The 70,533-nt window shown below is 36.6% G+C and overlaps 7 protein-coding genes across 14 annotated transcripts in view; 4 read left to right on the top strand and 3 right to left on the bottom strand.

Annotated features, from left to right (window-relative positions):
* Window positions 1-4,254, top strand: part of LOC126708034 (putative glucuronosyltransferase PGSIP8) — a 13,399-nt gene extending 9,145 nt beyond the window's left edge. For 3 of the 5 annotated variants that reach the window (XM_050407842.1, XM_050407843.1, XM_050407847.1), the window contains exons 2-5: window positions 2,130-2,388; window positions 2,777-2,978; window positions 3,121-3,268; window positions 3,456-4,254. In XM_050407842.1, coding sequence (XP_050263799.1) covers window positions 2,130-2,388; window positions 2,777-2,978; window positions 3,121-3,268; window positions 3,456-3,996 — 1,150 coding nt within the window. In that variant the 3' untranslated portion in view covers window positions 3,997-4,254. The remainder of the gene's footprint in view (window positions 1-2,129; window positions 2,389-2,776; window positions 2,979-3,120; window positions 3,269-3,455) is intronic. The other 2 variants (XM_050407846.1, XM_050407844.1) reach the window with 1 other exon arrangement.
* Window positions 4,255-12,355: 8,101 nt separating this feature from the next.
* LOC126709857 (probable pectinesterase 68) lies at window positions 12,356-16,720 on the top strand. Its single transcript, XM_050410216.1, has 5 exons — window positions 12,356-12,812; window positions 13,512-13,701; window positions 14,029-14,235; window positions 15,429-15,676; window positions 16,416-16,720. The coding sequence occupies exons 1-5, from the start codon at window positions 12,511-12,513 to the stop codon at window positions 16,570-16,572; spliced, it is 1,104 nt and encodes a 367-aa protein (XP_050266173.1). The 5' UTR covers window positions 12,356-12,510; the 3' UTR covers window positions 16,573-16,720.
* A 678-nt stretch (window positions 16,721-17,398) lies between these two features.
* LOC126709307 (peroxisome biogenesis protein 19-1-like) lies at window positions 17,399-23,157 on the bottom strand. Its single transcript, XM_050409502.1, has 5 exons — window positions 22,956-23,157; window positions 22,828-22,876; window positions 22,461-22,737; window positions 18,171-18,487; window positions 17,399-17,624 (listed from the first exon to the last, which is right to left on the bottom strand). Exons 1-5 carry the CDS (start codon window positions 22,993-22,995, stop codon window positions 17,579-17,581), a joined length of 729 nt encoding a protein of 242 aa, XP_050265459.1. The 5' UTR covers window positions 22,996-23,157; the 3' UTR covers window positions 17,399-17,578.
* Window positions 23,158-25,582: 2,425 nt separating this feature from the next.
* LOC126710488 (uncharacterized) lies at window positions 25,583-31,081 on the bottom strand. 2 transcript variants are annotated; one of them, XM_050410964.1, is made up of 3 exons: window positions 30,396-30,544; window positions 28,675-28,768; window positions 25,583-27,173 (listed from the first exon to the last, which is right to left on the bottom strand). In XM_050410964.1, exons 2-3 carry the CDS (start codon window positions 28,702-28,704, stop codon window positions 25,881-25,883), a joined length of 1,323 nt encoding a protein of 440 aa, XP_050266921.1. In that variant the 5' UTR covers window positions 28,705-28,768; window positions 30,396-30,544; the 3' UTR covers window positions 25,583-25,880. The 2 variants fall into 2 exon arrangements, with proteins under 2 accessions (XP_050266921.1, XP_050266920.1); XM_050410963.1 differs by lacking the exon at window positions 28,675-28,768 and having other exon boundaries at window positions 30,396-31,081.
* Window positions 31,082-33,797: 2,716 nt separating this feature from the next.
* Window positions 33,798-35,186, top strand: LOC126708396 (uncharacterized). Its single transcript, XM_050408188.1, has 3 exons — window positions 33,798-34,145; window positions 34,225-34,623; window positions 34,716-35,186. Exons 1-3 carry the CDS (start codon window positions 33,798-33,800, stop codon window positions 35,184-35,186), a joined length of 1,218 nt encoding a protein of 405 aa, XP_050264145.1.
* Window positions 35,187-48,682: 13,496 nt separating this feature from the next.
* LOC126708855 (asparagine--tRNA ligase, chloroplastic/mitochondrial) lies at window positions 48,683-61,815 on the top strand. 2 transcript variants are annotated; one of them, XM_050408830.1, is made up of 15 exons: window positions 48,685-49,172; window positions 49,358-49,426; window positions 51,217-51,327; window positions 52,641-52,745; window positions 52,905-53,042; window positions 54,124-54,204; window positions 54,999-55,076; window positions 55,169-55,237; window positions 55,334-55,408; window positions 55,563-55,646; window positions 55,801-55,887; window positions 56,915-57,010; window positions 57,127-57,201; window positions 60,479-60,605; window positions 61,209-61,815. In XM_050408830.1, exons 1-15 carry the CDS (start codon window positions 48,750-48,752, stop codon window positions 61,322-61,324), a joined length of 1,734 nt encoding a protein of 577 aa, XP_050264787.1. In that variant the 5' UTR covers window positions 48,685-48,749; the 3' UTR covers window positions 61,325-61,815. The 2 variants fall into 2 exon arrangements, with proteins under 2 accessions (XP_050264788.1, XP_050264787.1); XM_050408831.1 differs by lacking the exon at window positions 61,209-61,815 and having other exon boundaries at window positions 48,683-49,172; window positions 60,454-60,577.
* Window positions 61,816-66,695: 4,880 nt separating this feature from the next.
* LOC126709625 (protein transport protein SEC16B homolog) overlaps window positions 66,696-70,533 on the bottom strand; it is a 9,026-nt gene continuing 5,188 nt past the window's right edge. The window contains exons 6-13 of one of the 2 annotated variants that reach the window (XM_050409931.1): window positions 70,421-70,533; window positions 70,191-70,325; window positions 69,517-69,644; window positions 69,330-69,438; window positions 68,937-69,251; window positions 68,670-68,825; window positions 68,235-68,530; window positions 66,696-67,706 (exon numbers count right to left, since the gene is read on the bottom strand). The exon at window positions 70,421-70,533 is cut by the window's right edge and continues 13 nt beyond it. In XM_050409931.1, the coding sequence (XP_050265888.1) occupies window positions 67,187-67,706; window positions 68,235-68,530; window positions 68,670-68,825; window positions 68,937-69,251; window positions 69,330-69,438; window positions 69,517-69,644; window positions 70,191-70,325; window positions 70,421-70,533 (1,772 nt within the window). In that variant the 3' untranslated portion in view covers window positions 66,696-67,186. The remainder of the gene's footprint in view (window positions 67,707-68,234; window positions 68,531-68,669; window positions 68,826-68,936; window positions 69,252-69,329; window positions 69,439-69,516; window positions 69,645-70,190; window positions 70,326-70,420) is intronic. The other variant, XM_050409933.1, reaches the window with a different exon arrangement.

Below are 70,533 nucleotides of genomic sequence, written 5' to 3' on the forward strand. Positions count from 1 at the left end.
AAACATCGTTGTTTGTGATGGGCCGTTTCTTTCTCGTTTCTTCTCTCATCATGACTTGTTTGGTTTTTAAATAAAAATAGAAATTTCCACGTGATAGGTAGGCAATAAGGGTGCCATTACTGATTTTTTTTTTTTTTTTTTTTTTTTTGATTGTTTTAGAGGGTATAATCATATAAGTTCCAAGTTTTCAGTTCACCCCCGAAAAGAAAAATTCAAACCCTCGGGGCAATTTAGACACATACAAATCATCATGGTGGATGAGAACTAAGCAATATTATTTTTCCATATATGATAAATAATATTTCTTTCACATAAGAATTAAGTCTCATTCTCACCTACTAGGTTTGACACATGGTGTTCATTTTATATGAGCTATAAGGGTGTTAATATATTAGGTGCACTAGCAAAAATAAGGGAATGCTCTCCTATCTATGCATTCATCATAGCAATGAGAAAAAAAGACTTCTTTCTTTAATGAAATAATAAAGATAAAGTATTGATTGTCCATTTTATGAGAAAAGAAAAAATAAAAGGTGAAAGATATAGATGTAAAGGAGTTCCTCCCTCCCCTACTTTCACTATTGATTTTATATGGACAAAGTTTAGTTATAAAATTGGTTGTAGTTTAAGATTACAACATTACTCAATATCTTTTTATTGGTGATGAATTTTGACAAATTCACCGTTGAATTACATATTCTTTTTATATCCTCTATGCTTGCAAAATTTCTAGAAAATTAAAAATTAATAGCTATGTCATCAATAAATTGTTTAAATTATAAGTTTTTATAGTTTAAAATTATACATAAAATATAAGCTTATAGATCATATAATAAATAATATCTAATTCACTCAAAATTTGACACATGTATTATGAGCATAAAGAACATGCAATTCAACGATTAGATTTTCAAAATATATAGTAATATTTATTTTATTGAATAAGGTTGTAACCTTAGGATACAATCAATTTTGTCGATAAACTTTGCTCATTTTATATAACTCACAAACACGCACTAGAGAAGATAAACTATTTTCCATTTTATTCTTTTGTGATCCATTCATTTCATACTGTTCTGTTTTCTTTTTTTTATCTCCTAAACATAGTGTTAAGACACTGAACCTTCCCGACCTATCTTTTTAAGTAATTTGCCTCACCACGTTATTAATTATTATGGGTTGAAAATAAGGGGAAAAAATTGATGGGTACACGATTTGACTGACCACATCCAATAATTCTGTAATTTCTAGGTAATTTCTGGGAACTTTTTCCTTTTTTCCTTTTTCAGTGGGTTTCTACTTTCTACTATATGTACGATTTTTGTGTGTACAATTCTATTGGGCATGATGGTGCATTCAAGTTTAACATAACGCTCCATAAAGGAGTCATGGATCCAACATAAAAAATAAAAAAAATTGTCCAAAGATTAATTTACCCCTTCCATTTGTCAGTTCCTGAATAAAATTTGACTGCTAATTTAGTCTTGGGCCAGAGCAGTAAATTTACTAAATTGTGATCATCCAATTGAGATAGTCACCTAAGGTACCATGTCCAAACATAGGTTTATTTTTTTAATATAGGTACCTTCAATTGTCTGGAATCTGGATATCCAATATAATAATTTTTTTAAAAAAAAGCAGCCTATGAAATATGAAATTTGTGAAGTACATAAAAGAAGTGAAATTCCAAATTCTATAAAAATTTGGGTAATGATTCTGTCCCTAGAATTGCATTTTTGGATAATTCTACAGTTTATTAAATATTCGATTAAATTCTGAGGTTAAGTTGAATTCAAGAAACATACGATCAGCAGCTCATATAAGATTTGTAACCTCTGCTATGTGTGTTTTCTAGATTGCATATAGCCATACACTGCTACAAACAAGTGAAAGTCATATCTTAAATTGATCTACTGAGAGCTTGTCAAATTGTAGTTTTGATATTTGTTGATAGTTAGAAAGATTTTTTTATATGATACAATTTATATAATTAAATTTATTATGTTCTTGGTGAAACAAATTCGGTTGGTGATATATTTTTCATTTGTGTTCTATACCTTGAAAGGCATAGCAATAACATGCAAAAGGCTTTTGGAAATGAAGTGACCGGTTATGTTTTTGTGGTCTAGGGAACAGGAAGATGGGGCAAAGGTGGTGAGTGTTGAAAATTTGAGAAATCCATACAGAGATCAGTCCAATTTTGATTTTAGATTCAAGTTGACATTGAACAAACTCTATGCATGGAGCCTGGTAGAGTATGACAGGGTCGTCATGCTCGATGCTGATAATCTCTTTCTTCAAAAGACTGATGAGTTGTTCCAATGTGGACAGTTTTGTGCAGTCTTTATCAACCCTTGCTACTTTCATACTGGCCTCTTTGTCTTGCAGGTAAATCGTAGTTCTCACTTAAATTTTGCTTAAATGTGTTTCTAAAAGCATACCCATTTTTGTAAGAAATATTTTCTGAAAAATAACATCTTAGTTTCTATTTCAAGATTAATTTGATCATATTTTTTCTATGAAACATGACACAACTAAGGGAGTGATTGAAAAGGACTAGAGATTATGTTGTTAAAATTTAACATACTTTCCCAGACTACAACCCTTTTAGAAGCCTAATAATGCTAGGATGGCTTCTGGTCCTTGATGTTAATTTCCTTTTTGAATTTGTTTGGAATCTTACAGTGACTTCTCTAACTAATATATAATTTTCCAAAAACCAAAAAAGGGCATTTCAATTGTTTTAATGCATGTTATTGTGAATCTGCTATTACAGCCATCAAAGGAAGTATTCAATGACATGGTTCATGAGTTGGAGATTGGACGAGAGAATCCAGATGGTGCAGACCAGGGTTTTATCTGCAGCTACTACCCGAATTTGCTTGATCGACCAATGTTCCATCCACCACTTAACGGCACCAAACTCGATGGAACTTACAGACTTCCATTGGGCTATCAAATGGATGCTTCTTACTATTGTACGTAATTCACAAAGAAATGTCTCCGATTTCCATACTTTAAACTTCAATTATTAATTCTTCTTGGACACTGCTCCTTCAAATAATGCACTTGTTAGTTTTGTACTTATCTTAACGCAGTTTAATCTTTTGTTGGCTCCAGATCTTAGACTCCGCTGGAGCGTACCCTGTGGACCCAACAGTGTCATTACATTCCCAGGTGCACCATTGTTGAAGCCATGGTATTGGTGGTCATGGCCTGTCCTGCCATTAGGCATTTCATGGCACGAACAACGTCGTCAAACTCTTGGGTAAGGTTCAGGTGCATTCTGATGATGCTTCTTTTTTTCCTCCATATTTCGTTTGGACATATATCAACTCTTGGGTAACACCTAATATTTTGCTACCTTATTTCAAAAAATTTGCCCCTTTCATAGTTCATACACTGCCATTCCATGAAATAGTTAAAAATAACTGTAACACAAATTTCTTATACAGGTATGCTGCAGAGATGCCTGTGGTAATTATCCAATCTGTAATTTATCTAGGAATACTAGCAATGACTCGTATGGCACGGCCAAACTTCTCCAAGTTGTGCTACCGGCGATCTGACAAGAACATTTTCTTAATACAAACAGGCCTCAAAATGATAGCAGTGTGGTCAATTCTTGCCTCTTATGTATTACCCTTCTTCATTATCCCTCACACGGTTCATCCAATACTAGGCTGGACCCTTTACTTGTTTGGCTCTTTCACGCTTTGCTCCGTAGCAATTAATACATTTTTACTACCAATGATAGCGGTTTTGATCCCGTGGATTGGGTTCTTTGGGACCCTTTTGGTCATGGCATATCCTTGGTACCCTGATGGGGTTGTAAGAGCTCTAGCGGTATTTGGATATGCATTTTGTAGTGCACCATTCTTGTGGATATCAATTGTTAAGATAATGACAAGCCTTCAAGTCTCACTTGAAAGGGATGCTTTCTTTCCAAAATTGGGTGAATCTGCGCCACCTTCTGGGTTTAACAAGTTATATTAACAGATACTGCTCTGAATCCTTCATTACCTGAGACTAAGAAGGCACTCTTTTTGGCCAAAATGAACTGATATTGAAGATGCTTGTGGATAGAAATGGGACAGAAATTTGTTTTGCACGGGCTTTCGTGGTTTTCTGGGGCACTCAAATTGTTTCCATGCATTAAGCCAGAGGGGGGACATATTTCACACTCCCAAGGGAACGTTGGCAATGTAATTATACATGATTTTCATAATTAAATTTGTTGCATTGTTCTGGCTCTGCTTTTTTGTGAATTGTGTCAACATTCGTTAGCTCTTTGTTTTCATTTTCTTCCTTGCCTTCTGGCTAAGCAATATTTGGTAGCGTTAGTAGAAAGAGTGACAGTTGAATATAGGAGAATGTTCAGTATAACAAGACAATGCAATAGGCCATTTGGTCTTGTACAAAATTAAATTACTTCTTTATAATGGCTATTTTTCATTTATTTATTTATTTTTACTGTTACTAATGTCAGGAATGAGGTTCAAATAAGAAACTTAGAGACAAGGAGGAAAGGGGTGGGTTGGGGGGCTTAGGTCCCATTTGATAAGAGATTTTTAGTAATGTTGTTTGTATTTTTTGAAAATACGTGTAGGAGGAAAGGGGTGGGTTGGGGGGCTTAGGTCCCGTTTGAAAATACGTATAATATTGTTTAAACATTGAAAATTGTTGTTTAAACAATTATAACAAACGGGCTCTTAATTTCTCATAATCATGTTTATTTGTCTTTTGTTGTAAACTAATGGACTTAGACTCAAATCTCATCAAAACCAATTGATGTGCTACATTAAAAAATTAAAAAATAACATTACATCTCCAGAATATAATAAAATTAAACTCATTATATCCGGTTTTTAAGAAAAGAAATTTCATTCTAAAATGATAAAAATAATTGAGTCAGCCCATACAAGTCAAAAAGAAAAACATTCAAAATACAAGGGGGGGGGGGGGGGGGGGGAATTGAGGTACATAAAATCAAGGACTTGTGAGCATCCTAATCTAGTTAGAGCATTGGCGCACCGGTTAGCTTCATGGTAGTAGTGGGACACCTTAACTTGAGAAAATTGGGAGATGAGAAGCCTGCAGTCAGCCACAATAGAAGCATTATCAATATTCAAGATTTTGGCATTACACATCAAATCAGCAACTACTTTTGCATCCAAATCAAATTTCAAGAGCACTAATTTGCATATTCAAACACATGTTGAGACCATCTCTAAGAGCCCACAGCTCAACCTATATGATATTGACAACACATAAAATACGCTTTTTTTTCCCCCAAAGAAACACATACTCATTCCAAACACTCAACTATTTTTCACTATAGAATATATTCTATTAGAAATATGATATAAACTTTTTTTTTTTTTTTTTCATTATGAGTACTTGTTTTACACCATTTTTTAAAAAACTTATGTTTTACATTATTTTAAAAAGCAATACCTAAACTCTCTTACCAAACTTTCTAACTATCTAGATCAAAGACACAATCGGTAAAACTCACAATCACAATACTCAATGAATGGACAATGCTCAATGCTCAGTCGTGCAGTTCAGAAGAGAATAAAAAGACTAATAAATTGGCCCCGTACAGATCGGATCCGGATCCTCTCCATTTCCCTTTGAAATGGAGAGGCTCCAGTTTACGATGGGGATTTTTTTTTAAATGATCAACGCTCAAAATTGAGCCACGTCATTTAAATGTTAACACCACACTTAAAACTGAAGGATTTGTTTAACTCAACGTATATCAGTGCACTGGAAAACAAAAAAAAAAAAAACCTTTTAGAGGGAAAAGTGAAACAAAGTAGCCAACGTTCAAAGCTTCAAAGATTTTAACCAAAAAAAAAAGCTTCACAGAAGTATATCCGTGCACTGGAAAACAAAAAAAACAAAAAAAAAAAAAAAAAAAAAAAAAAAAAAAAACCCTTTTAGAGGGAAAAGTGAAACAGAGGTAACCCACATTCAAAGCTTCACAGATTTTAACCAAAAGAAAAAAGTTTTACAGAAGGTTCAGAGAAGACATCTCTGTTTCTATCTTGCCAAACAGAGTTATATCCGTAAAGAACATGTTTATTACTGTTTTTTTTTTTTTTTTTTTTTTTTTTTTTAATCTTGCCAAACGGAAGGTTCACAAAGGAGATAGTAGAGAAGACAAAGGGTTTCGAGATTTCTTCAATCCAGATTCAGAGAGTCCATTGAAGGACCATAGCCTAGTCCATTCCATCGACAACGTTACAATAGAAGGCAATCAAGGCTATGGTTGTGGCGAGACGAGTGAAGGAGTGAGGGATTGGAGATGCGAAACGAGTGAGGGAGTGAGGGATTGGATTTTGGGTTGTGCAGTGGTTGGTGGTTGCGGATGTGCAATGGCTGGAGGCTATGGTTGATTTTGGGTCACAGTGGTAATGGTGGTGTTTGAAGTTTTATGGGTTTTTTTTTTCCCCAGTGGTGGTGGTTTTGGTGGATGTTTGTGGTGGTTGTTTAGGATTTATGTAGGCTTGTGGTGGTTGGTTGTGGGTTTGTGGAGGTGGCCGGATGGGTCTGTGGGTTTGAACCTTATGCCTCTCTTTCCCACTTTGGTCCAAAAGCTTCAGTTCAAAAAGCCCTCTCACATCAGCGCCTTCGCTCGCCATCCGAGTAAAAATAGATTGCCCAAGAGTATCCGCTAGCGGTGAAAGTATCGGCTAGGGAGAGAAATTTCAGATGGGCTGGTGAGAGAGAGAGTTTGAACTTTGAAATTTGAGAGAGAGAGAGAGAGAGAGAGAGAGTTTGAACTGCTGGTGAGAGAAAAGGAGTCCGGTTAGTTTAACCAAAGTTGAATTTGTTGAGTTAAGTATGTGTTAACATTTAAATGACGTGGCTCAATTTTGAGCGTTGATCAATTTAATAAAAAATCTCCACCGTAAACAAGAGCCTCTCCATTTCAAAGGGAAATGGAGAGGATCCGGATCCGTACAGATCCCAATTCCGGCAAGCGCACATGTAGTACAATGATTAAGTAAGGAACACGGATCTATATATATATATATATATATATGGAACCTGCATTAAAACATGTCTACATCTATGCCATATTTTTTTTACACGAACCAACAGTCAACAATTAAAGATGAGTAATGCTTCGGACATATAAAAGTGCACAATTTTATACCACAACTCACCACGTGGCAAGTTGTGAGTGGTAAAGTTGTGTTTTCACATGACCCATCATCACATCTCCACCACTCACAATTTACCACGTGACGAGTTGTAATACAAAATTGTACACTTTTATGTCCCAAGTATTAGAGCATCCGTAGTAGCTGTTACAAAAATTATGTCATTTTGCCACACCAAAGGCCTACTTTATTATTTTACCACATCATTTTACAATATCTCATTTATCAGATGTTTTATCATTCAATTCTATACATTAAAATAATATTTACTACAGATTAAAATAATATTTACAACTAATCAAACACAATCAATAGACACCACACTGCTGCCACCACCACACAACCACCACATCCTCCACAACCCAAAACACAATGCAAAACAAACTCATAGCCCACCAACACCAAATCGAAAGCCCCACCACCACCACCACCTCAACCACAAACCCCGACAAATCCACCGCCTCCACACCCTCACCTACATCCACTTCCAAACCCAAAAACCTTCATAATCCAAGTCAACCCAGACTCCAAACCCACCATCTTCATCGTCGTCATCGTCATCGCCGACCCACACCAACATTACTCCCACATCAACATCGCCGACCCACACCGACATTACTCCCAACCGAACCCACCCATCTCCGTCGAAACCGAACCTAGCTAATAAGCTCAAAGGAAAGATAACCACTTCGGTTACACTAAATGCATACCTCGAGTCTTTAAATCTTTCATCGGATGCACTTGATGGTGAAATATCTACTTCGTTTGGGGATTTGATTTCGCTGAAGAACATGTCTTTAGCATCCAACTCGTTGTTAAGTTCGATCCTACACTCGATCGTCAGCGTCGACGTTGGCGTGGAACAGCAGTGAGGGTTGGGGTTTGAGAGGAGAGAATTGGGGTTAGAGAGAGGAGAGGTTTGGGGTTTGAGGGTGAGACTGACGGAGAGATGAGAGAGAGAGAAATAAAAAAAAAATAATAAATCCATATGCCACACCCATCTGTACCGTGGTAAATTTGTGACTCTACTGTAATTTGTTGCAAAAAATATAAGATATGACACATTTGATAAATGAGGTCAAATAATATTTGGTGTGTCAAATGTGCCAAATATTTAGCATTTGGCATACTCCTTAAATTTACGGCTCTAATTTCATTTGCCGACAACTTAACGGACTGCACACTCTCGCAATAAGCTAGCTATCCTATCTATGCGGTCTCTGACCAAAAAAAATCAAAACATTATTTAAAGCAGTGCATCTTTTGCACTGTGTGTCTGTGGGACCCTTTTCCTATGATCATTACAATCATCATAAATGAGTGACTTTGGGATTATATGCTATAGAGGGGCACTTTCGTCATAAAAGTCAAATCTGTGTAAGAGTCTGGGCATTTTTTGTCTCATACCCAAATGGGAAAGGGATTCAAGGGAAGAGGTTTCGTTTCAGGTTCCAACGTTCGGAAAACTGTTACCCTTTTTTTTTTTTGTCAAAAGGTGTGTCCCCACTGCACCAGGGACCAGAAAACGGAGGATAAGGTCGTATACAAAATATATTGTGCCATGACTGGGCCCATCATTGGTGGTGTGCACCACCACCTTTGGATGTTGCGCATGGTGACCGTTTGAGCTAGCTAGGATGGAACCAAGCAGATTAGAGCATACTTTATAAAACAGTTTTCTTCTTGATTTATAAACGAAAAATTAGGGGATGGCCACCTAAATTTTTCTTCTTTGGCAACCTGTTTTCAAAAACATATAATTTAAAAATTTTGTTCCCAAAATTGCATTGCAAAACAATTTGCAGAAAACAATCCAAAACTGTTTTTAGTTCTCGTTTTTTTAGTTTTGGATGGTGATTTCGTAAATATTATGAGAATATTATTCAGGGGAAGGTACCAAAAAAACAAAACCTCATAATTTTATACTTGTGACATATTAACTTTTCACATATTAAAACCCATACTTCAAATGAGACATTTAGAACTCCATAATTTCGCAAATGTCCCAAACAAAACCCTAATCATGATCTTAATTACCTTAACGTCATTAGGTCCACTTAACATTAGAACAAGGACCATTCTGCGTTCTTGGCACAACTGTCATTCCATGAGTATTAAGTGTTTGTGCTATGTGTAGAAGGCAAGGGTCAGGTTTTAAATTTTCAGAAGAGAATTTCACACACATATACATTTAAATTATGTTAGAATAGAATTCTATTTTAGAGCAAAAAAAAAAACCCATTTATGAAGAGAAATATCCAAGAAAAAGGAAAAAGAAACAAACAAACTAGCATCACAGGGAAAGAAAAGAAGAAGTAGAATGAAAGAAACTGACCAATAGCATTAGGAAAGAAGAGAAAGAGACAACAAGTAGATAGAGAGAGAAAGGGATGATGTTGGTAACAGTGAGAGATTTAAACAACGGTGATGGAAGGGAAAAAACCAATGGGTGATTTATAGGAGTGGTGGTCACTACGGAAGCAAAAAGATGACCGATCATTGTGGCTCTCTCTCTCTCTCTCTCCTTTTTTAGCTCGACTAAAATAGTGGCTCTTATAGGTCAGCTATTCGCGCATGATGATGTGATCGAAGCTCAATCGACTATGAGTGGACCTTGTGGTGGTGAATAGTAAATGGACCATGTGTTGGTGAAATAAATTAGAGAAAGGATACATCTCCAAATAAGTTTTCAAGGGGGAAAAAACAGAAGAGAATAATTTTTAAGATCAATTTCTCTACAAGATTTTTTTTTAAATAGATATGATAGGATTTCAACTTTTAGTGTCCACTTCATAATAATTGCTTATTTCATCATGTTAAAACACCAATAAGTTTTTTGTGTAGGCAAGATTTGAACTTCAAATCTCTTATTCAACGACAAGAAATTTTACTAGTTAAGTTAACTAAAACCAATAAGATTTTAGTTAGACTTAAATTCACAAAACATAATCCAAAAAAACCCTTAATAGGGCACCTTATAGTAGAAAAGCGTGAACCCTCGATCGCTCTTTGGGAGGTGTTATATATGTATAACTTGCTTGCAAAATCCCTTTTATATGGGATAGATTCTCACTTATGTGGTCACCATGGGAGAGGATGTTGCATACATGTTACACAAACTTTTGGGGCATTGAATTCACGGGCAGATTTTAATGGAAACACCATTTACGTGAGTAGTGCTAGAGGCTCCAAAAACATTAAATGATTTTTTTCACTTAATGTTACACAAACTTTTGGGGCATTGAATTCACGGGTAGATTTTAATGGAAACACCATTTACGTGAGTAGTGCTAGAGGCTCCAAAAATATTAAGTGATTTTTTTCACGCTATCTCATAATCATTCACCTCAGCTAGGTCCCACCACATTACAAAAGCAAATTCTAAGCAATAAGGTTTTGTTGTATATTCTTTGCATCTAAAAATTTTCCCTTCACATTAATCAATTTAGCATGAAGTTGAAGCATAGGAAATGATGAGATTAAGATATGATTTTTATAATAATTATATACAAACATATTTTTACAGTATGTAATAGAATTTTATTATATCTTATTTTTAAAGATAAAAGAATAGTCCTAGTATATACAAATACAATCCTGATTACACCTGTGACCTCCAAAATAACCAAATTACATTTACATATTACAAATAGAGAAAAAGATGAAGAAGAGAGGTGACGACAACAACAGTTACAAGTTGCCTTGCAAACCCACCACCAATCACTACTGTCGCAAACACACACAGGCTACCAGTGTAATAAACACATTAAACTATATATGCTACTTTGAACCAATGCTTACCTACATAGAAGTAAAAACCATGCCATGAGAAACTACTTTGCCTAAAAGTTTGCTTTAAAAAGAAACTTAGGCCTGTTTGATAGAGCATCTTAAACACATGTTTTCAGTTTTTAAGCAATATTATACGTATTTTCACACACTTTTTCACTCACACGTATTTCAAAAAAATACAAACAACATTACTCAAACTACTCTACCAAACGGGCCTTTAATTGCATTAACTTAACCAAATGTGGTGGGGCTCACGAAAAAAGTGAGAATAAGTGATGAAAACTGAGTTATATGAGATAAACCAAACATAGCCTAAATTTATCTGATTTTTGGTTTTTTGAATAGTTTGATTTTAAAAACCTAGCTTTCAACTCCCAAACGAATTCTATGCCAATGTCACAATGGATCCCTTTGATTTTAGTTCCATACCAAACCTTGATGTTCACAAATCTTAAGAGAAGTCTTTCGCTTTGTTCTCAACAATATGTTTTGTGATCTCATTAATTTAGTGGTCCAGAAATAATTAAATTCGTGTTTGAAATGTTATCTGACCGGTGACCCTGCCTGCCATTCTTGATTCTTCCACTTGAACATTCCATTTGTGAAACGGAAACCTGAAGTGATTTTTATTTAACTTAACAAATTCTTGGTCCTAAATATAACCTGAAAAACCACGTGTCAGGAATGCAACGTTATAACTGAAATGACCCCAAAGTAGAGAGCCATTGAAAAGAGTAAAAGCCTGCATATATGTGCATATTCTTTGTCTCTAGCCCTAAGCCAGACGTTTATCAAAGACAAACTTTGAAATTGCTCAATAATTTGACATATTGTCTACCAAAAGGAATCTTACTATATATTGGCCGCTGCCGTACGTATGATGATTGATAAAGGAAAAAAAATTAATTTAATTATAGAAGTTGCGACTTTGCGACCCATTGATTGGCATATATGGTTCTTTTTGCATTTTCCCATATCATTCTACAGTACTCTGAAATAACTTAATGAAAATTTAGCCATAAATTCACAAACCTAGAGTGGAATTAATACATATAAATTGACAAACTCGGAATTATATATTATTATTGCTTGCAAAAAAAAAAAATTATATATTATTAGTACGTAGGAATAGGATGCACATATCTTAATTGTTAATTCTCACGAGTGGTGCAAGGCCAAAAAGATGATGACCCACATGGAGACTTGTGTCCGATGACAGCCAAGAATACCACAATAAAAGCATAGCCATATAAGATACCCTATATCCCTAAAAGCGAGGGAAGCAAAAAAAATGACCGTTAGAGACCGAAATACATTGTGCTAAAAATAAAGTTAGATACTCAGATTATAATTGTGTCTCTCTCTCCCTCTTTATATTTGTTTGATATATATACCATGAACTCGATCTCCAAGCAAACCAAACCCTCTCTATCCAACGTCAAAAACATTCTTTCTATCAACTCACTCTCTATCACTCTATTCTCAATCTGATTTCTGAGTATATATATTATTCTCTATTCTATTAGCATTTAATGCTGTTCTAATGGCTGCTCTTAATTCTTTCCTCGTCTCATTTTTCTTCTTCATTTTCAGTCTCTTATTTCATGCGTCTTTACCTGTTACAAGCTTTCACTCATACCGTAGCCTCCTCAGTTCTATGAATGGCACAGCTTCTACAAACTCAATCAAGCACCACCACAAGTGGGTCGGACCCATCGGCCACCGTGTCATCACCGTTAACGTTGATGGGTCTGGAGATTTCCGGGAGGTCCAAGCCGCCGTTGATTCTGTCCCAACTAATAATACAGAGAACGTTGTCATTCAGATTAGTGCTGGAAATTACATGTAATCATATTTTGCATTGGTCCCACTCTTTTTGCGCTATTATCGCTTGGTTTGTCCAGTTTTGTTTTGTTTTTTGTTTTCTTTTTTAAGGAGTTTTAACGAAAAAAGAAGTGAAGGAGAAGATTTTAATCAGTTATCTCTGTTCAATGTTCATGAGGCAAAGTCCTAATGGACTGTCCAATTCTTTAGGGTTTAAGCTTTTTTTTTTATATATATTTTAATTTTAACACTAAATAATACTTGTTAAGCATTTTATAATTAGAGTAATGGTAAAGATATAACATTTTTTACGACTATTAATACAAGTATGTTTTGGTTAAAATAACACCACTTTTACTTAGTCTATTAACGTCATTTTTATTTGACACTAATCCAACATATTAATTGTCAAAAAAAATTGTTAAAAAATTATATTCAAAATCATTACTATTAGAGTAGTGTTAAAAAACATAACATATCTTTTTTCATAACTTTTGACTTTTGTTGCAATTGAAGTATATCACTTATAACTGGTACACTGCTAACAACACTCTCATTATGCACCGACCACTAAACATTGTGAAAAAATGGTGAGAAAGGTTACTGTTAGAGTCAATGGATTATTTTATAGATCAGTGAGAAGATGCTTTCAAAATGGTAATCAAATGGGGGCGTAGAATATTATGTGATTGCTAATGATATGGTGTGATGGGGGTGCAGAGAGAAGGTAGTGGTGCCCGTGACTAAGCCGTACATAACATTTAAAGGAGCGGGGAGGGACGTGACTGTGATTGAATGGCACGACCGAGCCAGTGACCGTGGCCCCAATGGCCAACAGCTGCGTACTTACAGAACAGCTTCTGTCTCAGTTTTTGCCAATTACTTTTCTGCAAGAAACATTAGCTTCAAGGTATAGTACTGTTCAAGATTTGTCATATCCTTTCTCTTTCAATTTTTCTTGAGAGTAAAAACACCATACCGCCACTACTAGATTTTGTGAAATCTAAAGTGCATATACATACAACTTTGGCTGACTCATGTATGTTTTGTCCTTAATTGTAAAGGGAGAGAGTGCATTCATTGCTGCTTGTTCTTCTTTAATTTTCTAATGATGCTTTTGATGATGCATGTATAGTTAAATATAGCTATTTTGTGTCCCTTAATAATATGATTACATATGTAAAATGTGATAATTGGCGTGTGTACGTAAATTAAATGATTGTGTTTATTGCTGCAGAATACAGCACCAGCACCAATGCCGGGCAAGGAGGGAGGACAAGCGGTGGCGTTTCGGATATCGGGGGATAAGGCCTACTTCTCCGGCTGTGGATTCTATGGTGCACAAGACACCCTTTGCGACGACACTGGCCGGCATTACTTCAAGGAGTGTCGCATTGAGGGTTCCATAGACTTCATTTTTGGAAATGGACGCTCCATGTACAAGGTAACCATGCCTTTTTTTTTTTTTCCTGAATAAGGTAACCATGCCTTAATTGCTAAACTTAGAATAGGTTTATCCCACACAAGCCTAAACTACTAGTACATACCTGTTTGCTGAAAAAGAAAAAGGAAAAAAAATTTATATATAACATAAAGCTGATTGTTAAGATTATTCTATGGAGATGAGCATTATAGTCAGCCGAGCATAGCAAAAGGTGAAAAGGCTGTCAGCTATTTTTCGGCTCCCTGTTGTGCTTCAAAGGGAGAAAACTTTTTTCTAACCAAAAGTTCAATTTTTCCTCTTTTTTTCCCGCTAATGAAGCATGTGCTATCCATGCTTTAAAATAGAAAGTAGGCATGAAGTATGCGGTATGGCATCTAGATTTGTTTAATGCCCTTTATATTTAAAAAGTGGATAAATGGGATCCATGGGATTGAATTAATTACTTAATATAATTCATACCTGCATGAATTTTGACAATAGAATGCAGTCACATATACGATGCATGTCCCACACCACATGTTATTATGCGTAGTTTTTTTTTTTAAAAATAATATTATGCATAGTCTATCAAATTAGAGGTATAGCCTCTCATGAAGTGACTCATAAGAAGCAGTACGGAGTTGGGTAGTTGTCTACCGAAAAGAAAAAGAAAAAAGACCAAGAAAGTGATGAACAATGCTCCAATATGATTCCATCACATGCAATTGATGCGTGAAGCACGTTTTTCATTACATGCAGGTGATGGCTTCAGCTGAATCAAAATTTTGAAGTGGCACTGACAATACAAGTCTTATGACTAATGACTAAATAGTGCAGCTTTGATTGTTTTAAATCCAAAATAACATCCATACTATTTTATATCATACATAAAATGTGGATACTTAATTTGAAGATATAGATATTATGTAAAACATTTCACATAAAGAGTGCGAATCAATAATTAGACTACATTGTGCATGGCCAAATAGTGTTCTCTGCTATTACATTTTTTTTAATTCATTATTATTGGTATTATTTACTTGACTCATTGAGGTTTTTTTTTTTATTATTATTATAATTTTGTGGGGTTAAATTAGAGGATTGGAGGAAAAAACTAAAGAAGTAAATTAAAATCCTGTCAAAATTAAAGGCGTAATTTATAATCTGTATTTTTTTTTTTTCTTCCGCTATAAAATAATGATTGATTGGCACAGGACTGTGAGCTACATTCAATAGCCACAAGGTTCGGATCCATAGCGGCACAATTCAGAAAAAAGGAGGATGAGAAGACGGGTTTCGCATTTGTCCGGTGCAGGGTCACGGGTACAGGACCACTTTACGTGGGCCGAGCCATGGGCAAGTATGCCAGAATTGTCTACTCCTACACGTACTTCGACGATGTCGTTGCACATGGTGGCTGGGATGACTGGGACCACACCAACAACATAAACAACAACAACAGGTAATCATTCATGAGGCCCCACACCATATTTTTGTTGCACCATCTTCACTGTCATTTCTTAATTCTCAATTATGCCCATTGATTATGGTCGATACGATTTTAATAAATTTAGGGAGCCCCACTGCCCAGCAATGCCTTTTTGACAAGTTCATCACTAGGGCCCCCCCATTTTGATTCTTGGGCTTTGTGGGTTCGGTCCACAGTGTTTAAAGATCCAGCAAGTCACTATGGGGTTTGAAGTTTGATCCTCATGATTTTTGAGGACCAAAAAGGCTAAATTTAAGGGGAGGTGGGGTGGGGGAACAAAAAGAGATGTGTCCTTTTGTATCCACAAGTGCGTGCTGATAAAGCCCATCATGGCACTAAAATTAGTCAACAAATTATGTCGTTGAAACACTTGAAAGCTCAAAAAAAGTCAATAGTTGTAGCCTTGTAGGATGAGATTTTTCTTCACAAAACATATTATTGGTGCTTTTACTAGGCTAGAGTTTGTATAATTAAAAATATTAATTCCCCTTTTTATCTTTTTCCTAGGTCTTATTGTAATAATGTTCTATTAGGACCCATTAAATCTATGGGACTGAAGTCTGTCCCTGCTCCATTGTATTGTTGTATTAAATTATTCTAATTTCGAATGTAGCATGCATTAAGCCAATATAGTTGGATTTAAAAAAAAAAAAAAAAAAAAAAAAAAAGATTTGGAGGGGGTGTTATTAACAGTGGATTTACTATCTTTCAGGACTGTGTTTATGGGAGTGTACAAATGTTGGGGCCCGGGAGCTGAGACCTTGAAAGGAGTATCATGGGCCCCTGAGTTAGATTTCCCGTTGGCCCATCCATTCCTCGTCAAGAGTTTCGTCAACGGGAGGCATTGGATCGCACCGTCAGATAGTTAGCACTTGGCATAGTTGAAGCAATTGATTACTTGAAAAACCAATATTCATTTATTCTTTCTCTAATTTTTTTCCCTAGGAAATTCATTCGTTCATTCTATATATAATGTTTGCATAATTGTAATAAAACCAATGTTCATCACTTCAATTATAGTGTTTTGTCTGCCCAAAATTTGGTGTGTAATTTCCACTCAGTGGTCAAATTTTTTATTTTCTTTAGACCAGCACCTCTTTTCTTTTTACTTTCGGTGAAGTTGAGAGAAATATATACTTTACAGTCACTCATGATAATAACTTCCCTCATCATAGACAATCCACCAATGTTTCAAGCCTCTTCTTTCTTTCTTTAAGTTCAAAGCTTTGACATTAGAAGTGCGTAATAGGGGGAATAAGAGGAAAGTAAATTTTTTTTTTAGTGAAAAGTTAGCAAAGAAATAACGTTACTTGTGAAGGAGATAGAGTGTTATTTTTAACCTCTTCAATTTTGCCAATGTCTTAGGTCAACTGGCAGTAACACTTCGTTGTGTTTTCAACAGACACCTAAAGTTTAAATCCTCCTTCCCCCACAATTATATCCACACACAAAAAAAAAAAAAAGGACTTACTAGATTGTTTTTACTAGACTATTTAACATCATTATTAATTTTCTTTTGATCTTGCAAGAAATTCCTGGTAGCGAAATTTTTGGAGAAAAGAAAAATGAGACCAACTCTGACTACTAGATGTCCATTTGCTAGGGTGAGTAATTATTAGTTACTCCAAAGACGAACAAATTACTGAAAGCAAACCAAGATTTTGGCTCTAGTTAAACAGTCAGATCAGATGCAAGTTTTGCAATGAATCAATGCTGAAGCCCTGAAATTGAACATCTCATCATCTAATTCTGAGAGAATAAAGCAATCGTAATCTAGGTGAAACCAATTTATTTCTCACAATGTTTAAAAAATAAATATATCCATAGCTAAACTAAACAGCAAGAGGGACATGCTACAAGATGGAAGACCTGGCCTCACATTATGGAACAATTTGGCTGGGACTCAAGCATCTCTGGAGATCTGCAAAAGAAGAACGTGGTTTGTCAGTTGATATAATAGCTAGACTAACAATGGGAACTGCTATGATGCAAGCAAGTTACACACCGAGATAATGCACCTAACATGCTAACACTACCAACTGTTGCAGAACTTTATAGGGAAAAATATTGTCAAGAAGAAACCATATGATCCGATGGATATATACATCAACACATCTAAAATGCAGGACTTCCCTCAGCTCATGTAAACAGTATTAACCCTTCAAATTTGCACCCAAGTCCCTTCACCCCCCCGGGGCGCCCCTTCTCCCTTCCTCCCCATATAAAAAGACTCAGAAGACAAACCCATCGAAGAAACTAATTTCAGAAATATTTCACTCTTCATCAGAGTATCTATAACAAATATCAGCTCGTGTAGTACAGAACAAACTAATTCATGAAATTTAATATTGTACAAGATATCTATCAGAAACTTCTTTCCTAGTGTCATTCTATTCTAATAATTTGCATTTGATGAAAAATTAACATTCAAGGAAATTTTCCAAAACTAATAATGCAGAACACTTACATCTGTCCAAGACTAGCTAAATCAAAATCAGGAGCAAGCTCTTGGACAATATCATTTGGTGGTTGGCCACATTCCTGCATTTTCTGCATGAGCTCAACAATCTTGTTGAAGTTAGTAGGATCATTTTCATAAACTTCATTAAGATCTTTTATGAGTTCATATTGGTGGAAGAAACGATTATAATCTTCTGTGCTCAAGCTTGCTTTATGATCTTCTAACCACTTTGGATATCTTTCTCCTATCTCCTTCATTGGATCATGAAGAATCTCCTTAGACAAAAGCTGCTGCATCATGGTCTCCACAATAGATTCCATGTCCTGGAGAGACACAAAATAAGAGTGCTTAATGCTCAATTCTCAATATATTTTAAACTTACATGATTACCAATATTTGGAAATATTTGAAAACTAATATGATAGAAAACATATTATTAATATGGTCTCCACATTATTATTGTGGAATCATAATTTCAGGTTCTACAATACCGCAAAATGCAATGGCATGAAATGAGAAGCAATGATCTGACTAGCAGAATATATTTTCTGGTCTCAATCCATTTTGGTTCACATTACAAAATCTTCTGGCAGAAACTTTGCATCTGAACCACTAAACTTTCTTTTTGTCTAGTAAGCACAGGAACGGATATGAAATGGTGACACAACAATTTTTGAAAAATTAGCCCTTACTAGCCCTTACCTAGGAAGCACAGGTATGGGTACGAGTACAAGTACAAGTACGACACCAAATGAAGTATCTGTGCTTCCTAGAAGTTATTGTTCTCCTACTTCAGGTGCAATTCAAATAGGCTTGCTTACCAACCCAGCCAATTCAATTTTTCAAACAATTCTAGAAACATAATGTTGTGTGTGTCACCCAAAATTCAGAAATGTTGTCAAATTTCCTCAAACCCATTATATGGTTAAACTTATCTCCGATTCAGTTCAAATCAATATCGAAGTCTAACTCTTTAAGACGTCTCTGACCATTTAACGAAGTACAAGTGTGTTTAAAAATTGAGGAGCTGTCAGTTAGTATTCCCAGTCCAAGAAATACATGAAAATCTAAACCTTAGCCAATTATTTTCATGATTTTTTTTTTCTTTTTTAGAGTAATATAATTTTTTTGGGGTAAAGACAATCATAATTTTTATTTCTTTCCTATTTTTGATTTATTAGATTTAAGCAATTTTTGTAACCGATTGTTTCACCACAATATATTTCCTGTATATTTGGGTGACTTTTTTTTTTCCTGATATATTTATCTTCTATTACTTATCCAATATATATATATATATATAGAAATAAAATTTATGATTGTATTTACCCCAAAAAAATTATATTGCTCTAAATAAGAAAAAAATCATGAAAATAATTGGCTAAAGTTTCTTCTTCAAAGGCCTGAAATATCTGCAAGGCTAAGGATCCTAAATGTCCTGCAGTAAAACAAACAAGAAGATGAACTGGGTGTTTTATGAAAAATTGAAAGATGAGGATGCCGAATGCTGAATAAGATGTGAGTATACGGATAATTTAAAGATCTTGAAATTCATGAGGATTAAATGACTTTAATGCCCTTGGGGTCTCTCAAGAGTTTTCCAGCATAAATGAGTGTAAAGAACCTTAAGTACCAGTGCAATCCAGTATTCCATCAAAACTAGATATTAAAATTCATCTCATGAAAAGGATATCCAAACTTGGATTTGTTTCAAATAAAGATTGAGTTTAGCTTTATCTTTGAAATAATAATCAAAGAATTTGAATATGGTTCTCACAAAAATAATATCAAAGGTCAAAACTAGTAAGAAAACAATAGTCTTAGACCCAAAAATTTTTTGTCGGCTATGGATCCTCCACAAACCAATCAGGTTTGGCCACATGTATTCTTTCCACCATTCTATCCTATCCAAAATCATACTCTTTGGCTCCTCCTTTTTTTTTTTTTTTTTTTGATAAATACTCTTTGGCTCCTCCTGAATTGACATGCACTTCTTTACTACTTCTACTAATCTTGTATTAGGCATTTCTCTACATTTTTCTGTTCCCTAGACTTGAATCAACTCACACTTCCTTGTAGGTGCATTAATCACTCTCCTCTTCATCTTTTCATCAATAAAGGTCACCCCTATCTTTAAGAAAATATCTTCATTTCAAATCCAATCTTGCCTTGTATTTCCACCTTTTTTATAAATAACAAATTTTATTGATGAAGAAAAGACCCAAATACACAGGGAGTATACAATAGGTACAGAAAAGTCAACCTCTCAAAGTACAAAAATCAATCATGCACAAGGATAAAGAACCTAAAGCTAACATCCAATGAAAATAAGAGATGACAAAAAAACTAAGATCAGGCATAGTCCGTTCACAGTCCTTTTGTTTTTTTATCGGTAAATAAAAACTTTATTTAAAAAAAAAAAAGAGCAAATTCCTTGGTACACCAAAAGTGTACAAGGAACACAAAGGACTACCCACAATTATATAAATCTACAAAATGTAAAATAGAGGGAGTGTAAAGACCACTCAAACCAATCCTCCATTCCAATAAAGCCAAAAGGAAAATGTGCTTCAACCCTATGATAGAACATTTCTCCCCTTCAAATATTTTGTTGTTCCGTTCTCTCCATATGTTCCACATAAAAAATTTCGGAATAACACCCCAAACAGATGCCATCCTATGTCACCCAACACCTCTATGCCAACAAGCAAGCAACTCAACCACTTGTGTCAGCATAACCCAGGAGATATCAAACAAGCTAAACACAAAGGACCATAAATCCAAGGCAAAAGGACAATGAATAAGCAGGTGATCTGCCGATTCCCAATCATTTTTACACAGACAACACCTGTTAACAACACAAACATTTCTCTTCCTCAAATTATCCAAAGTTAAAATCCTCCCCTTCGCCACTGTCCAAGTGAAAAAAGCTAGCTTAGGAGCTTTCACAGTTCTCAAAACTTCTACCATTATGTTCCCACCAAATGCACCACATTAAACAATGATGAACGGTTTCCATATAACCATATTTCAATGACATCCAAACAAACCCACAATTCTCTTTGGCATAACCCATTGAACTCAAAATAATCCGAACACCACAGTCCACAACTCCGTAGCTATAGGACAGTGAAAGAGTATATCAACAGTTTTGGGTGACAGTGACACACACACCATTATGACATCAGTACCAAAGTGATCTTCATACAACATGAAAACATGATGATAAAAGTTTTGCAAAACCCTGAAAAAATTTTGAACTCACTTTGACATATCTCAATCAATCCTACCACAGGATAAAGCTATTAAAGAAAACCCAACCTCTCCTATAGCTCACCTATGTCTTCAAATCCTCATCATACAACATACAAGGCAAGCCACTTTTTTTTTCTTCTTATTTAAAAAAATAAAAAATAGTAGACCACACACCATGGGAAACAATTTACTTTGAGCAGTCTTCCACCAATGATTTGCCATTTGAACAAATGTATACGTTAGCACATTATGAGAACACTGCACAATAGTCCTGCAATATTCCCTATAACTTTTTTTATGATAGAAAGGAGTCCCTATTCAGAATAAGATTATAAAGTAAAAAATTTATCTTCCCACACGATATGCAATGATTATATACCACCACAAAACACATTGAGAGTTGACAACAAGCTTTTGGCACAATCATAATTGAACTCCCTGAACCAAACATACAGTTTTCTTATGAACATGCTATACTAACTGATACAAACCCATAGGTAGAACTCACCCTTGAAAACCGGCTTGCAAGGGGAGAGTGCCCAAGAGCTTATATACACATGGTTAAACTTGCACTCCATATGGGACACTTGAATCATAACACTAACATGCCGAACTCTTAACAAAACATCAAAACCCCTTTACCCAAAACCAAACTCTACAATGGCAATTCACAATATAGACCCTAGTCAAACCAGGAAAAACAATCAACCAATCACAAAATCAAAACTTTGAACCAAAACCCTTAAACCCTATTTCTAAAAACCAAAGGAACAAAATTCAACGCCAATATTTTACAAAGAAAACTATCCACATGGTCGTATGAGAAATGATTGAACATCTTCCATATTGGAAAATCCCATTACTCCCAATCACAACACAATAGCAGCAAACTAAACAATTTCATATCCCAATAACAATTTACAATCCAATCATACCCCAAACAAGGAATTGAATATCAATCAAACAGTCAACCACAAAGCTTGAAAATTTGAGCAAAACCCAGAAACCCCAATTGAGAAAAAAACTTGAAGCACAAAATACCTGAGAGCCAGCAAGCTCCTCAAATTGCTTGACCCAATCCTCCATCATAGGATCTCCTCCGGCGGGTTTTGCACCAGGCACCGACTCAAGCCCCTTGACAGCCTCCCTAGTCTGCTCTCTGAGCTGGTCAAGCGCCTCAGAAACATGGGACTCCTTGGAAACCTTTTGCTTACCCTTTTTCTTGCTTCTCAAGTCAGGCAAGCCCATGCCAAGTCCTTGAACCCCTGAGGGCAAAGCGGGTGGCTCTTCTTGCTTGGTCTCTATAGATTCTTTATCACTGTCATATAAGCAAATGAAAATGAAATATTCAGAAATGGGTATCAAAGAACAGAACTTTGGAGCGAAATTTTGGAAGGAAAGTAGAAACCTTTGGACAGAAGGCTTGAGGTTAAGGTTTTGGAAGTCATCCAAAGCACCTGCAATGATACAACAAAGTCATTCAATTCGCAATTTTCACAGAGAGAGAGAGAGAGTGATAGAGAGTTGTGGGCTTACTATCGAGCAGTTGGTCTAAATCATCGGGGTGGTCTGCCATGGATATGCACAAAAACTGTGGAATTCTTTCTCTCTCTCTCTCGCTCTCTCTCTCTTCACTTGGAAGAAAACGTTACGTCTGTTTGTCTGTCTTGGCTCTCTTGGAAATTGGAATGACCTGAAATGGGGATTCTAAACTTGGAACCGCCCCATAAAGCTGTTTTTACCTTTTACCAATACTATATGCGTATGCCAAAGGGGAGGAGAATCTGAATTTTTTTTTTAATATCTGAATATTTTTTATGGCTTCGTGGGAATGAAAAATGAGAGGAAATAAAATAGAGTGTATAGAGAGTTTTACCGAACCATCAATGTTTTTCTTCTAAATTGGGAAATAAAGAAAAAACAAAAATGACATTGAGAATAAAAGTACAAAATTATTAAATTACTTCTTTATTTTTTTTCTTCATCCTACTTTTTATATTTTGAAAATTCTATTATTAGATAAAACTTTTTTGTTACACTTTTTATGCATGGCAAATTTGTGTCAATTTGATGTTATTTACTATATGAATCATAAATTCATTTTTTTGTATAATTTTTTAGGTTAAATAGCTTAAAATTTAAATATTTTATAATGAGACAATTTTTGAAACATAATGAAATTGTGTAATATTGTATGAAGTTTATAATAATAAAGTTAAAAAAAAAAAGTTAGGAATGAAAATCCATATTTTTGAGAATAGAAGATGTTGTAAGGAAATAGTTATTCTCGTCCTAATAGTAAATCTCATCTTTTGATACTTTATTTTATTTTAATTTTTTTTATTTCGGCAGTTTGAGAATGAGAGATTTAAACCTTAAATGTTTCAATTGAAAACACTAAAATATACCAATTGAGTTACAAGGATTGATGCACTTAACCCTTCTTAAAACAAATCGATTTAAATGCCAAGTTATTTACCTATTTTGACCAATACGAAGTTATATAATGGAATCTCGAAGTAAAATATTGATATAAAATATTTAATTTTCATAACCAAACTAATTAAATAGATTTATAATATGATATTTATAACTTTGAATTGGGGCAACTCAAAGGGGGTTGAGGAAGGTGGAGGGACTACCCATTATCCCACAAAAACTCTTCAACCGTTATGATAACTATAGATTTGCCCTCCCCCTCTTCCACTCAACCCCTACCAAAATTATAGATTTGGTTATTCCCCCATTTTGGTCATCTCTCTCTCTCTCTCTCTCTCCCCCTATATATTATTGAAGATGTGATTTTTAATTGACTTCATAATATTTATCATATAAGCTTTTAAGACTTTATAATTTACACATCATTATTTTAATATATATATTATTTATTTGGATTTTAATTTCATTTTCTTTTTTAACTATCTATTAAAATCTTGATACATCATATTTTATTTTAATGATAGAATATATAGTTTCATATAAAAAAACAATTATAATAAATGTCTAATAATATTATATATATATATATATATATATTTAGAGAATTTCAACCTAATAATATAATATTTAGTTCCATATACATACGTAATCATAATAAATGACTATTAATAACTATCATGATTATAAAATCATATTTAGTCATAGAGGAAAAAAAAATTATGTTAAAATAAGTTACCTATAAGTCTTAAAAAGAATTTTATATACCATCACCAAATAATTAAAAATTCTCAAAATGAATTTTCTCCCTAGCTTTAGATAACTTTCTAAGATCTATTTGAAAAATATAATAATAATAACGATTGGAAATAAAAATTTAAAGATAACATGTACAACTATATCAGCAACTTCTAAAGGAAATAATTTTGTATTTGATTTATTTATTAAAAACAAATTTTATTATACCCATTAGAATCAAATTACATATGGTATAACTCTTTGAAATGTTACCCTAATTTATAATATATTTTTTTTGTAAATCCTATCATCAGATTACATATGTTTGTTAATCTTAACATGCTAGACAAATTTTGTATTAATTGGATGTTAGTTATTATCTTACACATAAAATCATGTTTTATATATAATTTTAAAGTTAAAAAAAAATTAATTTGAACATTTTATTTTATGATGAGATTTTTTTTTTTTTTTTTGGAAACATTATGGAATATAGTAATATTGTATAAAATAACACTTGGTGTAGCTTTAGGATTTAGAATTACACTGAAGACATCATTAAACCAAAACCACACGCTTCGACCTTCAAGAACTACTTTCCCCATATGAATTTTATGTAATCGCCCACAGGAATTCCACTAAGGGCCGCCTTGGCACCATGAAGTCAGGAGAGCCATGGTTGAGCCAAGAGAGAGAAAGAAATACTAAGCAAACGTCACTTTACCCCTTTTAAGGTCTGATCCATGAGGTAGGTTACAGAAGCATGGCAAAGATAATTCCAGGAGGGCAAAGTAAAACAGCCCCATACCAAAAGTGACAAGTCTTACTATCCCTTATTAGATTTATCCAAATCATACTAAACTCCAGAACCACATTACTTCAAAAACTGCTAATCAAAAATAGAATAGTGCTAATTCACCAGCTAATACACCATTTGCAATAATATATTTGTTACCTGATGTGGCAATTAGTACCTAAATCAGAAGGCAGAATATGAACATCAGCACAGAGTTTATGCACTAACTAATGTTTGACTAATGTAATAGGTCAAACTGTCAACATATTGGTGAACTTCAGCCTCGCAAAATAATCAAAGAGACTTCCAACAAAACCATGAAAGGGAAAACTCAAAAATTAAGTTCCCACTTTTAAGCAGATATGACAAGAAAAGAAAAGGCATGAAGTGCTTCACAGCCTAAAGATAACATCACCGTAAGTCAGGAATGACATGGCCACCTTCTGCAATAGTGTAAATCAGCAAAGGGTTAGACAAGTTCATTTACAGTCTCAAACGCCATTTACAGGGTTTCCCTCCACAGCCAAAGTTGGTCTTATTTCTGGTTCTACAATGGCTTCTTGCTGCTGGGAATTGGGCGTCACTGTAACAGCATTATGGCTACCAGATTCAAGAAAGGCTTCTGAAACTTGGTGATTGGGATGTTGTTGAAATTGGGGATCTGTACCTATAGTTGTGGATGCTGCTTGTTGAGCTTGGGGAGTCACATATGGCCCTGATGAAGGAAGAGAACCCGGGGGGGCATAATAAGGTTGTTGATGGCCTTGAGGAAAAAGAGTCTGTGCAATTGGGTTAGGGGGGTAAAGAGCCTGAAGCCCCATTGGCCCATACATGGCTTGATGACCTTCAAATCGTTTAAGCTTAGCAAGGTGCTTTTTGCCAGAAAGATGGCAGTCAAAAACCTCCTGCGTGTCACACTTGACATTGCACAAGTCACAGATTAAAGGAATTACCACTTTCGGTTTAGGAGGTTCAGCATGCTGCCTTGGAGATTCAAAAGTTCTCAAGCGCTTTCCTCCCCTACCACCCCTCATCTTACGCTTCATGCCATGCCTCCTATTGTCAAACCGATCCATCATAGGATTCCTTCCTTGCAAATCAGATGTCTCCTGCACAGGAACTTCAGGCCGTTCAACAGTATTAGTTTGCTGTTCAGCCTCCTCTTTATTTTCATTAGTAACAGCTATAGCAGGTAAATTTTCCATTTGTGTGTCCACTTCACCATTCCGTGCACACCCAAGCTTCTGAGACACTTTTTGCTCAGACTCAGCTGTGGGATTCTGCTCATTCGGCATATCAGCCCCCAGTTTGACAGCATTTTTTAACTCTTCGAGCTTCTGCAAGTTCTTTTTATGCTTCTTTCCATTCTTGTGCTGCTCAAGGGTCTCCACACTAGTGCAGTCCACCCTACAAAGCTCACACCAAGCAGCCTGTGGGGGTCGCCGATTATGCTCTATCTTCCCCTGTGATTGTGCAGATGATGATGGCTCAGGTGGCACTGCAGCTTGAGCTACTCCTTCAGGTGCGTCCGCAGAGGGTTCTGCCCCATCATCTGTTGACTCTGCATCCTCAGTGGCAGAAGGTTCTGGATGTGAAGACGTTGAAGAAGCACCGTGAGAAGGGAAGTGTCGAGGACCACCCCTACCACGACCACGTCCTCTCCCACGGAAAGGTGGACCAGAGCCACTTGACCTGGGATGGTGTTGGCCAAAATTTCCACGGCCACCTCCTCTATATGGCCTGCCATTTTTTCTACCACCACCCCTGTACGGAGACCAGCCAACCTACAAGATAGAACTCAACAAGTATTTCAAAAATATAAAACCAGGGCAAGATGTGCTCGACTATATGAAAAGGACGACAGAACACTATTTGAAATCAGAAAGAAATTTATCTAGTACACAAGATATCAACACAAACTAAATAAACCAAGAGCCAAGTAAAACCAATCCTCTTAGTATTTTACTGAAAATAAGACCTTAAATTTGCTCTGAAATTTAGTCAGCATACTTTGATAGCCCAAAAAATTGATTTTAACAAGTAGAATAGTGATACAGAATAGAAATAAACAGCACATATAATGAGACAGAATATATCAGACAGACGGCTAGCATAAAACCTTTAATATTGGATGATGGGTTATTCTAATTGTAAGATTTTATAACTTCTTCAAAGAGTCAAATCAACAGTTTACTGTTTAAGAGGCAGAAAAGTTGATTTAAAGCAGCAAGTTTCTCCAAATCCACACTGCAACCGTGGAAACTGTACAATCAAAATTTAACTTGTCTGTATTAAGCCAGACCAACATGTCATCAGAAAACCTGAGTCAATGAGGTGATTGGTATCATATAATCCATATGAATTTCATAATTTTTTAAGGATTCAACTTGGTCAACTATTTATAGCCATGCAAGTTGATCCAATGCAACAAGCCTTAAGAAACCCAAATCCTGCCCCTTGGAAACTGGCAGATAAAAAGGTAAATTTCTGACAGAATCCTTGCTGTATCTACAAGCCAATTATCAATACAAAGAAGTGTCCTATGTATCAAAGTGTAAAACTGGCAATTACCATTGAATTTGTAGGTTAAAATAATTAAGGCTTGTGCATTCAATACAGGGGTAGCTTCAACAAAGGGACTTTTAAAAAAATTATTAATGCTCTAATAAAGTTATAATAAGATAATCCAGATCACCAAAAATTACTCAAACCACAATCTGGGTTGTTCTATCTGGCAGCTGTCTGAATTTGAAACTATTATGACCAGAGCACCTCAAAGTTATTTTATGATCTGACAAATTGAAAATTGGAAATGAGGAGAAGATGATGACTAAGAAAGAGAACAAATAAAAAGTTTGCATAAGCAAATACCTTAAAGGAAGTAAATTATCTAAAGAATCAGATAGGACACGCGTACCCTTGATCACCAAAACCAAACACGTTGAGTCATGCTTCCAAAAGGTTTTCGTGAAAATATTGAAAGCACATCCCAATGTGTTCCCAGGTACTACCCAAAAAGTTTGATTATAGAACGTATTACTAACCTTGATGAAGTCCTGATTCAGAAACTTCGTTTTCCCTAAGTATTGGCAGCCATACTAGGGATGAAAATATATCTTGACGTAAGCACTAAGGGAAGGCCATCAACTTGGCAGCACAAAAGGTTCAACATCCTTCCCTTAATACTCTTATAATCCATAGCTCTATGACTGCTATTTTTTTTTTTTTCTTTTATCCATAAACCAAAAGAGAGAGAGAGACAGACAGAAGGATAGAAGAACCAACCCTTTTTCTCAACTTCCTCAAAGTATCCATCTTGCTCCAAAAGATTGGGCAGCATGTTGATAAAGGATCTTGCACTCCTCAAAAAAACAGAACCCTGAACAATCACCTTAAGTCCAAAGAGATCAAAACACCTTGCTCTAATCAAGAATTTAAGATTGTCTACGAGAAATCATAAGAATTTTTTTTATTTTTTTTATATAAGTAGCGAAATCACAAGAGAGATTAAGAGCAATTTGAAGTTTGCTCAAAGGCAAGGACCATGTTTGGCTACCACCGTGGATGAAGCAACAGGATTTCTAGACAATTATGTCAACCGTGGGGCACACATAATGAAGAGGTCACACATCTCAAGAAGAGACGAACTATTATAGTGTCTCCTCTACACATGAATGGATTAGCTGCATCCGACTCAAATGATGACAATCAAGTCCAAATGTAGGAATACTAATGTTAGCCCAAAAATAGGGAAACAAATCGTTTGATTTAAATGAACAAATCAGAGATGGATAAACACCAAGATCTCAATAAAATAAAATAAAAAAAATCAAAAGACTCAATGATGTTGATATTCACATCCTGCCAAATTCTCTGGGGGTGTGCTTGGATAAGCTTATTTTCATTGGTTTATTTTGTTTAAAAAATAAGCTGTATAAAATAAAATTGCTTTAAAAATTGTACTTAGCCAAACAGACTGTAGAGACCTCATTTAGCACGGGTCTCTCACACAGACCATTGACTTCTAAACCAGAAAATCTAGTATTTTTGCCTTTTTGGACATATACACAAGTGCCTCATCTAACATAGACTTATAGGTTTGGTTCAACATGGATGACAACAAGTGGAGGCACTAAGAGTGAAGATGTAGACCTATGAGCAGATGGTGAAAAACAAGTCCAAGGTGGAATTCCATTTTGAATTTTTGCAGAATTCCACAAGCATATGCGCTATTTACTACTTAAATCCTCCCCCCCCACCCCCCCGCCCAAACAAAAAAATTATTTAAAACCTTTCTATATGCACACCTATTTATGGTGTGTCATTGAGCCCTGGCTTAGAGTAGCTTCATCTATTGGCAAATACACAACAACAACCAAGCCTTAGTCCCAAAATTTTGGAGGTCAACTAAAGGTCAACAAATAAAATGCATGTACACAAGACAACATGACAACAAGATTTAATGCGATTCAACTGAGTCCATGCCTACCTCCACCGGTAACACCAACCAAAATCCCATTTCTGCTTATACAGATTACAAACAACCAACAAATTCTCACAAACCACATTCAAACAACACTCACAACCTCACAAACACAAGCTAACCAAAGTTTCTAATACACGCAAATCGATATCTCTTAACCTTAAAACGTAATAGGCATCATTCAGCCTCCAAATGCAATCACACTATTTCTATATTACAATATACACATCTTTTTAGTCTCAAAAAACTACCAAACTTGTCTGACGCAAGAGGAACACCTTCAACCAAAAGTGCCCCACTAGTGACGAAGCCACCAAACCCTTTACAATGTTACCAGCATATGAAATCTTTCTATTATTCCCAGCAACAAAATAAGAAGAAATCTGAAGTGCTACTCTTAGTTTCATTCTAGAGCAGAGAATTATGACATACGAATCTAAGTCTAAAACTATAATTTGAGAAATGCCCATTTTTTTTTTATTCCAATGAATAGAATATGAAATCAAACAAACAAAAAACATACCGGTGGATGCATTGGGCCCTGACCCTGGCCCATAAACCCGGCCATGGCTCTCTCAGCGGCGCTCATGTTCCCCGCAAACTCGGTCAACTGCGACAGCGCAGCCACTGCGGCGGCCGCCGCCGCATTCAGTGGGACCGGGTGCGCTCCGGACTCCGCGGATTCGGGCTGGGCAGGTTGCTGATAGGCGGTGGCGTAATTGGATTGGTGATAGGCATATTGTTGTGGTTGTTGGTAGTAAGAAGAGTAATATTGTTGGTTTGATTGGTCATAGGGAGCAGGGTGAGAAGGATCGTAAGTTTGAGTAGCGTAATTTTGATTTTGTTGTTGTTGTTGTTGCTGTTGTTGTTGTTGGGCTTGGTATTGTTGGTATTGCTGAAGGAGTTGCTGAACATCTGAAAGATAAGAGGAGGGTTCCATTGTGGTTTTGCGAAAGGAGAAGGTGAAGGGGGGATTGTGAAAAAATTAGGGGGTTTTTATTGTGAGAGTGAGACACTCATTAGTCACTCTCCGCCATCTTGGGAGTGAAATTGTGAATTGACAAATGGGAATTAGGCTATCTATCCATCTATGTTGGATGCCTATGCTATGCGGTACTGATGATGATGATGACGAGACATGAGATTGGCGTTGGCATTTGGCAATGCTTCTTTTGGTTTTCTGACACGAGGCTGGATGGAGGTGGACCCGGTTGCGATGCACTTCCTTCTCACCAGATTTATAATGTTGTTTGGCCTTTTTCGAAGTAAAGTATATTTGGAAAAGATAAATCTTATACGCACCAATTATTTTACAATATTTTTATAAATTGTTAACATAACAAATTTTTAATAGTTTTAGTCTGAACCCATCACTAATACCACATTTATACTTATAATAACTGTAAGGGCACGATTCGTAACGACCCCAAGATAATACTGAGCTCGTACGTAAAGAGGGCCCAAACAATATCATTTGTAGAGCGTGGGTTTGAAATGCTAGGCCTTGGTCACCGGACGGTGGTTTGTCGTGGTGTTCATACAAAATTAAATCATGTTCACTCGAGGAGTCTTTCTCCTGGAGGCAGACTGGGAGGCTCTGGCTCTTGGCCATTTTTCCCAGCCCCTTTTTAGGCGCATCAACCCTCACATTATATAGCCCTTCTTGGTTGATCTTAGCCCTCCACTTGTTGATCAGGCAGGTGCCTACTTCAGTACCCGTCCCATCAGCTGTCCCCCCTTACTTTTTGTTAGTTGCGATGATCGAAATCACCCTGTCCAGGCGTCTTTTCTCATTAATATGGTTAGGACGTTGGCGGGTGCATTTAATGCGAAAGGGATGTATTTATCTTGAACTAGTTTTGCACCGTACCCCCACGTGGGTCCCATTCTACTCGCCTCTTCTTCAGGGGGCTTTTTGGGGACAGCCTTTAACGGGATGTTGCTCTTTCCTTTGAAATCTTGGAGTGCCGAGGACAGGGTCATCCTCAGTTGTTCCCCCCGACACTTCAGCCTTTCCCTATTCGTCCTCGGCAAATACCCTCCTCGGCACGGGCCCCGGGCCCTAGTAGAGCGTGGGTCGAATCATAAGTTCCCTGGCCCCACAATAGCCCCTCAAAATCCTGCTATCCAACTCCTCGGACGGATAGGAGGGTTTTGATGACATCAGATATCTGTCAACGCCTGTCAATCCTTGTCACCTATCGGTTCCCGAGACTTTTCGTCTGCCCGAGACACATTCCTGGAGCCCTTGGAAGGTGAAACGTGGCCTCATTAAATGCGGGCGACTCTGTGTTTCCCACGTTCTACGGCATGATGGAGATCAAACGGTGGTGATTCCTTGGCCTTTATGGGCGGGAAAATTCGTGCAGTTACTCTAGGAAGCATAAATGATTTTTGGAACGGATTTGTCTATTCAGTTTTGCACTTAAGAGTTCTAGCGCGTATACCCTGGGTTCATCTGAACTTTCGTCCAATTTCAAGTCTATCTCCAGCACAAAAAGCCTGTCCGAAGCGTCTTTCCTCTTTTCTGTAAGTTCCCTACCTCCATTAACTCGTGCTTTTTCTTTTCTGGGTTTATTTTTCTTTGGTTCCCTTTCTTCTCCCGTCGCTGGTTGAGTTTGTTTAGTAAATCGTAGAGATGGCTAAATTGAGACTGAGGAAATTAGTCAATACTGAGGAGGCGATGAAAAAGTTCATCGCCGATTACAGGATTCCTCCCAACGTAAGTCTGAGGCATTGTAAGATGGGGGAGTGGTACTATCTGAGGGAAACGGGCGAGGTGGTAATTCCCGTCCTCGCCTTTGTAGAGGGGGGCATGAGAATCCCCATGGGGCCGGTAACGAAGGGTTACCTCAGGCACTTCCGATTAGCCCCCACCCAGTGCACCAGCAACATGTTTAGGATTCTAGGTTGTGTGGATGCCTTAAACGAAAAGATAGGGCTAAGATTGACCCACCACGACGTGAATTGGTGCTATAATCTCCAAAATTTGAAGGGGAAGTCCTACTATATGAAGACGAGAGACGAGAGGGTTCGACTAATTCAATGCCTCCCTTATCGTCTCCGGTGAATGGCATGATGGCGATCCGTGCCCCGTGGTAGAAGGAGAACCAGGTGGGGTATAGGGAATGGAAGGGCGTCGAACCTTTGCGCCATTCTAATTTGATGTGGTTCGGTAACTAACCATACGCATGTGTTTTTTTTTTTTTTTTTTTTTTTTTCAGATCCACACGCTTTTCACCGGCACTTTCACCTGGTTAATCGGGTGGACTTGGAGACTGTTCTTCAAGCGGTAGTTTTCGTAAATGACGGAGACGGTCAAGTCCGAGCCGCTCACAAAATCTTAGGGTACGCTCCCCTTAAGAAGTCATTTGCTGACCCCAGGCACGTGATTAGCGCCAGCCGTCCTCGGCTTCCAAAAATTACCGTGGTCGAATCAGGATTTTTAATCTCCGAAGGATCATCTGTCCCAGAGGGCATCCCACTGGTGGACCACTCCTCATCTCATCAAGTAGCGGAGGACGAAGGCGAGTTAGGTTAATCCGAGGAGGGATTTGGGGTATTTGACCTAGCCGATCAGTCCGAGGATCCTTCTGGTGATATAGGTGACTCGGCCTTGTCCGAGACAGAATTGTCATCAGTAGGCACATCTTCCCAAACCGGGATGGGACTTAAAAGAAAACCCCCAACCAGCTTATTCGACCTCCTCGAGGGTCAACCGAGGAAGGGTGTGCAAGGAACACCGCAGTCCAGCGCTCCGTCCCCACCACCTCAGCCCCAGACTATCCAGACTAGGTCATCCTCCACAAAGTCACAGCCATAATCTCCCCGCCCCAAACTTCCTGCTCCTCCCCAACCCGCTCTGCCTCCTCAACCGGAGACCACTGACTCAAAGAGAAAGAGGAGTCCCAAGGGCAAGGAAACCATGGATGGGGGAAAATCCCAAACTTCTAAGGAGAGGGAGGAAGCCCCGCGTGTGAAACAATTGAAGATTGGGCACCAAAGTAAGGGTAAAGATACCGAAACCCAATCTGCCCAAAGCAAGGGAAAGGGGATTGAGGCCCAATCCTTGCCAAGCGCCTGGCTTCCCACCCCAATGCTCCACGGGGGGCCACTACTGGAAACCGCGTCCATGAGGGACCTTGGAGATGGCGAGGGTGGTTATGTGGCAGACGCATTAGGGAGAACCATGCTACTTCCCAACGACGTGGATGAGTTGAAGAAAATGAGGATACAGGAGGTTTTCCTCAGTGCGAAGAGGTACTTGTGCATGGTAAGGCTCTTGAAACCCAAAACATTATTAACTCTTGCTCTCGGTTTGTCATTCACGATGTATTTATCTCACTTGACAGGCTCTCCAGGCCACCTATAGGATGGAGGAGGAAGTGAACAAGCAGAGTAAGGCGGCCAAGAATGAACGCTCCAAGCGCCTAGAGGCCACGCGGACTCTCAAAGTTTCTGAGGACGACCTCGCCAAGGCCAAGGTTGCCTTAAAGGAAGCTATCCGAGATAGGGATAGCACCTCGGCGGGTTTAGATGGCACCCAAAAACAGGCCGAGGAACAGACAAAACGTCTACTCGAAACCGAGGATCAGTTGCGAATAGCCAAGGAGCAGATCAGTGATTTAAAGAAAAGACTGATCTTGGCAGAGAATGAGAAAGGTGTGGCGGAGTATGCCCTGGACGAAGCCATGAGGGCTAAGCGGGAGGCTGAGTTTGCCAGAAACGAGGCTAAGGCTGCCAAGAAAACGGCCGAGGATGAGGGTTATAACACGGGGTAGCTGAAACCCAAGCCTCCCTTAAAGCCCAAATTCCCGGAGTATGCAGGCTATACTGCTCCTAGGTTTGGGAAGAGGCCTTGAAGCGAGCTGGGGTGGATGCTTCGTCTGATTTGTGGAAAGCGGAGAAAATATTCTACCCTGCAGCCATTCGTGAGGCCGCCTCCACCAGCTCCGAGGCTGTGAGCAACCAACATGAGGGAGGGGTCACTCAGTCGGAAGCTGTACAGGTCGGCGCCTCTTCTGGCGAGCCGCTTAAAGAGGGAGAGCTTCAAGATGTGAAAGAAGCCCCTGAGAGTATGGATCCCGAGGTACCCAAAGAGGATGCCGAGCCTATGGTCGGCAGTCAGATCCTTGATGCCAAAGAGCCAGCCACACTTGCCCAACCCCTGCAGGCAATTCCCCTCACTGTGGTCCCCAAGAGTACCAACACCGACCCTACTCAGTCTTCCCCAGAAGGGACTGTCCTCCAGGGCGTCGAAGCTGGTCTTGTTCTGCCTTCCCAGGATGCGGTCGACACAAAATTGAAGAAGTAGAAACCCCGGCCAGCCTCCGAATTTGTTTCTAGTTTAATGACTAACTAATTTCTTTTTTATTTTGAAAACTTTGTAATCTGCTGGTAGTTTGAACCTGTTGAACGCCTATATGAAATTCTTTTCTTCCTCTTTCCTTTTGGTTACTTGTTAGTTGCCCTTGTCGATACTTACTATTGTTTATGATTTTTGAACTAATTATCTTAACACATATGAATGGTTGTGCATGTGATATATTTAGAATCATGTTTCAGAACGTTAGCTTACCCGCACCTATAGAGCCTTGAACTCATGTCTGAACCTCATTCAATGGAGATATAGGCATCATCCGAGATGTCACGTGTACTGTTAGGTCCTGCTTAGTATCCAGATTTCTTTGAAGTAGTTGGTTTCCCCATAGGTTTGAGTCCGAGGACCATGCAATACCTTGGTTCTGTCCAAAACTCAGTTTTTCAGTAGTTGGTTTCCCTATAGGTTTGAGTCCGGGGACCATGCAACAACTTGGTTCTGTCCAAAACTTGATTTTTAAGTAGTTGGTTTCCCCATAGGTTTGAGTCCGAGGACCATGCAATACCTTGGTTCTGTCCAAAACTTGATTTTTAAGTAGTTGGTTTCCCCATAGGTTTGAGTCCGAGGACCATGCAATACCTTGGTTCTGTCCAAAACTTGATTTTTAAGTAGTTGGTTTCCCCATAGGTTTAAGTCCGAGGACCATGCAATATCTTGGTTCTGTCCAAAACTTGATTTTTAAGTAGTTGGTTTCCCCATAGGTTTGAGTCGGAGGACCATGCAATACCTTGTTTCTGTCCAAAACTTGATTTTTAAGTAGTTGGTTTCCCCATAGGTTTGAGTCCGAGGACCATGCAACACCTTGGTTCTGTCCAAAACTTGATTTTTAAATAGTTGGTTTCCCCATAGGTTTGAGTCCGAGGACCATGCAATACCTTGGTTCTGTCCAAAACTTGATTTTTAAGTAGTTGGTTTCCCCATAGGTTTGAGTCCGAGGACCATACAATACCTTGGTTCTGTCCAAAACTTGATTTTTAAGTAGTTGGTTTCCCCATAGGTTTGACTCTGAGGACCATGCAATACCTTGGTTCTGTCCAAAACTTGAGTTTTAAGTAGTTGGTTTCCCCATAGGTTTGAGTCCGAGGACCATGCAATACCTTGGTTCTGTCCAAAACTTGATTTTTAAGTAGTTGGGGGAATTAACCCCTCGGCTATGGCGTGGGACCTTGGTTTAGGGGGATTAGCTCCTCGGCCAAGCCCTTAGAACCAACCGTGCTGCTGACGCTACGAAGCGCAGCCCCTAGTGAAGAAACGTAGCCCCTAATGGAACTTTACGCTAGAACACTACATCCGGCTATTGGAAATGATGTGAGGGATTGTCTCAACCCACCATCTGTGCCAAGACACAAGTTTTTCCCACAGACGGCGCCAATTGTAAGGGCACGATTCGTAACGACCCCAAGATAATACTGGGCTCGTACGTAAAGAGGGCCCAAACAATATCATTTGTAGAGCGTGGGTTTGAAAGGCTAGGTCTTGGTCACCGGACGGTGGTTTGTCGTGGTGTTCATACAGAATTAAATTATGTTCGCTCGAGGAGTCTTTCTCTTGGAGGCGGACTGGGAGGCTCTGGCTCTTGGCCATTTTTCCCAGCCCCTTTTTAGGTGCATCAACCCTCACATTATATAACCCTTCTTGGTTGATCTTAGCCCTCCACTTGTTGATCAGGCAGGTGCCTACTTCAATACCCGTCCCATCAGCTGTCCCCCCTTACTTTTTGTTAGTTGCGATGATCGAAGTCACCCTGTCCAGGCGTCTTTTCTCATTAATATGGTTAGGACGTTGGCGGGTGCATTTAATGCGGAGGGGACGTATTTACCTTGAACCAGTTTTGCACCGTACCCCCACGTGGGTCCCATTCTACTTGCCTCTTCTTCAGGGGGCTTTTTGGGGGCAGCCTTTAAAGGGATGTTGCTCTTTCCTTTGAAGTCTTGGAGTGCCGAGGACAGGGTCATCCTCGGTTGTTCCCCTCGACACTTCGACCTTTCCCTATTCGTCCTTGGCAAATACCCTCCTTGGCACGAGCCCCGGGCCCTAGTAGAGCGTGGGCCGGATCATAAGTTCTCTGGCCCCACAATAACCATTTGGAAAATGTTAAAACTATATCAATAGTTTGTAAAAATGTTATAAAATAATTTGTGTCTGTAGTATTACTCTTTTATAAAATGTCTTTTGAAAAATGTCTTTCCATTTTGATTGATTGTTCCCATGCAAAACGTAGTTAAACTTGTAAAATAATTTATTTTAGTAGACAATAAAATTTTATATAAAAAGTTGTAAAATATTTTACTTTTAAAAACTTAGCAAAATATTTTACAAAAACACATGGTGACTCTCTCCCTTTCCCCATATGGTAGCTAGGTAGATAATTTAGTGGTCGAAGATGCCGTTCTAGTGGCGATCACTAACAGTCCAATGACTAGAGCCAGTACCGTTCTAGCCTTCTAGCTGCCAATTTCAACAATTCGGCCACCAAACATCTAGCACCAATGACTTCAGTGGCTGAGCTACCAATTTTGGTGGTTTGTTTGGAAATTTTTACATATCGCATCAAACACCTAAAAATATTTTACTTTTAAAACAAACAAAGCAACACAACAATCACGCGTAAGGATTTCCATGTAGTGGTAAAGGAATTTGTAATGGTATTATATATTTTTGGGGAAAATGCATATTTATTTTGGTCCCTTGTGTTTACAAATTATATTTTAGTTTTTGAGATTTCCAAAAATGTCGTGACCTAAACAATAATGAAAAAAGAAAAAAGAAAAAAAAAAGTAGCATTTAATAATCCACATAAAAAAATGAATAACCAAAAAACTCAGCATTTTTTCAGAAATAACTATAAAATGCAAACTATTTTGTTAGTTAGCAAACTATTGAAACAATTTAGATATCTAACAATTCGAGCATGTTGGGGTCGATTTTGGGCTATTTGTACTCGACTTCCTGTTGCACCAGCAGCTGACGTGGATTGTCCACGTATTACGGGTAAGGAAATCGAGTCCAGTGGACTCAAGTTTTGTGTATGGAAATCAAGTCCACTGGACTCAAGTTCCTGGTGTGGTTCCACCACAATGTTGCAGCACGTGGATGTAAATCGAGTAAGTTAGACTCGATTTCTACTAAAGGAAATTGACTCTACTGGACTCGATATTCTATTAATGGCCACCACCCCTCCACATGTCGCATGTGGGTCCCAGTTGGGACCTTTTTTCCCCCTTACACGTCTCACTCAGTCTCTTTATCTCAACTCTCACACCCTCTCTTCACTCTCACTCACAACTTTCCTCAACTCTCACACAATAATCTTGACAACACTCTCTCACAGGTAATGTTTTTACAATATTAGGAATATTTTTTGTTAATTAATACTGTGGTTATTTGCTAGGTTTTTTTTTTTAAAGAAAAAATTAGAACATATTAGGAAAATTTTTGTTTTTAGTGTAAATATTGTGATTAATTTATTTGCTAGTATATTGTGATTAGTTTATTTGTTAGTATATTGTGATTATTTGCTAGTTTTATTTTTAAAAAAAATATTATGAGTAATTATTGGGAACATTTAGTACTAAATATTGTGATTAATGTTATTACAATATATTGAGATTTTTTTTTTGTTAATGTATATTGTGATTAAATCATTTGCTAAGTTTTTAAAAAAAAATTAATATTGTGATTTATTGGGAATATTTACTACCAAATATTGTGATTAATTATGTTATTACAACATATTGGGAATATTTGTTTATTTTTTGTTAGTGTAAATATTGTGATTAAATTATTTGCTAGGTTTTAAAAAAAAAATTAATATTGTGATTAATTATTGGGAATATTTAGTACAAAATATTGTGATTAATTATGTTATTACAACATATTGGGAATATTCGTTTTTTTTTTTTTTTTTTTGTTAGTGTAAATATTGTGATTAATAAAATGCTAGGTTTTAAAAAAAAATAATATTGTGATTAATTATTGGGAGTATTTAGTTCTAAATATTGTGATCAATTGTTAGGAATATTTAGTACTTTTAGGTCTTTATCATAGATATGAAATGGATTATGAGTTTGATACCTAAGATAGTATTTGTAGTCTTTTTAGCATAAATTATTTCAAGATATATTTGTTTAAGATTTGTAATAGAGATTCCAATGGATAACTAGTTGGTATAATATTTTTGTTCATCATAACTTATTTGAATGGGTTTTGAAAGTCATGGCCCTAGAATGATTTGGAATTTTAAAAGAATATGAAATTGGTAATGACTATTTTTGTATGCGACCTGAGGTGAGTATATGCAAATTTGGTTGAGGTTAGTATTGTTGGCATTTCATACGCAAAGTTTTTGTGATTGATATTGATTGAGAGTTATAAATTTGTCACTAACACAATTGCACTTGATGATCTATAGGTTGACAATGGTCCATATAAATATATACTATGGTGGACCGCTTAGTAATGCCAACCCTTATGACGGATTCCCATTTTAAAGTTCGGGTATCCAGTGCTATTATATGATGATACGCCGTAAGCTAAAGACCCTAAATGATTTGAAAGTAAAAATTATGGAAGAGCTGCAAGTGAACAGTGCTTTGCATGACATACATATTACTTTTTGTTCTCCACATGAAGTCCTCAATCAATGCATTAATTACAGATATATGGCAATAACAGAAGACAAACATGTGAATATCATGTTTAACAAGATGCAGAAATAGGAATAAGTAGCAGATTTTGAGTTGTACGTCACTTTGGAGTCGCGTGTAGAAGTCGGCGTAGAGAAAATTGTACAAACAACTACATCTCTACAGTTTGTAGTCCTAGATGATTGATGCACCACATTGGGAGGCTATACACCCCCTTTTCAAGAGACACCAACAACAATTGAGAGCAAACCTGGCAATAGATATGAAGATCAATTTTGTACACATCAAGGTGAATTCTCTACACTTCCAGTAGTTGAAGATGAAGAGAGAGACTATGTTGATCATGCTACCATTAATGGTAAAGATCTTGGTGATAGAGATGAGTACAAAAAGAGGATTGAGCGAGACAAGTTTGACAGGGGTGTTGATGACCATGAAATTACTCACAATCCTTATGTTGATGATATGGCTAAATGTGATGAAGATGATGCGAACGCTACTATTAGAGTTCAACATGTTACAAATACTCCCCCTGTTTATGAACCTCCTGCCTCATCATTTTATTCAAATACTTGGGAAAATATAGTTGATCCTGAAGTTTTTCAGCAAGCATTTACTTCTTCTTGGAAAGAGGACATGCCTTTTAGTATAGGGTTGATTTTTGCGAATAAAGAAGTGGTGAAACGTGCACTAACAATTTATGCCGCAAAGCATAATAGAAACTATATGACTAGTAGGTCGACCAAAAATAGACCGTCTGTGAAATGCGTGGATGAGTCATGCAAGTTGTATGTTGGGGCAGTCGTGAAGCCTAAACTCGGACTATGGATGGTCACATCTTATGGGAGTCCTTACAGTTGTATGCCTTTTAGCACGGCCTTTAATGGTAGAATGATGGATTGTAATTTTCTTACAGCAGAATTTGTGCCAACGTTGCAAGAAAATTACACGGCCACAATTGATCACCTCAGAGACTTCATTAAAGCGAAGTATTATGGACATAAGCTTTCTTACTATAAGATATGGGATGTGAAACAAAAGGCTATTGCAAAGATATTCGGGACTTGGGAAGAGTCTTACCAAAGGTTGAGAAAGTTATTGTTGGCATACTTCGATCAAGAAATTGGCACCCGGTACTGGTATCACACCATACCCAGGGACGAGTTCGGTGATTCAATATTGCGCTATGTATTTCGGGCTTTCGCTCCATGCATTGAAGGATTCAGACATTGTAAGCCAATGATCAGTATTGATGGAACCCATTTGAAAAGAAAGGTCGAACCAATTACAATAATAAGAAGTGCAGCGGTAGTGTGGTCGACGAACCTCCAAGTCACCCTATCGTACCAACGAAAGTATGGATGAGCAGGCGACATATCACCCTCTAATCGTGCTCCATGACATAGTAATTGTGCTCAACTATTCCATACTTGGATATGGCTTCTATGTTTGTCCCTCCAATTCACTTTGGTCTTCCCCCTCAGGTATATTTTGTGAAGGGTGTCGTCAGTATTAACATTTGGGGGCGTTTCTTGTACCATCCCAAATTGACGAACAACAAGGTCCGGTATATGTTTCTTTACTAGCCAAAAACATACAAGAGGTACCCTCGCCGTCCACACGTCCCTTCCTGCAACACAGAACGCAGGCAGGTGGCCTAATTCAACTTCATATGGTTGCCACACCACCTGAAATAGCCAAATAAAAGGGTGGCACATTATAGAATGTTTCGTTATTTTTTACTATGAGCTATTTTACAGTTATAACAGTATACAATAGTCATAAACAATAGAAGGAACACAATTTGGGTACCTGGTTGGGATGCATAGAATCTAGAAGCTGCCGGTACCGGACCAGACAAATTTTGACGGAGCTATTCTTTGTGCTCACAACCCACGCGATCCTACAATTAAGAAAGAAGGAGTGAATATCTACCAATTATGCAATCTAATAAAAAAGAAAAATGACTTGTATGCTGATGGAAGCTGAAAAAAATCCTACTGTTTATTTTTCTTTCAAATAGTACTACTATACTACAAAAGCATCCTTAGTTGTAGAATAATACTTGAATAATGCTAAGTTTAGTTTTTTATCAACTTAAGTAGTTGGGACAAGTAGGTCTAGACTTCTTTATCCGAAGACATAAATTTAATTGGAGAGAGAGAGCGAGAGAGAGAAAAAGTATAATAAATTCTTTTTTTGTTCATCATTCAATGATCATAATTTTGTTGGCACGCTAGCTCACAAAATAATGATTACTTCTTATAGACTAGCAAGAGTGAAAAAAAAAAACTTTATTTTAATTCTTTTCCTTATCAATAGTTGTGGAATTCAATTAATTTTTTTTCCTATGCTATTTATCCACAAAACTCAGCAAAATTATTCCAGCAAAAGGATGAGTTATGAAAGAAATAAAAAAGAAGAAGAAATTGAAAGAAAGAATCTAATTAGCAAAAACTAAAACCGAGAGAGAGATACAAGCTTTGTATCATATATATGGCCCATTCTTCCTACAATATTCTAATTGAGAATTTCTCATTTATGAAGCATTGTATCGTATATAGTTGAAAGGAAAAATTAATAAGATACAAGCTTCATTATCTCAAATTAGATAGCACTGGAATAGTTAATACTTGGAATTGAGAATTTGAAGTAATCAACAACAATAAATGATGGGTAATCGTAAATTTAACATTACATACCACTAAGTTTATACCAATAAATGATTATCTAAACATATGATTAGTGGTAGAGTTAGAAATTAATAACACTTGTATTATATATCAATTATAACATATGACCTCAGTGGTTGTAAAACAATATATAAAAATAAATAAAAATCTTATTAATTTTCAAAATTTGAGGAATATCAAGGTTAAAATTTTATTTTCTATACCTAACAATGTGTCATGTCATTTAAAATTATGGATCTATTTCCAATAGAGAGAATCAGTCAAGGAAGAGACTTACTTAATGGACAACGGAGAAAGTGGTAATGGTGGGCCATATGCATCATCTAGTGGGAGGTCCATCTTTGGGCACAAAAAATGGAATCTGAACCATGCCTAATATTGAACCAGTATTAAGGCCCCACTAATTTGACTAGCACCTTTGTTGGTTGCCCTGCATAACTCTCTGTACAACCGCCCAAAGCAAGCGCTCCCCCAACTGTACCGAGGTGGATTGCGAGGGTTCGTCAATATCTACAACCACATCGTATGCACCCTATCGCCAGACTTGTCGGCGAAAATTGTGTCTGCCAGGAGTGCTAGAATATAACACCGTGTATACTGATGCACAACATCCTCTGCTGCACCATCGGGCAACCCTTGGTCTACTTTTTGAAGTAGCTGGTTAATCTGGATTCGTTGTCCTTGAAGCACCACACCGTTGAAGCACCACACCAAGCAAATTTTGAGATTCAGTAACCCAAGTCTTGTCAATTGTTCCAACAATTGCCTCACCATCGATTGGAATCCCCAAAAGAACCTCCACATCTTGTAATGTGATTGTCGTCTCACCATGTGGCAGGTGAAAGGTGTGGGTTTCAGGCCACCATCGCTCAACGAAGGCCGTTATCAAGTTATGATCAATCTCTCTAGATGGGGTTCTATGCAGCCCCTCTAATCTAACTCTCTTGATAATGTCGAGGACACGATCATCCACCATTGGGCGTCATTTTTAGAACTCATCATTATGACCACGGCATTTCAGTGCCCCCGGATCCTGCACATGATAGAACCATGGTGATGAGATGCAATATGCCATAACCTTTGTATATATGATTGTAGCTATTGATCCCAAAAAATAAAAATAAAGCGGTTATCAAGGGAAATTAAAATATCATCCAAAAAAAAAAAAAAAAAAAAGCAACAACAGGAGAAAAATAAAAGGATGCAATGCACTTGATACATTTGTTTTTAGCCGTTTATCCTACTACTTATGCCGTGCAGGCTAGTGTAAACATTGCCATAATAGCAATCCAACCCATTACCCACCATATTTACAACGAATAAATACATCAAAATTTGATTCTCTCTGGCTCTCACAATTCAGTGTCTTTAATTATCTAAGTGTAACCTTTATGTAAGGGTGTGCAACAGTTAACCAATCTAACTCAACCCAACTAATGGGCATGACTATGCATTCAAAGCTAGTAATACCATTGACAAACTTAGAATTTTAGAAAAGGAAAAAAAAAATCAATATAATGTAAAAGGATAAGAAGAGAATATTCAGTAGGTGGTCGGTTTTAATTTTACCTCGCCTTCCCAAATAGCGCACGATCGATGTTCTTTTAGAAACCTTAACTTTGAATCCTCCATGGGACCAGGACTGAACTCATCAGGGATCTCAGTAGCAACGGCAGCCATACTGCACGAAGTTTAGGAAGTCAAGAGTAATATCAATATATAGCCTAATTTCTTGCACAAACGATAAGTATGACAATCAACCACAGGGAATAAATATACATATAAAAAACTCAATATGCTGCCAAAAACTCAGTATGAACTAAATTAATTAAGCCTTCTACATTTCTCTATTTTCATTCAAATGTGTTTTGAGGAGTTAGAGTAATACTCTAACAAATCAAGAACGTTGCTTATTAAGCTTGCAGAAGCATTCAAAATCCTTTTTCATTTTCTTTACAATATTCTTGACACCCCACATGCTGGGGTGTCATAAATAATAGTAGTTTGTGGTAACATTGTCATAAAATAAGCTGCCTTTTCATATGAGTCAATACTTGAATCAAGATGGAGTGGTCCTTGAAATCAAAGTATGACCACCATAAAATAAATAAATAAATAACAGCTATACATAACTTTGTACAAAACTCTTTCGTGTGCAAATGATGAATCATAGTACAAGCATACCATTCAAACTGAGCATAATGTATTAATAAAATAAGAAAGATAACTTTTAATTTTTTTGATAACTGATAAGTTACACAAATTCAGTGGGTTTTACTCTTAAACCCACAACCTTAACCTCCTTCATGATCTCACAAGGGGAATGGGGCAGAGCTTATTATCAAAACATTACAGTTTTTTGGTTTTCATAAAAATCTGTACAGGAAATTTCAACTATGATTTTAATATAGATGATCATAACAACAACAATAATAGGAAGACTATCACCATATGCAAACATATAATTATGTTCACTGTTTGTGTGACAAAATCTATCAAGTACAATGCATGCTTATAGAAAATCATCCATGACCAATAAACAAAAAATGTATTGATTACGAAAGTATTATTTACGATGAAGATTTCAGATTCAGTACATCATTTTAATGGTTGAAACTTTTTAAAAACTAATCAATATATTTCTCCACTGACAAGCCAAGTTAACTTTCTGAATTTGGTAGTATTTCATAATCATACTTTTCTTACAAAAATAGTGTCTAGAACCCTAAAATATTGTCCATATCAATTGTTACTAAACAATAACCCAATAAAGTGCATTACTTAAAAGGTAATTACAATTATTCTATTTGAAATCCCATTCCATTTCTTGGCACTCATGATATACAAGATTCTAAGCCACCTAAAAAGTATAGCTTTCAGAGAGAGAGAGTATACTGATATATGAATGCTCACCAACTTCCATTGCAGCATGATACTGGTACTCCCCTCATCACATTCACACCTCCACTATAGGCTCATCACAATCAAAGTGGTTTTGTTATGAATGCCTATCTACAATCACTGGGGACCACTTTCATTGGGTGGGTTTTTTCCATTTCCAATGAAACGTAATTAATACTACAAAATTTCAAGCCAAAAAAAAAGCCTATTGTGTAACAAGAACGCATATATGATGTATCTAAAGCAAACCCAAAAAAAAGAAATACATCTGGAGCATTAATAAATAAAAAAATTATTTAGATCTAATCAAAGCAAGTAGATTGAGAAGGGGTACCTACCTTCAGATTGAGGTTGAGCAGTGGTGCGAGGTTTGAAGAGTGAGGTTGAGTAGTGGTGCGACGCGAGGTTTGAGTGAGAGTGAGGGTTTGAAGAGTGAAGAGGTTGAGCAGTTAGTGCAAGGTTTGAAGAGTGAAAGTGAGAGGAATTGGAGTGGCGCGAGGTTTGAAGAGTGAGAGTGAGGGTTTGAAGAGTGAGAGACTGAGGACTGGTGTTTAGGTTTGGGTTTGAAGAGTGAGAGAGACTATGAGGACCGGTGAGTGATCTATTGTGAGGATCAGTGTGGGCTTTAAGACTCAGAGTGGCGCGGTGTGAGGTTTGAGTGAGAGTGAGGACCGGTGTTTGGGTTTGAGTGTATTTGGGTTTGAAGAGTGAGAAAGAGACTGTGAAGACCGATATGGGGTTTGAGTGTGAGTGATCTGTTGTGAGGACCGGTGTGGGTTTGAGACTCGGAGTGGCGCGGTGCGAGGCAATGTGAGAGTGACGACCGGTGTTTGGGTTTGAAGAGTGAGAGATAGGACCGGTGTGGGTTTGAGTGTAAGTGACTGTTGTGAGGTGTGTAGGAGTGTAAATATCTGCTCGTGTTTGAATTCGGTGACGTGGCTGAACAAAATGTCCTCTGGGCTCGAGTTCCATGAACAAAAAATGAGCCCTTTGGGCTCAATTTCCATTAACAAAAACCGAGTCCTTTGGGCTCGAGTTCCATTAACAAAAACCGAGTCCTCTGGGCTCGAGTTCCATGAACAAAAACCGAGTATTTTGTACTCAATTTCTATGAACAAAAACCGAGTCTATTAGACTCGATTTTAGGCCTACGTGGACACTTTGTCCAGCTCAGTTGTTGACACAATAGGAAAACCGAGTACAATATACTCGATTTTATAACCCCAAAATCGAGTCCTCTGGACTCGATTTGTTAGAAACCAAAATAGTTTCAAACCTTAGCTAACTAATAATATAGTTTGGGTTTTATAGTTATTAAAAATAAAAAATAAAAAAACTCAATCCCATTTATTTTCTTTCATTTTCTTGCCAAAAGCCTTATTGCTTAACTATTTGGCACCTTATGGGGTTTCCAACGAACATCTAGCCATCTAGGGTTTAAAACTTCAAATCCCCCTACCCAACTAGATGTATAAAAAAATGCATATTTGAACCAGTAAATATAATACAAGTTGATAAACTATTCAAATTACAATTAGCTATCAGTAAGATACAAAGTTGTATGTATAATAGTAAGTCTCAATATATTTGTCGTAAACACAATACCAAGAAACAATTGCTCTCAAATGAAATTATTTGGGAGAACATAAACTTGAAACTAGAAACTCATCTCTCCCTACCATCGAAACCCTGCATCCTTATTGATTTCAATATTAAAGCCAAAACCAACAAAGCGTTTCACTCTCAAAATGATGTTATTGTATTCGCTTCATGTGAGAGTTTCGGAATGTGTCTGTGGAGCTTGCAATGTTTCTTGTAAAAAAGCCTTAACTTGCAGTGTTGCTTCTCTAACACTGTTGAGACCTCTCTCAGGATTTAAATTTGTTTTGAGACTCAAATTTGCTTTGAGCTTTGAGACGTGCCTATTCAAATAAAATGTTTTGGTTTTCTCTTTTTTATTAGAAAATGAGACGATTTTTTAAATACGTGACAATGAAATGTAAATGAATCAAATCATTCACAAACAACTCAGACTTAATTTAATAAAACCATTCATTTTGTTTATTTATAAATAAGTCAAATTTGATCCATAGTTTAAGAATTGTTTAATAAATGAGTTAAGCCCAAAAAATAAAAACCATGAACATGTTCATGAATAATAAGGCTTGATAAAATAAAAATAAAACAATGTGAGCTTAAGCTCATTTATAGATTGGTAATAAGCTTGACATGAGTTTGAAAAATAAACTTATATCTTACTAAAAGCTTTCAATTAATTGAGAGTTAGGAGCAATTGTCCAAACCAAATGAGCTTAATAATATGTTTAATATAAGTTTGATATTGAGCTTAAGTTTAAGCTTGATATTAAGCTCAAGTTTGAACATTTTGACATGCTTGAGTTTGAACATTTTTTTTATTTGATATGAAAGTTTGAACATTATTTATAGACTTGGTTCGAATTTGAACTTCAAACTGAGCTTAGACATTTAACTTTTGTTATCCAGTCGAGTTCAAATATTCAACATTGACAAATTTCAGTTCATTTCCAACCTAATATAGATTATTATTTGGGTGGACTTGCGCAACAAAGCCACATGGTCCTCCTACAGGACTTTTTTTTTTTTTTTTTTTTAATTTTTCTTTTAAATATCAACTAAATTACATTGTTATCCTTAAAATTAGAGATTGTTTTTTATTTTTCTTTTATGTTAAAGAAATGTTAAATCTATAATATTTTTTGTGGGTTCCAGTTAGCTCAACTGGTAAAATCTTTGATGGTTGAATAAGAGATCTGGGGTTCAATCTCCGCCTACACCAAAAACTGATTGTTGTATTGATCTAATGATAAAGAGTAATCATTAGGAGCAGACGCTATAAGTTGAAACTCTCTAAAAAATCTATAATATTTTTCATAATAAATCACTTGTGGTAAGTTGTTATTGGTTCTAATTTGAATCTACAACTTAAATTACTTTTTTACCTACTCATAATAACAAATAATAACCTACTATTTAGATTTATTGTAAAAATATTGTGGAGAAAACATTTATGAGGGTGAATAGCGTAATATATTCCGTTTTTTTTTTTTTTTTTTTGGGGGTGTGCTTTGCTTTTTAGTTTTTACTTTCATTTTTATTTTTGCCCATGGAAAAAGGAGAAAAAGAAACACCCGCAACGGATATAAGCGAGTCCCTATATTCTGTTTTATCGCTAGTGGGCACTAGGAACTAGCAAGACCAAGAAAAACCCAAAGCCAATGGCTGCTGCTATAGCACCGGCCACCCCTCTCCGCCTTAAACCCTACTCAGCCCTTCGCTATCTCTCACTCTACTCCAAACCAAAACCAAAATCAAACCCCAACTCACTCCCCTTCCCGCCATTTCTTCTCCGGCCACCCCCATTCGCCGGCGCCGGAGTGGTCCTCCCTCGCCGGAGATTCTTCTCTACTATTGTCTCCGGAACTCTCCAATCCGGCGAAGCCGTAGAGAAGACGAAACCGGAATTCTCCGAAAAGTGGAGAGGCGAGGCGGGAGAGAAAATCGGAGAGTTCAGGAAGAAGTTGAGAGTTTCGGATATAAAGCACGGTCCTGATGAAGGATTGGGCCGGGTCGGGCAGACCCTGGTCGTGACAGGCTGGGTCCGGACTCTTCGGGTTCAAAGCAGTGTTACGTTCATTGAGGTAGTAACAACAGTCATTGTGTAATTTTAGTTATAATCAGAGGCTCTGTTTGGTTCACGAGAAAATGTGGGAAAAGGAAATGAAATCAGAGATAGATTATACTATACTATCTTTTTTTTATTTTTTATTTTATAAACTGAATGTATAGTTTATTAATGTGAATACGTGTTAATTGTGAAATATAGGTCAATGATGGTTCCTGCCTTTCAAACATGCAATGTGTGATAGACTCAGATGCTGAAGGTTATGATCAGGTATGTATGTGAGCAAAATGCATGTGAGTGTATGTGTTTACGTGGATGAAATTTATAAATTGATTCTTTTAGAATTGTTGTCTAAACAATAATTTGTTACTATTAATATTTGAATTTGGGAAATGGTAAAAACTGTAAAAATTCCGTGACAATTATTAGACGAAAAAGAGTACACATAAACATTGTTATTAGATGAATCGGGAAGAATCTTCTAAGTTACATATGTTATACAGGGTTTCAGTTTTCTTTTTGTACTTGATTTTTTTTTTTTTCAAAAAAGTTATTGTCATCAGTAAGATTTATATAACTTGGTTCAATTCATTGATAAAGCAAATAAATATCTACATAATCTGACATAAACGTAAAATCACATGAAAAGATTACAAGCTTGCATTTTTTTAGCGAAATTTTAGATGAATAATTTTTGTTATATAAAAAGGGAGTAGAGGGATCCAATAGAAGGGTCATCTATGGTGTGAGAAGAGGGTGTACGATGAATTGAAAAAGAACCTGATGAGGACAAGGAAGAGCTCAAGGAAAAAGAAGATTAAATATACAAAGATTCAAGAATTGTGGTCTAGTTTTAATGTCGGACCTTTTTAGCACCTTTGATAGGTCATTTTAATTATTAGTATTGAGTCTTTTAAGTTGAGAAGCTGCTGGATCAGTTTTAATTAAGTTCTATTAGAATAAGGGCAATTTGGTAATTTCCAGAAATCTGGAAAGGGCTGTCCTTGGCCGTACCAAAGGCCCATGAGTTTTATTTTATGTTTGCGAATTATTAAGTCTTTTATTTAATTATTATTAGTATTTCTATTCATTCTAGGAATAGGTTATTTAGAGTCCAAGTCCTACTAGGAAAAGGATAACTATAGCATCTATATAAAGGCTCTTTTTTAGTCATGTTATTTCAGAATATTTTTGATTAATAAAATTCAGCAGCTTATTTTAAGCTTGTTTGTGTGATGCAAACTTCTCAGAGGTGTGATGCCAAGGAACCTTGACTAGTGTTTTATTTATGTTATTTTCTGTTTATCCCCTGTTTCAGCCCCAAACAGCCGTCAACATTCATACTTTTTCTAACCTAAACTCTTAAACAATAATCCTTATTCAAGAATTCATCAAGAAACCTAGTATAGTGCTGAACTTCTTAACGGTCCTGCATCAGAACCCCCCTACCCCCCAAGAAAAAAGAAAAGAAAAGAAAGAGAGGAGAGAAACACGAATTAAAAATTTACTATTCACATTGATAAAAAAAAACTAGCCACAAGCACTGACAAAAGAAATAAATTCCTTTCTTAAAATAAAAACTATAAGATTTGTTAGAAGAGGTAATGGATATGAGTGGTGTAAGGGCATGAAAAAGATGCCAACAAGCATTAGCTCAATTGGCACCTCCTCCCCTTGCAAGTGCTAGGTGGTGGGTGAGATCGTGGGTTCAAGACATGCTACGTGTAAAAATATTTGCAATGTGTACCTATGATTGTTTCGTGAAGTGTTTCTTCAATTAGACTTTGGGCTAAATTTTGAATTTTCAAAGCCTCAATGTGTTCTGAAATTGAATTGCTATTATGACAGCCTGAAGAATGCCTCTTAAAACACTAAATTATATTGTTTGTACATAATCTATACTGTGCAAAGCAAGTATTCTCCCTTTTTTTGAAGTTTATTTTTGTTGCTAGAGTATAAAATTATTTATTAGATATGTGTTTATCCTGATTTATGCATATCATCCCTGGCATATCTAGTTTTCATTATGTCTGTTTTCAAGCTCTGGAGCTAATTGATAGGTTGAAGCTGGATTGATAACAACTGGTGCATCAATATGGGTGCAAGGGACATTGGTGCCCAGCCAAGGTTCAAAGCAAAAGGTGGAATTGAAGGTCAAGAAAATTGTAGTGGTTAGTATTTCTTGTCATTCTTAATTAGGGAAACTGCGGCACCTTTGCAATGTCATAGTGTCGTCCTACTACATATGCGCTTGCAATGAAATCTTTTGTACTTTTACTTAAAAAACCTGCAATAATTCACAATTTGATATTTAGCATGCCCATACATTATATGTTTGTGGGAGCATTCATGTGCGTGTGTGAAAATCGAAAGAGAAAAAAGGACGGTTAGGATTTGGCTCACATGTTTCTGTCTCCTAAAGCCTTGTACTTTTGCTTTTAAGTATAACTCATGATGAAATTTATGTCTTCAGGTAAGTTTAGAAACTTTTCATATGCTTTGTGGGGTGGGGGGAGAAAAAGGTAACTATTTCATGTGTAGTGCGCCTTGTTGATGGTTCTCTATTTGAAGCATCTGAACATTTGAATCTCCAAAGACTGTGCGTCAAAATATTATACTGGGCCCCTATTGCTCTTATTGTCTTCTTTGTCTGATTCATACATATTTTGGACATATTCTTGGCCATTAGGTTGTTCCTGTTAAATTTTTAATGCTGGATATTCATGTCATGTGAAAATTAGTCCTAGTGTTGCTACATCAAAGAGAAGAATTGATTGTATTGAACCTGGATCTAACTAAAAACACTGTTGTCATCTAATTTCCTCCAGCTATGTGTGTTGTGCTTTGGATTATAAGTTTGGAAAAGCTTTCTGTCATCTTGATGGTGATTTGTTACCTTCGTTTTTCTTTTATTGGATTCGTAAGTCATACATACAGTCAGTTGGTTTTGATCCCAGGAACTTACCCACTATCAATTCTTATGGAAAAAGTACCATTTGAGCCAAAACTCATTAGCGTTTCTTGCCTTCATTTTTATATTGAATAAAATGTTTTACCCAATTCTGCCATGCTAATTCTTCTGTGTATCCCACTTGTATTAGTTACACATTAATGCATATCCTCTCTGATCTCTGAACATAGCAAAGTGAAGAGGGGAAATTTTAAACTTCAGAATAAAGAAAAAAGCAGAGAAGTGGTGTCCATCCTTGAAAACAATCTATATGACTGAGAGATTAGGAAAAAATAGGTGTTGGGTAAAACAAATATATTGTATGCTTCTGCCAAGAGCTTTGTAGCTTAGTGGCATTGCTTGGTCTCCTTTATGAGAAGAATCAGAGTTTCAATTCCCCCCTCCTGCAGTTATTGTAACAACTGAGTTTTATATATATACATATATATATATATATATAAAAGGTAAATTGTATGCTTCTAGTAGCTGGTTTGTCAAAAAATTTGCATTGACATATGAATGTCCTGTCTTTAGGTTGGGAAGAGTGATCCTTCCTATCCAATCCAAAAGAAAAGGGTCAGCAGAGAATTTTTGAGAACAAAAGCTCATCTCCGTCCGAGAACAAATACTTTTGGTGCGGTATGGTTTTGCTTCTTGTTTACCATTGTTTGCTATTTTGTAGCAAATGATTTCATGTCAAGTCCCGGCTTTTTGTTTTTGTTTTTTCCTTCAAAGCAATGACGTGGCTTTTTTCTTTTGAGTTATGTCTTCTTGTGTATTGGTATGTGCTGGTTTTAGGTTGCAAGGGTGAGGAATGCATTGGCCTTTGCAACGCATAAATTTTTCCAAGAAAATGGGTTTGTCTGGGTTTCAAGTCCTATTATTACAGCTTCAGATTGTGAAGGAGCGGGCGAGCAGTTTTGTGTAACTACTTTGGTATGCACTGTTGCTTAAAATAATTTCTCCTATATAGTAATGTTTATTGCATTTTATGTTTTTATAAGGCATTATATTTGTTTTTTAAATAAAGTTTATTCTTTTTGTAAAGCTGAAAAAATAAATTCAATATATGCTTTTGGTAATTTGGGACATCCCAGAGGGAGCCCATGGTCCGAACCCGGATTCCCTCTATGGGGAACCGGAGGGGTCTGCTGTGCTGAGCCAAGAGGCTTGTGGACAAGTCAGTATGACCTTAAGTTCAGCTATTCTTAGTTTCCCCTCCCTTTATGTTACTCATGATAGGTAACATGAAGCTTGTTTGTCAAGAGGACAGTTTCTTCTTCTAAGCCTAATTCGTGTACTTTGCTTCCTCATTTACTTGTTTGCTAGTGTCTTTCTGTGGAGATGTTGTTTAATAATTTTATACATAGTTAGAATTTTGAATAAAACATCCTGGTGCAATGTATTATTTCAGCCTATTGTATGCAAGCCTAACAATAAGCATGTTTGTCAACAAGCCAAGAGGCTTGTGGACAAGTCAGTATGACCTTAAGTTCACCTATTCTTAGTTTCCCCTCCCTTTATGTTACTCATGATAGGTAACATGAAGCTTGTTTGTCAGGAGGACAATAAGAAGCCTAATTCGTGTACTTTGCTTCCTCATTTACTTGTTTGCTAGCGTCTTTCTGTGGAGTCATTGTTTAATAATTTTATACATGGTTAGAATTTTGAATAAAACATCCTGGTGCAATGTATTATTTCAGCCTATTGTATGCAAGCCTAACATGAAGCATGTTTGTCAAGTGGACAATTTCTTATTTTAAGCCTAATTTGTGTACTTTGCTTCCTCATTTACTCGTTTGCTAGCGTCTTTCTGTGGAGACATTGTTTAATAATTTTATACATAGTTAGAATTTTGAATAAAACATCCTGGTGCAAGGTATTATTTCAGCTTATTGTAAGCAAGACCATTATTTATTAGGAGTAAAATTTGATCTTATAATGCTGCCATTTCATTTAATTGTGCTCTAAACCTCTCTGTGCTTCTGTAAATATATAATCTTTGTTCAATTAACAGATACCAAGCTCTGGAGAAGTTGTTGATTCTCCTGTGGATGCTGTTCCAAAGACAAAGGATGGGCTAATTGATTGGTCACAGGTGAGTCAGATTCATTTCCAAACTCTTTTCAAGTTACTTGTGAATAGCAATTTAGTGATTTTTGCATGGATTTTTAATTCTTGGTTGTAATGTGCATGGTAACCTGCTCAAAGAACCATGTTTGAACTTTGAATCTTCAGGCATTCTTTATATTGTATCATATATTAAGGTTGAAATGATTTTTTGGTGTTCAAGATTGTCTGTTTTTCTTTCTAAGATTGTAACAAGCGTAACCATTTTTTTGGGAAAATAGTCTATGCAAATATGTGGTCCACTTGTGATGCAGTAAGGAGAACGTAGATCTAGTGTAGATCTTATATGATCCAGCCAAAAGTACCACATTTCAAGTAAATTGGCAATTACAGAGAGTTTAGGAAGAAATCCCAGCAATAAAACAAGATTATAGCAATGAGAAGATAATTGGATTGAATTTCAGATAATAGAATATCAATTTCTAGGCTCAAAAGAGCTCCAAAATTATTCAGATCTGAAATTTCTTAAATTAGATGAGAAATTTCTGCCCAAAATGACTCGAAAGAGACTATTTATATTAGCTTTTAGTTACCCTAGAATCCTAGCCTTTCATATTTCATAGAGAAATTAGATCCTATTCAATTTCATTAAAAGTTTCATTCTAGTGACGTGACCTTTTAAAGTACTATAGACATAGTAATGACAAAACATAATGCGGGGAAATAAAATACTAGTCTTGTAATAGCTATGGGCTAGACTAGCTTTAGGCTTAGATGCTCCTGCACTTACTTGATTGATTTTCATGTTATTTTTTGTCTCAGGACTTTTTCGGGAAACCAGCATTTTTGACTGTCTCAGGCCAACTTAATGCTGAAACCTATGCTACTGCTCTTTCTGATGTAAATCTTTTCCTCTCATGCTTGTTCTTATTCTTAATATCCATTTGGCAATGAACAAATTATAAATACTTATTATAAATAACTTTGACCAGGTGTATACATTTGGTCCCACATTTCGAGCAGAAAATTCTAACACTTCTAGGCACTTGGCTGAGTTTTGGGTATGTGTTCTTTGCTCTTTCATTTCAATGTAGTTCTTCCTGTTTTATGTATTTTGGAACAGTATGTCTTACAAATTCTTTTTCTCCTTGCTTAAGATGATTGAACCTGAACTTGCATTTGCTGATCTGAATGATGACATGGCTTGTGCAACTGCTTATCTCCAGTACGTAGTATGTTATCTTTCATAACTATTGCCAATTCAACATTATTATTAAATTAGACTATATTCTGGCAAGCTTATGCGTGCAGAGAGTAGATAGTTCTTGTGAGGCATCCTTCTTGTCAGATTTTAGAGTAACATGTACTTTCATTTTATGCTTGAAGGTGAGATATGTCCTCGAAAATTGCAAGGAAGACATGGATTTTTTCAATACTTGGATCGAGAAAGGAATTGTTGATCGGTTGAATGTATGAACTCTAAGTGTAACTTATTCTTAATCCTTTCCTTTGTGTATTCAATCCTTAAACCCCCCGTTTCCTCACTCCTTATTTTTCTTATCTGATCTGCACAAATATTATCTCGCATCCTGATTTTGTGCAAATAATTTTGTCTGATAAACAGGATGTGGCTGAGAAAGAATTTGTGCAGTTGACTTACACTGATGCAATTGAACTTCTACTAAGAGCAAATAAGAAGTTTGAATTCCCGGTACTACCTATTAGTCTTGCTATTTAAACTATTCCCATACTATTGCAAATTCACTTAACTGTGTTCAAAGGCAGAAAATTATAGCACTTATCAAAAAAGAAAAGGGCAGGAAATTATACCTTGTAAAGTATTATTGCTCCTGGATGGACTTGTCATGATAAATTTAAAGAATGTTACAAAGCTTATTTGATCAAATCAATTGTATTTTGTTCTCCTTTTTTTCACCTCACTAAAGGAAGCAACTTCAATGTCTCAGACTGACTGTTTCTGTATTGATTGTCTCTTTTAAGTCAGAATTAACTTACTACAAATTTGCAAGGGCTTTTTTTTTGTGTGTGTGTGTGTGTGTGTGTGGATACATTTTAAGTGGGGAAGACATCTCTATTGGAAACACTAGGAAATCCCATTTGACCTAAAATTCGTTAGCTGCAAGGGCAGTCTTTAGTAACTTGTAATTTGTTGTTTTCTGCTGGAAATATTTGTGCTACTACTGCAACAATTCCTTTTTCTATCCTGTTGAGTTGGAAGATATTTATATACTACCAAACCTTAAATAGTGATAGAAAGTTGTCATAGACTTATGCTTCAACCAAATTTGCTCCTTATGTCTTGCATTATACATAACTTGCTTTAATGTATTACAATAAGAACTTGATATTTGAATCAAAGGGTGTGCAGTACTACTTAGCTTCATCATTGGATCGTTACTTTCTGATCTTTGGAAATATGCTGCTTGAGGCATATGAATGATGAAAGATCTCCTCTCTCTCTGAATGCTGAAAGGATCACTCATTGCAGGAGAACCTAGCACAATTTAATAAGATGACGCTTCACTAGGAAAACCTAAGAAGATTATTTGTTTAGTTATATATATATATATATATATTAAATCTGTTGTTAATGTTCTCCGCTGCAACATTTTGTTATTTCTCACTATATGGCTTTCACAGTGCTTTAATTATCTGCTGTGTAGTTCTGAATCTTTTATTTCAAATCCTTCTTTTTTATTTTTATTTTTTCTTTCCAGGTGAAGTGGGGATGTGATTTGCAGAGTGAGCATGAACGATACATAACTGAAGAGGCATATGGTGGATGCCCTGTTATAATAAGAGACTATCCTAAGGCATTAGCCCTCTCACTTTCTTCCACTCTTTCCTCTTCCACGCTTCACTAGGCAAGCTGAGGTTTATTTCCATAGCTGGATCTAATACTTTGAAGTTATTTGATGTAAAATCTCAGGAGATTAAAGCATTCTATATGCGGCAAAATGACGATGGAAAGACTGTTGCAGCAATGGATATGTTGGTTCCTCGGGTAATTACCAAATTTCCCATTTTATTCCTATTGTTAATTTAAAAAAGTTAGATTCAGTCTAAAAGTTGTGACTTGCGATTTATTGGTACTTTTTAAACAAGTAGTCTTTCAAGTTTCAAATTTACAAAGAATAGAATATTGAGGCTTAAATGTTTGATGCTTCTGTAGCTGATATGCTGTGTTATTTTCTAGCAACAGCTACTGATTCAAGAAAATAATCTTTGTGAATGTACCTTCTAAAATAGAATGCTCTCTCTCTCTCTCTCTCTCTCTCTCCCCTTGACCACAAATCTTTTATTTGTACGAGCCTTTGGATTAGGCATAATACTTCCGGTGCTGTTGAGGTTTGACCCTTTTCACTTTTCTGATAAAAATTCTCTAAATTAAAAAATTACTGTACTTCAGCATGTGAAAATAGTATATTCTTGAACTACTCCCAGGAAAAAAACCACCAGCCCATTGTTCTTGGAGAATTTGTCATCTTCTCCCCCCATAAGATAAAAAGGATAGAGGGTGTGGTCATAGGTTCAATCTTACACAGGTGTATGTGTTTTATTTACCTATCAATAAATAAACATTTCTATTTTCTTTGTTGTTAAATGCACACTTTCAATAATTATAACCTATCTTCTTTCGCACTTTCAGTACAATGAAACAAGGATCTTTTGCATATAAGAAGTCTCCCTCAATTATTTTTAGATAACTGAAAAGACAGAGCCGTCTATATTCTAGGATATTGTTATGTTTGAATGTATATGGACTCTCTTTGCCTATCAAAAAAAGTATGTGGAATCTCTTTGCATAGGAAAAACAGTATAAGGACTTCTAAAAAATATAGGGACTAGAGATTATTTTACCCTCTTTTAAGGATACAATGTACATAAAAAATGCTAGTGGCCTTTGGGGCCAAATGGCACCCTAACCCCCTTAAATTGTATGGGGTGGTGGATGAGGGTGGGGATGGGGTTCAAATCCCTAGGGTGCGTGAGTATTTGCCTAGTGAAAAAAAGGTACATTATAAATATTTAGTTTTAAATTATGGAAAAAAAATGCAAAAACACCCATGAACTTACGGTTAAAGTCAAACTGACCCCCTGATATTCTAATTTGAAATTTTAGAGCCCTAAGGCATGAGAAATGACCCAATTAGTTCTGTGAAAATTCCGAGCTGGACTGGACATGCTGAATAAAATAATTATTTCAAATAAAATTTAGTGAAAAATTCGTTTGATTTTTTCCCCTTTCTTTTTATTTTCTCTCTTGTTGCCACTCAATCACCACCATAATCCCATACAAGTCCATTACCCAATCTTGTCACCATCAATCCAACCCCAACTTTTACCCCATAGTTGATTCTTCAAGGGTTGACTCATTGGTGGGGCCTAGCCATTGCGATTTGGTGTGGGTATGCCCCGCAGTTTTGGTCTGGTGGTAGCAGTAGGATTTTGGGTTTTTTATGAATGGGGTTTTCGGCTGATAGAAGTGGAGGTTTGATCTGTTTGGGGCAATGTGGGTGGCGTCATGGTTAACATTTTGGTGGATGGACTGTTGGCTGCATGTACCAATATTTTAGAGCAACAATTGCAAGCTGTATCGGACCTTGCCTTGGCATGTACAGAGGAAGATCCATACAGAAGGCCAACAATGGTAGATGTCACTAAAGAACTTAAACTGATTGAGAGGTATGTTACATGATTAATTATTTTCTTTGTTCATCCAAGTTCTTTTCCAACCACCAAATGTTAGACGTTTTTTTACCAAAAGGATATGGACTCATGTGATGCTGTTATGCTCGGAAGATAATAGGCTATTGGCATGAGATTTGAAAGGGAGAAGTTTCTATAATGGATTTTTCTCATATTTGGTAAAAACGATTCTCTAATGGATTTGGTATATTCCAAACCTCCCTTTGCTAGACGCACTGACTGTGAGATTGCTTCTGAATAGCAATGGTGAATTTAGTGGTCGATCTTATTATGAACATTTGAGAAATTCTAGCAGGAAGTTTTTTTCATGGAGATTCCTAAAAAAATGTGTCATTCTTTTCGAGGACAACAGTGTTGAATAGAATTTTGACTATAGACAAATTTACCTATATACTGTTGGTCATAAGGTCAACAGCAAATCAAGGCATCATCTTCTGCTTCAATATTCAGTTGCTCAAAATTTTTGGTCCTCTGATTTTTTAGTTTTTGGGATGCAGTGGGTGATTCCTCAAAAAGTGATTGATGTATATTGTTGTTGGAGGAAAGGGTTGTATGGGACAAACATGAATGGTATAACATGGATTGTGAACCGAGTCTTATGTGGGTGATTTGGAGGGAGTGAAATAGACGAACATTTGAGGTTGGGGAGAAATCTTTTTGTTGACCTTGAGTGTAGTTTTTGCATGTCATATTTGAGTGGTATACTATGTTGGGGGGGGGGGGGGGGGGTTTCTTTTAATATTTTAGTTGAGGTCACAGATCATTTAAGCCTACGTTTTTAATTCTTTATGGAGCTCTATCTTTTGAGCTTTCTTAATTCTTAATAAAAGATTCTTTGTTACTTATCAGAAAAGAGGAATAAGAAAAAAATTCAAATTAATTTTTATGAAATTTTTACTCTAAAATGATTTTTTTGTTAAAAATGAATCACTTTCTGTCCACCCCAATTAATGGAAGTGAGACAGAATGACCAATTTGGTAATTTCCCTAACCTTAAGGGTTTAAAATTTCATATTAGGATTGGAGATGGTTAGGCGAATTTTAACCATAAGGTCATGAGTGTTTTGCACTTTTTCCCGTAAATGATTTAACCATTATATATATATAAAAAAATAAAAATAAATAAATAAAAAGTTGTCTTCATTTAAAGTTGATTGGAGAAGGTGAACTAAGGCTTTATTGATGTGTCTTATTAGCCTTCTTCACATTACAAGTCTCCCTTTATATGATATATGTTTAGGTGTTTGGGGCATAAAAATGCTATATGTAAAATCAATCAGTAAGACAAATAACAGTTTTTAGTACAAACCCATGAATGCTTTGTGAACAGCAAGCAATGTGGTCAAGGCATCCAGGTGACGGCTAGGTGAGGTTTGTACCATGTGATTTTATGTTAGCAATTATATTTTATTTTCTACATCAATCTTGAAAAGTGAAAAATAGTGATTGAGCTTAAGTAAGTCTTCTGTCTTTGCTGTGCTTATATGAATTTTGTTGGTGTTATCCTTGTTGAATATCTTTGTTTGAAATTTTTTGTTGTTGTCAGCATTGTTATTGAATATCTTTGTCAGGTTGGTGAACTTATTGGTGGAAGCCAAAGGGAAGAAAGGCTTGAATATTTGGAAACTCGCTTAGATGACTTAAAGCTGGATAAGGATACCTACTGGTGGTATCTTGATTTGCGTCGTTATGGTTCAGGTCAGGAATTCTTCTGTTTAAAATTGAGAAATTCTCTTTATGTTGGTGACTTCTTATATTGATGCACTTCCTCTCTTTAAGTTGAAAATGAAACATAATTTATTCGGGGCAATCTAGAGGTGTGGCTTTGCTAATGGTGGTGGATCCTCTGTCATATTACTGCCATTTGCATGACCTAAAGAGTCTCATCTGTGGAAGAACCACATACAAGATTCATTATTTGGGAATGAGAGCAGAAAGGAAAGTGGGTGCATTTGTTTGGCTGCAATAGAAAATTAAGAGAATCGTGGCTAGGCTGCTTTATTAATGTTTCTCACTTTGCTGCAGACATACACCTAATGTAGTCCAAATAAGCAAGTACATTTTTATTTGGATCACATGGGCAGACAATCTGAGCTCTGATCATAAGAAATCTCAACTAACTAGTGTAGTTGAAGAGCGAGAATAATATTATAGTTACAGCTCTTATTCATGACACTGTTGACAGACTTAAATTTTATAGGGTTAAAAAATGGTTAAAGAAGAATATACACCATTTCTTTTTAAAAGGTAGTTACTTCTATGCTTTGTTGTAATGGTGTACTTTCATCTCTTGTTTGCCAGTTCCTCATGCGGGATTTGGATTGGGCTTTGAAAGGCTTGTGCAATTTGCTACAGGAATAGAGAATATAAGAGACACAATCCCTTTCCCTCGGACGCCTGGTTCAGCTGAATTTTAATGGTGAAGTTGTGCATTTTTTTTTGTTCTCTTATTGTAGTCAACCTCAGCATCATTTTTTTACCTGTCCTGCTCCTCATCTCCTTAAGTAAATTTAATTTGAATCACCTTCTCTGTGTAACACTTACGTGCATCAAAACTTCAAACTATATAGGAAGGCTACCAAAATTGGAAAAAGAAAAAGAAAAAAAAGAAAAAGATTTAAGACTGGTTTGTTGCTTCCCTTGAAGCAAGAAGCATAACCTTTATGTAAAGAATTAAAATCTGTAAATGATCCATGTTGAAAAACAAAGCTTTTGACCTCCTAGAGACAAACAAATATTAGATACCATTTTGGGTATTTTCTTAATATTTGTATTTATGCTTTTCCATGGAATCCTTGGTCTTTCTCATAGATATCAAAGGGTTGGATTGATCTTTTGTACTTCTATATAGTTATTTGACCGAAGTTCTGTTGATTTATAATTTTATTGCTTACCGGCCTTTTGCTTACTGTCGTGTGTTTTGATTTATTATTTTATTGCTCAATGCAATGTGGTTTATAGTAGATGCTTTTGGTTTTTTCTAATATATTAGACCCGCGTTTACTCTTGTCTGCATTTAACAACCTTTATGAAATACAATTTACATTTCTCATCTTCAGAAGCAAAAATGAGAATCCCCAATTCGGAGTATTCTCATTCTATAATGCGATTCTCGTTTCCCAAAGAAAAATACGTTGTCATAAATGATTTTTTGGAATGTATTCTTCCACTAGAATATATTCCCCCCAGCAGGTTACCAAATGTCCATACGCATCTTGCTTTTTTATTTTTGGGTGAATATGTATCTTTCCTTTCATTGTTAGAGCATGCGTATCGTTGAAAAATTCTGGTTTATTTTAGTATAAAAATTTACTTTTTGTATTTTACACAATTTTAAAAAAATACTTGCATTTGATTATCAATTTTACATTCTATTTTGATATAATATTCATTCTTCATTTATTTTTTTTTACTATTTAATAGATGGGGAGAGAAAAAAAGAGGAGAAATGAATAAAATATCGATATGCACATGAACAGCAGCAGTATATATTTAGTAGAACGTAAAATTTGCACAATTTTGCATGAGTTGATGTAGATAATTTTTGGGGTTAAAAATGTATAAAATTTACCCCTTAAGATATTATGCATTGACTGATGTAAGTGCGCCATCAAGGGGGAGTGAGTTTAAAATAGTCGCATCTATAGACATACAATGGAATGCTAAAACGAGAATAAAGAAATTGTCCGACATACAATGGATGGAATATTAAAACGAGTATAAAGAAATTTCGACAATGGGAAATTGGGAATATTGCTGATGTGCATTTCTTGTACTTGGAGAATTCACTGGTGGTCATTTTGTCCTAGGATTAAACGAGCGTAAACAATTTCTTTTTTCTTTTTTCTTTTCTTTTCTTTTGGAGTTGAGCCTATGTTATTTATAAACAACTCTATTAATTCAAAACCCTTATGGAATGTTTTGGTCAAAATAATCTCTTTTACATGTAAGGTGTTTCCAAACCTAAGAACTACCTAAACCAGTGAACTCCAATCTATCATTACCTAAGCAAAGCCAAGAAAAGTCTCAGGAATAGTCAACGACCCTCCAAATGGATCAGCTTGCTCATTAATTGGCTCTTGGAAAATATGGTGCTTAAAGGTTTGGCAATTAGGCAGAAAACCATATAGCACGCCAATTGGGCTGTTGCAGTGCAATGTTGGGATAATTACGTAAATGTAGAATTGAGATTGGGTGCAATACTTTGGGTATTATATTTGATGTAACGTGATCTTTTAACTTTTCTTCTCAATTAATCCATTAACTTTAAAAATTATTGTCATTTTAATCCACTAACTTAAAAATTATAATTTTAGTCCATTAACATTGATCGATTGTCATTTTAGCGCAATTGGTTTAAAATTTGTAATTTTAGTCGATTAACTTTGAACTATTGTCATTTTAGTCTATTAAGTTTAAAAATTATCATTTTTTTGTTTTAAATAAATAAGTTAATCTCTAAAATTGTTTTTGATGTTAAAATGAAAAACGATGTCGTTTTAAGGAAGTTAACAAAAAAAATTTAACACTGTAAGGGGGTGGGTTGTGCAAGTGGTGTTAGGCTGCCTCTTGCTGCACTAAGCCCAAGTTTTCTGGATAAGAGAGTCGGGACCGACCCAGCTTCAGCTTAAGTTGGTCCGGCTTATGCGCAAACTAGGCCAAGTCTGCCAGGGACGTGTTCACGGCAGGCGAAACTGTTTCAGACAAATCGTGGCAGGCAGACATAATAATAATAAAATAAATAGAAAATATCTAGCCACTTAATGGGGAATTGACCAAATAGCCCCTAAAATCAATTACAACAGCAATACTAATTGTTTTCTTTTTTACGGAAGAGAAAAAAAAAAGCATAACAGAGGACATCAAATGTTAATACGCATGGGTTAGTCGGAATATTAGGGGAAAATCGACAGGAAATCCAATCCGGAGGAGCAGAACCACAAAGGGAAGAACGTTCCTCCTCAAAGCAGTCAATCTCTCAGGAAAAGAGTTCTGCCGTAAAGGTTAACCGCTCTGAGGGAAACGGGTCTGAGTGGTTTTCTGCATAGATACTCTCGAGTTTTCTTACAGAGGGCCGAAATTCATGAAGGAGAGAAGGGACCAATCTACCGGTGCATGCCCACCTTTCTAATTCTCACTGTTTCTTTCTTTCTTCTCACTTCGTTTTCTTTGCTATTTCTTTTAAGTTTTCTATTTCTTTTAAGTTTTCTATTTCTTAATCAAAGTTCCCGTCGCCTTTTTCTATTCACGGCAAGACCCTCCTTTTATAGTGCCTGCCGTGACTCGATTTTACTGTTTTAACCCTTAACTCCCTTTGTCTAGTCTGGGTGTACTGGCCAACCATCACTATTTCGTCTGTATGTCGCCCTTCCATCGCCAGACAAGGAAGAGTATTTTGTTTGTTAGTCTGCCGTGGCACCCTTTCTTGCTACGGTCTGGGTTATTTCTCTCTCCTTATCCCTCATGGCATGCACCTAATGGTTCTAACTCAGCTTGCTTCTTTTGGGTAGTAAGCCATCCCAGCAGGACACCTCCCCGAAAGAGCCTGAGCCAGAACCTTCAAAATAGATTTTTCCCCTCTCCCCACCACCAAACCATTCCCTTTGATTCTCTGACCCCCCAACCTCATCATACTCTGTATTGGCTGGGTACAGGCTGGTGGTGCCTAGGCCTTGTGCGTGCCTTCATTCCATATGTGTCCAAAACTTGTCTGTTGCCCATTCGTCTGCCGTGGTCTGGAGGCTCGTCGTCCGTGTTTCTTGACCTTTTGTGTGGGCTGCCTTTTGTTTTCCTGCTCCTCTCAGGAGCTGGGCTTTATATCATGATGGGTCTTACATTTCTTTGGCCCCATTCCTTGGTTTCCCTTATTTCTTACAATGTCATTATGTTATTCCTGCTGGGCCTTTTTTAGGCCAGTTGTTTATTCATTCTCTCAGTAGCTTGGCATAGCCACTGGTTTGCTTTTATTTATGGGCTCCTATGTCCCTTTTGGCTTTCCCTTGGGCATCCTCAGCCCGTTTTCTTTCTTTGGGCTTCCTCGGCCCTTTTGCTAATTCTACATTTCCATGGGCTTTTTACTAACTTCATTGGGCTTCCCTGGCCCAATAACCTTATTCTCATCCTTGGGGTTTATGGGCCTGCCATAAACCCTTTACTTTCTTAGTTTGCATTACTTTGGGCCTGCAGCGGCCTTTTCTTGCTTTTCTACCTCATACACTGCCCATGGGATGCTATTTCTCTCTTTCCGAGCTTCTTTGAGTCCACTTGCCTCTTCAAGATTCATTTGTTTATTTCTTGGACCTGTGATCCATTATTCCTGCCGCTTGGGCCTAATGGTTTTGCTGTCTACTTTGTCAATTCTTTGTTGCACTTGTTATTGGGCTTTCTTTCTTTCCACCTGAATTCTCACAAATGGCCCTCAACAAACACCCATGGACAAAGGAATTAAAATGACCGTGATATCAAAGTCAATGGGCTAAAATGACAATTGATCAAAGTTATAGGATGGAAAGTGTATTTTTGTAAAAAAAATAGTTTTCTTTTAACTCCCCACTCCTTAATGCCACTGTTGCCAATCAGATAGTTGAGGAGATAGTTCCCTTCTATACTCTCACTAAACCCCTCAGATGGCTATCTTTTGCCTCTTCAGTAGTAATAAGTCAATACCTTTCTACTTTTGCACAAGAGTCATTAATCTATCATCCACAATTGCATAGGGCTAGGGGTGTCTAAGGGTCATGTCAGATTGGGTTTGGGGTGAACCCATCACTTGACTTGATAGTTTCGCGTTTTGAAATTCCAAATCCACCGTTAACAGTTGGTTTAATCAAAATTGATTGCCATTTGAGTTGCTTGACTATAAATCCTCTAAACGATTCGATTGAAGTCATCTCAGGCAAGGTCGGTGGTCAACAAGATGTATAAATGGTTGAAAGTTTAATCTCATCAGTTCTGGTGGAGATTTCAACAGATTTGTTGAGATCTCTACCAAATCAAGCGAAGATCTTGACAAATTTGTCAAGATCTCCACCAAATCTCATAAAGATTTTACTAGATCTGTAAAAATTGGCAGCATAAGTAGAATTGTAGAAGAAAATAGGTCATGGCACAGGGAGGAGGAGAACAACAAGGTTTTTAGCTAGATCGATCCACTTGGGTCTAAGACAATGAAACTCGCTACTCAACCTACCAATGTCAGGTGTTGAAGACACAAACTCGCTGTCAATTGCCACATTGCTCGGATCGAGCGGGTTTCGATTCAAACGGATGCATTAGGTCCCAGTTTGGGTTGGACAACCATGCGTGGGCCTTGCAGCTTATTTGGGCCTATTGTCTAATCAAAATCCCCCCCCCCCCCCCCCCCCACCCAACCCCCAACCCCCCTTCGGCTGAATGTCTAACAAATCCCATACCATCCCAATTCTGTCCAACAAAGATGTTACTTGATCATACTAAAGTGATATTGAGATCCTTAATAATCAAGCCAGTTTACAGAAGCTCATGATTTAAGATGAAATTATCAAATAAGCAGTGGCTATGATGTACTTTAGACCAAGGGTGTGTTTGAATACCGTTTATTTTGCTGAAATTGAAAACTTATTACTGAAAGTACTGTAAATAAAGGTAAAAGTTAGTTAAAATAGTACAATTCGACCCATGAAAAGTATCAAAGAGTGCAGTGAAACCCATGAATAGTAGCAAAAATAAATTGAATGGTAAAATAATTTTAATTTTTCATCCTAATCCAAATGCACACTAAAAGTTCTGAATGTTGTTACAACACCATAATAACCAATAAAAAATTTCAACATCAACTTTGGATTTTAATTTTATAAAGCATAATAACCAATACAAAATAACAAGCAAAACACCTTATTTTTTGCAATTCGATACACTTATCTTTTTCCCCTTGAGAAGATCTTTTGATGCTATACCTATACAAAGGGACTTTATGTTTTTCAATAAATGAACAAATGAACTGTACAATGGTGCCAACAGAGGCTCTCTTCGCTTTATAATAAAAACACCAGCTCCTGAAGCCTCTTCCAGAGCATTGAAATAAATTTTAGGCTTAAAAGTATAGAAAACCGTGCCAACTACATTTCATCATATGGTAGGATAGGGAAGTTGGAGAACATTTTTTGTTTCTTCTGTGTGCGGACTTGGCTTCGGGCAAATACCACCATTTTGCACTTTTCAGAGATGCAGGAGCAGGTTCCCTAGTATTCTATTGATCACAGAGAACAAAACTTTGATATTTACATCATCACTAATTTATCTCAAAGTTCCACTTCATGAAGGTCCCCAAAACTGCCACCGTTTTGCATTCGCATCAAAGAAGGCTCATTAGGCATAAATGATGATGGGGGCATGCCCAATGCCTCCCCTAGAGGTTTTATTTCAGCCGGTTTTGGAGGACTGAATGGAGTGGTGTGGCTTCCACCCCATGAGGCTGTTCTTCGTGAGTGAGGAGGGAGGGAGCCATTGCCATTGCCATTTGTCAAATCTCCCATGTATGGGATGTTATCCATGCTTGGGAACCTCTGCACGGTCATTGATGATGAATGTATAGGAGACTGGAATGAGTCATTTGCAATGGATGTCGCACGATCTACATTAGTTGAAGTTTCTTCTTGCCCATTTTCTGCTATAGCCTCCATTGTCGGATCACCAAGTGATGCTGGGGTGGGAATAAATAATTTTGCATTGGGAGCAATAGGAGGCTTAACAGATGGAACAGAAGGTGACTGGAACAAGTTTGCAGGCTTTCCACCACCTTGGTTGAAGGTGTCCACATACCTGCCAAAAGCCCATCAATATAGTTTTACAAGACTAATTTGTAATCTCTATTTGGTTGCAGGAAAAATGGAGGAAAGGTAATGAGCTTTCAGATGGGGCTGTACTTGAGAGGTGTTCATAAACCTAGCAAAATTTATTACAAACCTGAGATTCCAAAAAAGTTAAAGAGAGCTGCTAAACCTCCATTTGGATACTAATGAAAAATGAAAATTATTTCACTATTCAGCTTATTTTTGCTACTATTCATGGGCTCCACTGTACTATTTCAGCTAACTTTTACCTTTATCTACAGTACTTTTAGTAATAAGTTTTCAGTTTCAGCAAAATAAGCGGTATCCAAACAGACCCTAAGTCAATCGGTCATTATTTACTTTTTCAAGTTGCCTATTAAATAAAAAACCAATACAGCTCCATCTTCGCTTGATTCAGCCATTCTTATCATAACTTATAACAGGGTTGAACTCCTCTAAATTTAGTCATCAAGTTAGCCTAATATTTTTAGAACAAATAAAAATCTATCGAAGTTACCTTGCCCGAACACCCATCCTTCCACGAGATGAGAATTGATTTGAGCTGGATGGAATAGGTGGAATTCCTGATGAATGTTCTGAAGGAGGAGTTTTATATTCTGGGCTCCCATTGTTTGGAGTCCCTTCTTTCTGTAATGCAGATTTCAAATTGTAATCTGACATGCCATTCTGGAAGGCTGTAGTTGTTGGAGGGGGTGGCAAGGCAGTTTCTTCAGCTGGGGCTTCAACGCCTTCCTCTACCCATCTCTTCAGCTTTTCATCATAATAGAATTTGTTCGTTTCACCCAATTTAGCCTTTAGCAGCAAAGCAAAATAAAAATCATTTAAAAGGAGGTATTAAGAGTGAGAAACATTAACCATATTTTTCCTCAATAAAAAATTGAAAATGAGAAAAATCACGGAGACCAAAAAATTGACATTTTGAAGAAACTACCTGTTTGCCAGGGCGTGGCCTTAAAACTAGCCCCACAGTCTTTTGTAGTAACTGTGAGCCAAAATTAAAACGAGGAAAGCGTGATGCCCCCCCTGAGACTGAAGCTTTGCCTTGTTCATTTGGTGATGCCATTCCTTTTGATGAATCAACCTGATCCTATAGTAAGTCAGTATGATCTCATAAATTTGATATAACCAATAATACACACAACAAACTGTACCTACAAACGTGGGTTTTCATTTTCCAATTCTGGAAAATACTATATACCTGTCTTGGAGTTCTACCAAAGTCTGGCTCTGAAACGCTTCTATTAGCCATTGTCATTCTACTACCATCAGCCATCCAATCACTTATGGGCTCCATTGATGCAGAAGGCATTAACGATGACATGGCCATTGTTGATTGACTACTTGATACCCTGGGGCCAGTTGGCTGATTATAATGTCCATTACCAGGAGCACCTCCTTGTAATGTTGGCGCAGGTGGTGGAAGACCCCCAACAACACGATGTGCTGTACTATCAAAAAAGTTAAGTAATTTGCCCACTAATTTTCCAGGAGCCGAATTTGCACTGTATCCACCCTGCACATAGAATGTTAATTTGGATGGATCAGCACTTGCAGCTTAAAAATCACGAGACACAAATAATAGACGAAGTACCTGTTGGTGAGTTCTGATCCTCTCTTCAAGAGATAATACTAACTGTTTCCATGTTTCTACTTCGGGTGCTCGACCAGTCTTCAGAGACTTCAATACCGCTTGACAGTATCTGAACTAACCACACCATGTTAAGAAAACTGAAGACAAAAATTGCATGAAACATCAACTTGCAACAATTTTTACTTACTTCAGTGAGTCTGAAACCTTCCCCACTTCAACTAGCATGTGTGCATAAATGAGCTTGTATGGCTGAAAAGGTAGCAAGATAAACTGAGAGTTTCCAAGCACCTTCGAATATTCATATAACTCGGTCCTCTGTCCAAATAGCCATCACGTCTATTCAGTATGAGTCAGTTGTAAAGCATCATTTATTAAAATGACTGATGTAAGGGGATAATTTGGTTGACAAAATGAAAAAGACACCGAGGTTGACAAGCACAGAACATTGAGCTTAGGTCACTTCAAAGAAAAAACAAAATACTAAGGGTGAAACAGAAACATGGCTGTTGCTTTAAAAAAAAATACAAAAAAAGAGTAAACTACCAGGTACTTCAAAGTATTACACGCATTTACATAATATAATATAATAATGATCCAAATGAGTCTTCTGAACCCTGCAATCTCCAGGAAAGTTAAAGATTAACATAATAAAATATAGCTCCAAAAGAGATAAGTTTGAACCCTGCAGTCTCCAAGAAACTCCAAGAAACAGAGCATGTCAGAGAACGACAATTACAAAATTTAAACATGGTGACAACCATGAGCAGGAATTTTTTTTTCTTTGGGTGGGGGGTGATAAGTAACCAATAACCATTGAGCCATGAAAACATTTTATGAGAGCTAACTGGAATCTAAAAGCACCTGAATAGCTTCTGGACTAACGTAGGTTCGAGGAAGTTTCCAGTGATCTGCTCCAATTAGACAGAGCCTAGCAGTGTCTGAGTATGGCTCAAAGTTTGCTTCCGCAATTAAATAGCAGATGTGTGCAGCAGTAATCTAAAATAGGATTCATCTTAGGTCTTCAGGAGTAAGAAAAAATTAACAATAAAAAATAAAATTAACAATATAAATTAACAAACTTCATAAAGTACCTCACTTCTTTCCTTCCAAAGGCAATCACCAAGATGAATAATTACAAGTTCATCATCCTTTGTTCTGTTTGCAGTTATTACAGCCAAATTTTCCTCCCAGTCATCTAGCATAC

Source organism: Quercus robur, chromosome 12, assembly GCF_932294415.1.
Source record: "Quercus robur chromosome 12, dhQueRobu3.1, whole genome shotgun sequence".
NCBI classification, from domain to species: Eukaryota; Viridiplantae; Streptophyta; class Magnoliopsida; order Fagales; family Fagaceae; genus Quercus; species Quercus robur.

Excerpts from the sequence above, each read along its gene's own strand:
- LOC126709857 (XM_050410216.1), top strand. The coding sequence starts at position 12,511 with ATGGCTGCTCTTAATTCTTTCCTCGTCTCATTTTTCTTCTTCATTTTC. Across the intron at positions 12,813-13,511 it reads ATTAGTGCTGGAAATTACAT|AGAGAAGGTAGTGGTGCCCG; the intron begins GTAATCATATTT and ends ATGGGGGTGCAG. Across the intron at positions 14,236-15,428 it reads ATGGACGCTCCATGTACAAG|GACTGTGAGCTACATTCAAT; the intron begins GTAACCATGCCT and ends TGATTGGCACAG.
- LOC126709307 (XM_050409502.1), bottom strand. The coding sequence starts at position 22,995 with ATGGCAGACCACCCCGATGATTTAGACCAACTGCTCGATA. Across the intron at positions 18,488-22,460 it reads AGGAGCTTGCTGGCTCTCAG|GACATGGAATCTATTGTGGA; the intron begins GTATTTTGTGCT and ends GTGTCTCTCCAG. Across the intron at positions 17,625-18,170 it reads TTAGCTAGTCTTGGACAGAT|ATCTCCAGAGATGCTTGAGT; the intron begins GTAAGTGTTCTG and ends CTTCTTTTGCAG.
- LOC126710488 (XM_050410963.1), bottom strand. The coding sequence starts at position 30,812 with ATGGAACCCTCCTCTTATCTTTCAGATGTTCAGCAACTCCTTCAGCAA. Across the intron at positions 27,174-30,395 it reads AGGGCCCAATGCATCCACCG|GTTGGCTGGTCTCCGTACAG; the intron begins GTATGTTTTTTG and ends TCTATCTTGTAG.
- LOC126708396 (XM_050408188.1), top strand. The coding sequence starts at position 33,798 with ATGGATGGGGGAAAATCCCAAACTTCTAAGGAGAGGGAGGAAGCCCCG. Across the intron at positions 34,146-34,224 it reads CGAAGAGGTACTTGTGCATG|GCTCTCCAGGCCACCTATAG; the intron begins GTAAGGCTCTTG and ends CTCACTTGACAG. Across the intron at positions 34,624-34,715 it reads CTAAGGCTGCCAAGAAAACG|GTTTGGGAAGAGGCCTTGAA; the intron begins GCCGAGGATGAG and ends TACTGCTCCTAG.
- LOC126708855 (XM_050408830.1), top strand. The coding sequence starts at position 48,750 with ATGGCTGCTGCTATAGCACCGGCCACCCCTCTCCGCCTTAAACCCTAC. Across the intron at positions 55,409-55,562 it reads CTGCTTATCTCCAGTACGTA|GTGAGATATGTCCTCGAAAA; the intron begins GTATGTTATCTT and ends TTATGCTTGAAG. Across the intron at positions 55,647-55,800 it reads GAATTGTTGATCGGTTGAAT|GATGTGGCTGAGAAAGAATT; the intron begins GTATGAACTCTA and ends TCTGATAAACAG.